Genomic DNA, 61906 nt, shown 5'->3' with positions numbered 1-61906 from the left:
AATTCAAGTTCAACGGCAGTTCGTTCCTAACTGGAGTGGTTGGTGTATTCCATACTTCTAGCGATTGGATTTCACTCAAAAGTCACCAAAATGACTCTTCCCACCATATTATGATGTTGCCCAAGTTTTGGGCACGATCCGAAATCAATAGGTGTTCGAAATTGGACAATTCAAGTTCAACGGCAGTTCGTTCCTAATTGGAGTGGTTGGTGTATTCCATACTTCTAGCGATTGGATTTGACTCAAAACTCACCAAATGACTCCTCCCACCATATTATGATGTTGCCCAAGTTTTGGGGCCGATCCGAATTCAATAGTTGTGAGAAATTGGTCAATTCAATTTCAACGACAGTTCTTTCCTAATTGGAGTGGTTGGTGTATTCCGTACTTCTAGCGATTGGATTTCACTTAAAACTCACCAAATGACTCCTCCCACCATATTATGACGTTGCCCAAGTTTTGGGCTCGATCCGAAATCAATAGGTGTTCCAAATTGGACAATTGAAGTTCAACGTCAGTTCGTTCCAAATTGGAGTGGTTGGTGTATTCCGTACTTCTAGCGATTGGATTTCACTCGAAACTCAACAAATGACTCCTCCTATCATATTATGATGTTGCCCAAGTTTTGGGCTTGATCCGAAATCAATAGGTGTTTCAAATTGGACAATTCAAGTTCAACGGCAGTTCGTTCCTAATTGGAGTGGTTGGTGTATTCCATACTTCTAGCGATTGGATTTCACTCACCAAATGACTCCTCCCACCGTATTATGATGTTGCCCAAGTTTGGGGCTCGATCCGTAATCAATAGGTGTTCGTAATTGGACAATTCAAGTTCAACGGCAGTTCGTTCCAAATTGGAGTGGTTGGTGTATTCCTTACTTCTAGCAATTGGATTTCACTCAAAACTACCCAAATGACTCCTCCCACCATATTATGATGTTGCCCAAGTTTTGGGCTCGATCCGAAATCAATAGGTGTGAGAAATTGGACAATTCAAGTTCAACGGCAGTTCTTTCCTAATTGTAGTGGTTGGTGTATTCCTTACTTCTAGCGATTGGATTTCACTCAAAACTCACCAAATGACTCCTCCCACCATATTATGACGTTGCCCAAGTTTTGGGCTCGATCCGAAATCAATAGGTGTGAGAAATTGGACAATTCAAGTTCAACGGCAGTTCGTTCCTAATTGGAGTGGTTGGTGTATTCCATACTTCTAGCGATTGGATTTCACTCAAAACTCACCAAATGACTCCTCCCACCATATTATGATGTTGCCCAAGTTTTGGGCTCGATCCGAAATCAATAGGTGTTCCAAATTGGACAATTCAAGTTCAACGGCAGTTCGTTCCTAATTGGAGTGGTTGGTGTATTCCGTACTTCTAGCGATTGGATTTCACTCAAAACTCACCAAAATGACTCCTCCCACCATATTATGATGTTGCCCGAGCTTTTGTTTCGATCCGAAATCAATAGGTGTGAGAAATTGGACAATTCAAGTTCAACGGCAGTTCGTTCCTAATTGTAGTGGTTGGTGTATTCCTTACTTCTAGCAATAGGATTTCACTCAAAACTACCCAAATCACTCCTCCCACCATATTATGATGTTGCCCAAGTTTTGGGCTCGATCCGAAATCAATAGGTGTGAGAAATTGGACAATTCAAGTTCAACGGCAGTTCTTTCCTAATTGTAGTGGTTGGTGTATTCCTTACTTCTAGCGATTGGATTTCACTCAAAACTCACCAAACGACTCCTCCCACCATATTATGACGTTGCCCAAGTTTTGGGCTCGATCCGAAATCAATAGGTGTGAGAAATTGGACAATTCAAGTTCAACGGCAGTTCGTTCCTAATTGGCATGGTTTTTGTATTCCATACTTCTAGCGATTGGATTTCACTCAAAACTAACCAAATGACTCCTCCCACCATATTACGATGTTGCCCAAGTTTTGGGCTCGATCCGAATTCAATAGGAGTTCCAAATTGGACAATTCAAGTTCAACGGCAGTTCGTTCCTAATTGGAGTGGTTGGTGTATTCCATACTTCTGGCGATGCGAATTCACTCAAAACTCACCAAATGACTCCTCCCACCATATTATGATGTTGCCCAAGTTTTGGGCTCGATCCGAAATCAATAGGTGTTCCAAATTGGACAGTTCAAGTTCGACGGCAGTTCATTCCTAATTGGAGTGGTTGGTGTATTCCATACTTCTAGCTATTGGATTTCACTCAAAACTCACCAAATGACTCCTCCCACCATATTATGATGTTGCCCAAGTTTTGGGCTCGATCCGAAATCAATAGGTGTTCCAAATTGGACAATTCAAGTTCAACGGCAGTTCGTTCCTAATTGGAGTGGTTGGTGTATTCCGTACTTCTAGCGATCGGATTTCACTCAAAACTCACCAAAATGACTCCTCCCACCATATTATGATGTTGCCCAAGCTTTTGTTTCGATCCGAAATCAATAGGTGTTCCAAATTGGACAATTCAAGTTCAACGACATTTCGTTCCTAATCGGAGTGGTTGGTGTATTTCATACTTCTAGCGATTGTATTTCACTCAAAACTCACCAAATGACTCCTCCCACCGTATTATAATGTTGCACAAGTTTGGGGTTCGATCCGAAATCAATAGGTGTGAGAAATTGGACAATTCAAGTTCAACGGCAGTTCATTCCTAATTGGAGTGGTTGGTGTATTCCATACTTCTAGCGATTGGATTTCATTCAAAACTCACCAAATGACGCCTCCCACCATATTATGATGTTGCCCAAGTTTTGGGCTCGATCCGAAATCAATAGGTGTTCCAAATTGGACAATTCAAGTTCAACGGCAGTTCGTGCCTAATTGGAGTGGTTGGTGTATTCCGTACTTCTAGCGATCGGATTTCACTCAAAACTCACCAAAATGACTCCTCCCGCCACATTATGATGTTGCCCAAGCTTTTGTTTCGATCCGAAATCAATAGGTGTGAGAAATTGGACAATTCAAGTTCAACGGCAGTTCGTTCCTAATTGGAGTGGTTGGTGTATTCCATACTTCTAGCGATTGGATTTCACTCAAAACTCACCAAATGACTCCTCCCACCATATTATGATGTCGCCCAAGTTTTGGGCTCGATCCGAAATCAATAGGTGTTCCAAATTGGACAATTCAAGTTCAACGGCAGTTCGTTCCTAATTGGAGTGGTTGGTGTATTCCATACTTCTAGCGATTGGATTTCACTCAAAACTAACCAAATGACTCCTCCCACGATATTATGATGTTGCCCAAGTTTTGGGCTCGATCAGAAATCAATAGGTGTTCCAAATTGGACAATTCCAGTTCAACGGCAGTTCTTTCCTAATTGGAGTGGTTGGTGTATTCCGTACTTCTAGCGATCGGATTTCACTCAAAACTCACCAAAATGACTCCTCCCGCCATATTATGATGTTGCCCAAGCTTTTGTTTCGATCCGAAATCAATAGGTGTGAGAAATTGGACAATTCAAGTTCAACGGCAGTTCGTTTCTAATTGGAGTGGTTGGTGTATTCCATACTTCTAGCAATTGGATTTCACTCAAAACACACCAAAATGACTCCTCCCACCATATTATGATGTTGCCCAAGCTTTTGGCTCGATCCGGAATCAATAGGTGTGAGAAATTGGACAATTGAAGTTCAACGGCAGTTCGTTCCTAATTGGAGTGGTTGGTGTATTCCATACTTCTGGCGATTGGATTTCACTCAAAACTAACCAAATGACTCCACCCACCATATTATGATGTTGCCCAAGTTTTGGGCTCGATCCGAAATCAATAGGTGTTCCGAATTGGACAATTCAAGTTCAACGGCAGTTCGTTCCTAATTGGAGTGGTTGGTGTATTCCATACTTATAGCGATTGGATTTCACTCAAAACTCACCAAATGACTCCTTCCACCATATTATGATGTTGCCCAAGCTTTTGGCTTGCTCCGGAATCAATAGGTGTGAGAAATTGGACAATTGAAGTTCAACGGCAGTTCGTTCCTAATTGGAGTGGTTGGTGTATTCCATACTTCTGGCGATTGGATTTCACTCAAAACTCAACAAATGACTCCTCCCACCATATTATGATGTTGCCCAAGTTTTGGGCTCGATCCGAAATCAATAGGTGTTCCAAATTGGACAATTCAAGTTCAACGGCAGTTCGTTCCTAATTGGAGTGGTTGGTGTATTCCATACTTCTAGCGATTGGATTTCACTCAAAACTCAACAAATGACTCCTCCCACCATATTATGATGTTGCCCAAGTTTTGGGCTCGATCCGAAATCAATAGGTGTTCCAAATTGAACAATTCAAGTTCAACGGCAGTTCGTTCCGAATTGGAGTGGTTGGTGTATTCCGTACTTCTAGCGATTGGATTTCACTCAAAACTCACCAAAATGACTCCTCCCACCATATTATGATGTTGCCCAAGCTTTTGTTTCGATCCGAAATCAATAGGTGTGAGAAATTGGACAATTCAAGTTCAACGACAGTTCATTCCTAATTGGAGTGGTTGGTGTATTCCATACTTCTAGCGATTGGATTTCACTCAAAACTAACCAAAATTACTCCTCCCACCATATTATGATATTGCCCAAGTTTTGGGCTCAATCCGAAATCAATAGGTGTTCGAAATTGGACAATTCAAGTTCGACGGCAGTTCATTCCTAATTGGAGTGGTTGGCGTATTCCATACTTCTAGCGATTGGATTTTACTGAAAACTCGCCAAAATGACTCCTCCCACCATATTATGATGTTGCCCAAGCTTTTGGCTCGATCCGAAATCAATATGTGTTCCAAATTGAACAATTCAAGTTCAACGGCAGTTCGTTCCTAATTGGAGTGGTTGCTGTATTCCTTACTTCTAGCGATTGGATTTCACTCAAAACTCACCAAATGACTCCTCCCACCAGATTATGATGTTGCCCAAGTTTTGGGCTCGCTACGAAATCAATAGGTGTTCCAAATTGGACAATTCAAGTTCAACGGCAGTTCTTTCCTAATTGGAGTGGTTGGTGTTTTACTTCTAGCGATTGGATTTCACTCAAAACTCACAAAATGACTCCTCCCACCATATTATGTTTTTGCCCAAGTTTTGGGCTCGATCCGAAATCAATAGGTGTTCCAAATTGGACAATTCAAGTTCAACGGCAGTTCGTTTCTAATTGGAGTGGTTGGTGTATTCCATACTTCTAGCATTTGGATTTCACTCAAAACACACCAAAATGACTCCTCCCACCATATTACGATGTTGCCCAAGCTTTTGGCTCGATCTGAAATCAATAGGTGTGAGAAATTGGACAATTCAAGTTCAACGGCACTTCGTTCCTAATTGGAGTGGTTGGTGTATTCCATACTTCTGGCGATTGGATTTCACTCAAAACTAACCAAATGACTCCTCCCACGATATTATGATGTTGCCCAAGTTTTGGGCTCGATCCGAAATCAATAGGTGTTCCAAATTGGACAATTCAAGTTCAACGGCAGTTCGTTCCTAATTGGAGTGGTTGGTGTATTCCATACTTCTAGCGATTGGATTTCACTCAAAACTCACCAAATGACTCCTCCCACCATATTATGATGTTGCACAAGTTTGGGGTTCGATCCGAAATCAATAGGTGTGAGAAATTGGACAATTCAAGTTCAACGGCAGTTCGTTCCTAATTGGAGTGGTCGGTGTATTCCATACTTCTAGCGATTGGATTTCACTCAAAACACACCAAATGACTCCATCCACCATATTATGATGTTGCCCAAGTTTGGGGCTCGATCCGAAATCAATAGGTGTTCCAAATTGGACAATTCAAGTTCAACGGCAGTTCGTTCCTAATTGGAGTGGTTGGTGTATTCCACACTTCTAGCGATTGGATTTCACTCATAATATGGTGGGAGGAGTCATTTGGTGAGTTTTGAGTGAAATCCAATCGCTAGAAGTATGGAATACACCAACCACTCCCATTAGGAACGAACTGCCGTTGAACTTGAATTGTCCTATTTCTCACACCTATTGATTTCGGATCGAACCCCAAACTTGTGCAACATCATAATGTGGTGGGAGGAGTCATTTGGTGAGTTTTGAGTGAAATCCAATCGCTAGAGGTACGGAATACACCAACCACTCCAATTAGGAACGAAGTGCCGTTGAACTTGAATTGTCCAATTTCGAACACCTATTGATTTCGGATCGAGTCCAAAACTTGGGCAACATCATAATATGGTGGGAGGAGTCATTTGGTGAGTTTTGAGTGAAATCCATTCGCTAGAAGTATGGAATACACCAACCACTCCAGTTAGGAACGAACTGGCGTTGAACTTGAATTGTCCAATTTGGAACACCTATTCATTTCGGATCGAGGCCAAAACTTGGGCAACATCATAATATGCTGGGAGGAGTCATTTGGTGATTTTTGAGTGAAATCCAATCGCTAGAACTATGGAATACACGAACCACTCCAATTAGGAACGAACAGCCGTTGAACTTGAATTGTCCAATCTCTCAGACCTATTGATTTCGGATCGAGCCCAAAACTTGGGCAACATCATAATATGGTGGGAGGAGTCATTTGGTGAGTTTTGAGTGAAATCCAATCGCTAGAAGTATGGAATACAACAACTACTCCGATTAGGAACGAACTGTCGTTGAAATTGAATTGACCAATTTCTAACACCTATTGATTTCGGATCGAGCCCAAAACTTGGGCAACATCATAATATGGTGGGAGGAGTCATTTGGTGAGTTTTGAGTGAAATCCAATCGCTAGAAGTATGGAATACACCAACCAGTCCAATTAGGAACGAACTGCCGTTGAACTTGAATTGTCCAATTTCGAATACCTATTGATTTCGGATCGAGCCCAAAACTTGGGCAACAACATAATGTGGTGGGAGGAGTCATTTGGTGAGTTTTGAGTGAAATCCAATCGCTAGAAGTATGGAATACACCAACCACTCCCATTAGGAATGAACTGCCGTTGAACTTGAATTGTCCAATTTCTCACACCTATTGATTTCGGATCGAACCCCAACCTTGTGCAACATCATAATATGGTGGGAGGAGTCATTTGGTCAGTTTTGAGTGAAATACAATCGCTAGAGGTAAGGAATACACCAACCACTCCAATTAGGAACGAAGTGCCGTTGAACTTGAATTGTCCAATTTGGAACACCTATTGATTTCGGATCGAGCCCAAAACTTGGGCAACATCATAATATGGTGGGAGGAGTCATTTGGTGAGTTTTGAGTGAAATCCAATCGCTAGAAGTATGGAATACACCAACCACTCCCATGAGGAACGAACTGCCGTTGAACTTGAATTGTCCAATTTCTCACACCTATTGATTTCGGATCGAGCCCCAAACTTGGGCAACAGTATAATATGGTGGGAGGAGTCGTTTGGTGAGTTTTGAGTGAAATCCAATCGCTAGAAGTATGGAATACACCAACCACTACAATTAGGAACGAACTTCCGTTGAACTTGAATTGTCTAATTTCTCACACCTATTGATTTCGGATCGAGCCCATAACTTGGGCTACAACATAATATGGTGGGAGGAGTCATTTGGTGAATTTTGAGTGAAATCCATTCGCTAGATGTATGGAATACACCAACGACTCCAATTAGGAACGAACTGCCGTTGAACTTGAATTGTCCAATTTCTCACACCTATTGATTTCGGATCGAGCCCCAAACTTGGGCAACATCATAATATGGTGGGTGGAGTCATTTTGGTGAGTTTTGAGTGAAATCCAATCGCTAGAAGTATGGAATACACCAACCACTCCAATTAGGAACGAACTGCTGTTGAACTTGAATTGTCCAATTTGGAACACCTATTGATTTCGGATCGAGCCCCAAACTTGGGCAACACCATAATATGGTGGGAGGAGTCATTTGGTGAGTTTTGAGTTAAATCCAATCGCTAGAAGTATGGAATACACCAACCATTCCAAATAGGAACGAACTGCTGTTGAACTTGAATAGTCCAATTTCTCACACCTATTGATTTCGGATCGAGCCCCAAACTTGGGCAACATCATAATATGGTGGGAGGAGTCATTTGGTGAGTTTTGAGTGAAATCCAATTGCTAGAAGTATGGAATACACCAACCACTCCAATTAGGAACGACCTGCCGTTGAACTTGAGTTGTCCAATTTGGAACACCTATTGATTTCGGATCGAGCCCAAAACTTGGGCAACATCATAATATGGTGGGAGGAGTCATTTGGTGAGTTTTGAGTGAAATCCAATCGCTAGAAGTATGGAATACACCAACCACTCCAAGTAGGAACGAACTGCTGTTGAAGTTGAATTGTCCAATTTGGAACACCTATTGATTTCGGATCGAGCCCAAAACTTGGGCAACAACATAATACGGTGGGAGGAGTCATATGGTGAGTTTTGAGTGAAATCCAATCGCTAGAAGTATGGAATACACCAACCACTCCAATTAGGAACGAACTGCCGTTCAAAATGAATTGTCCAATTTCTCACACCTATTGATTTCGGATCGAGCCCGAAACTTGGGCAACATCATAATATGGTGGGAGGAGTCATTTGGTGAGTTTTAAGTGAAATCCAATCGCTAGAAGTATGGAATACACCAACCACTCCAATTAGGAAGGAACTGCCGTTGAACTTGAATTGTCCAATTTGGAACACCTACTGATTTCGGATCGAGCCCAAAACTTGGGCAACATCATAATATGGTGGGAGGAGTCATTTGGTTAGTTTTGTGTGAAATCCAATCGCTAGAAGTATGGAATACACCAACCACTCCAATTAGGAACGAACTGCCGTTGAAATTGAATTGACCAATTTCTCACACTTATTGAACTCGGATCGAGCCCAAAACTTGGGCAACATCATAATATGGTGGGAGGAGTCATTTGGTGAGTTTTGAGTGAAATCCAATCGCTAGAAGTACGGAATACACCAACCAGTCGAATTAGGAAAGAACTGTCGTTGAAATTGAATTGACCAATTTCTCACACCTATTGAATTCGGATCGAGCCCAAAACTTGGGCAACATCATAATATGGAGGGAGGAGTCTTTTGCCGAGCTTTGAGTGAAATCCAATCGCTAGAAGTACGGAATACACCTACCACTCGAATTAGGAACGACCTGCCGTTGAACTGTAATTGTCCAATTTCTCACACCTATTGATTTCGGATCGAGCCCAAAACTTGGGCGACATCATAATATGGTGGGAGGAGTCATTTGGTGAGTTTTGAGTGAAATCCAATCGCTAGAAGTATGGAATACACCAACCACTCCAATTAGGAACGAACTGCCGTTGAACTTGAATTGTCCAATTTCTCACACCTACTGATATCGGGTCGAGCCCCAAACTTGGGCAACATCATAATATGCTGGGAGGAGTCATTTGTTGAGTTTTGAGTGAAATCCAATCGCTAGAAGTATGGAATACACCAACCACTCCAATTAGGAACGAACTGTCGTTGAAATTGAATTGACCAATTTCTCACACCTATTCATTTCGGAACGAGCACAAAAGTTGGGCAACATCATAATATGGTGGGAGGAGTCATTTGGAGAGTTTTGAGTGAAATCGAATCGCTAGAAGTATGGAATACACCAACCACTCCAATTAGGAACGAACTGCCGTTGAACTTGAATTGTCCAATTTCTCACACCTATTGATTTCGGATCGAACCCAAAACTTGGGCAACATCATAATATGGTGGTAAGAGTGATTTGGTGACTTTTGAGTGAAATCCAATCGCCAGAACTATGGAATACACCAACCACTCCAATTTGGAACGAACTGCCGTTGAACTTGAATTGTCCAATTTGGAACACCTATGGATTTGGGATCGACCCCAAAACTTGGGCAACATCATAATTTGGTGGGAGGAGTCATTTGGTGAGTTTTGTGTGAAATCCAATCGCTAGAAGTATGGAATACACCAACCACTCCAATTAGGAACGAACTGCCGTTGAACATGAATTGTCCAATTTCTCACACCTATTGATTTCGGATCGAACCCAAAACTTGGGCAACATCATAATGTGGTGGTAAGAGTGATTTGGTGACTTTTGAGTGAAATCCAATCGCCAGAACTATGGAATACACCAACCACTCCAATTAGGAACGAACTGCCGTTGAACTTGAATTGTCCAATTTGGAACACCTATTGATTTCGGATCGACCCCAAAACTAGGGCAACATCATAATATGGTGGGAGGAGTCATTTGGTGAGTTTTGAGTGAAATCCAATCGCTAGAAGTATGGAATACACTAACCACTCCAATTAGGAAAGAACTGTCGTTGAAATTGAATTGGCCAATTTCTCACACCTATTGAATTCGGATCGAGCCCAAAACTTCGGCAACGTCATAATATGGTGGGAGGCGTCATTTGGTGAGTTTTCAGTGAAATCCAATCGCTAGAAGTACGGAATACACCAACCACTCCAATTAGGAAAGAACTGTCGTTGAAATTGAATTGACCAATTTCTCAAACCTATTGAATTCGGATCGACCCAAAACTTGGGCAACATCATAATATGGAGGGAGGAGTCATTTGCTGAGTTTTGAGTGAAATCCAATCGCTAGAAGTATGGAAAAGACCAACCACTCCAATTAGAAACGAACTGCCGTTGAACTTGAATTGTCCAATTTGGAACACCTATTGATTTCGGATCGAGCCCAAAACTTGGGCAACATCATAATATGGTGGGAGGAGTCATTTGGAGAGTTTTGAGTGAAATCCAATCGCTAGAAGTATGGAATACAACAACCACTGCAATTAGGAACGAACTGCCGTTGAACTTGAATTGTCCAATTTCTCACACCTATTGATTTCGGATCGAGCCCAAAACTTGGGCAACATCATAATATGGTGGGAGGAGTCATTTGGTGAGTTTTGAGTGAAATCCAATCGCTAGAAGTACGGAATACACCAACCACTCCAATTAGGAAAGAACTGTCGTTGAAATTGAATTGACCAATTTCTCACAGCTATTGAATTCGGATCGAGCCCAAAACTTGGGCAACATCATAATATGGAGGGAGGAGTCATTTGCTGAGTTTTGAGTGAAATCCAATCGCTAGAAGTATGGAAAACACAAACCACCCCAATTTGGAACGAACTGCCGTTGAACTTGAATTGTCCAATTTGGAACACCTATTGATTTCAGATCGAGCCCAAAACTTGGGCAACATCATAATATGGTGGGAGGAGTCATTTGGAGAGTTTTGAGTGAAATCGAATCGCTAGAAGTATGGAATGCACCTACCACTCCAATTAGGAACGAACTGCCGTTGAACTTGATTTATCCAATTTCTCACACCTATTGATTTCGGATCGAGCCCAAAACTTGGGCAACATCATAATATGGTGCTAAGAGTGATTTGGTGACTTTTGAGTGAAATCCAATCGCCAGAACTATGGAATACACCGACCACTCCAATTTGGAACGAACTGCCGTTGAACTTGAATTGAACAATTTGGAACACCTATTGATTTCGGATCGACCCCAAAACTTGGGCAACATCATAATATGGTGGCAGGAGTCATTTGGTGAGTTTTGAGTGAAATCCAATCGCTAGAAGTATGGAATGCACTAACCACTCCAATTAGGAAAGAACTGTCGTTGAAATTGAATTGACCAATTTCTCACACCTATTGAATTCGGATCGAAACCAAAACTTGGGCAACATCATAATATGGTGGGAGGAGTCATTTGGCGAGTTTTCAGTGAAATCCAATCGCTAGATATACGGAATACACCAACCACTCCAATTAGGAAGTAACTTTCGTTGAATTTGAATTGACCAATTTCTCACACCTATTGATTTCGGATCAAGCCCAAAACTTGGGCAACATCATAATATGGTGGGAGGAGTCATTCGGTGAGTTTTGAGTGAAATCCAATCGCTAGATGTATGGAATACACCAACCACTCCAGTTAGGAACAAACTGCCGTTATACTTGAATTTTCCAATTTGGAACACCTATTAATTTCGGATCGAGCCCAAAACTTGGGCAACATCATAATATGGTGGGAGGAGTCATTTGGTGAGTTTTGAGTGAAATCCAATCGCTAGAAGTATGCAATACACCAACTACTCCAATTAGGAACGAACTGCCGTTGAACTTGAATTGTCCAATTTCTCGCACCTATTGATTTCGGATCTGGCCCAAAACTTGGGCAACATCATAATATGGTGGGAGGAGTCATTTGGTGAGTTTTGAGTGAAATCCAATCGCTAGAAGTACGGAATACACCAACCACTCCACTTAGGAACGAACTACCGTTGAACTTGAATTGTCCAATTTGGAACACCTATTGATTTCGGATCGAGCCCCAAACTTGGGCAACATCATAATATGGTGGGAGGAGTCATTTGGTGAGTTTTGAGTGAAATCCAATCGCTAGAAGTATGGAATACACCAACCATTCCAATTTGGAACGAACTGCCGTTGAACTTGAATTGTCCAATTTGGAAGACCTATTGATTTCGGATCGAGCCCCAAACTTGGGCAACATCATAATATGGTGGGAGGAGTCATTGGGTGAGTTTTGAGTGAAATCCAATCGCTAGAAGTATGGAATACACCAACCACTCCAGTTAGGAACGAACTGCCGTTGAATTGAATTGTCCAATTTCTCACACCTATTGATTTCGGATCGAGCCCAAAACTTGGGCAACATCATAATATGGTGGGAGGAGTCATTTGGTGACTTTTGTGTGAAATCCAATCGCTAGAAGTATGGAATACACCAACCACTCAAATTAGGAACGAACTGCCGTTGAACTTGAATTGGCCAATTTCTCACACCTATTGATTTCGGATCGAGCCCCAAACTTGGGCAACATCATAATATGGTGGGAGGAGTCATTTGGTGAATTTTGAGGGAAATCCAATTGCTAGAAGTGTGGAATACCCCAACCACTCCAATTAGGAACGAACTGCCATTGAACTTGAATTGTCCAATTTCTCACACCTATTGATTTCGGATCGAGCCCCAAACTTGGGCAACATCATAATATGGTGGGAGGAGTCATTTGGTGAGTTTTGAGTGAAATCCAATCGCTAGAAGTGTGGAATACACCAACCACTCCAACTGGGAACGAACTGCCGTCGAACTTGAATTGTCCAATTTGGAACACCTATTGATTTCGGATCGAGCCCAAAACTTTGGCAACGTCATTATATGGTGGGAGGAGTCATTTGGTGAGTTTTGAGTAAAATCCAATCGTTAGAAGTATGGAATACACCAACCACTCCAATTAGGAACGAACTGCCGTTGAACTTAAATTGTCCAATTTCTCAAACCTATTGATTTCGGATCGAGCCCCAAACTTGGGCAACATCATAATATGGTGGGAGAAGCCATTTGGTGAGTTTTGAGTGAAATCCAATCGCTAGAAGTATGGAATACACCAACCATTCCAATCAGGAACGAACGGCCGTTGAACTTGAATTGTGCAATTTGGAAGACCTATTGATTTCGGATCGACCCCCAAACTTGGGCAACATCATAATATGGTGGGAGGAGTCATTGGGTGAGTTTTGAGTGAAATCCAATCGCTAGAAGTACGGAATACACCAACCACTCCAATTAGGAAAGAACTGTCGTTGAAAATGAATTGACCAATTTCTCACACCTATTGAATTCGGATCGAGCCCAAAACTTGGGCAACATCATAATATGGTGGGAGGAGTCATTTTGCTGAGTTTTGAGTGAAATCCAATCGCTAGAAGTATGGAATACACTAACCACTCCAATTTTGGAAAGAAATGTCGTTGAAATTGAATTGACCAATTTCTCACACCTATTGAATTCGGATCGAACCCAAAACATGGGCAACATCATAATATGGTGGGAGGAGTCTTTTGGTGAGTTTTGAGTGAAATCCAATCGCTAGAAGTACGGAATACACCAACCACTCCAATTAGGAAAGAACTGTCGTTGAAATTGAATTGACCAATTTCTCACACCTATTGAATTCGGATCGAGCCCAAAACGTGGGCAACATCATAATACGGAGGGAGGAGTCATTTGCTGAGTTTTGAGTGAAATCCAATCGCTAGAAGTATGGAAAACACCAACCACTCCAATTAGGAACGAACTGCCGTTGAACTTGAATTGTCCAATTTGGAACACCTATTGATTTCGGATCGATCCCAAAACTTGGGCAACATCATAATATGGTGGGAGGAGTCATTTGGAGAGTTTTGAGGGAAATCCAATCGCTAGAAGTATGGAATACACCAACCACTCCAATTAGGAACGAACTGTCGTTGAAATTGAATTGACCAATTTCTCACACCTATTGATTTCGGATCGAGCCCAAAACTTGGGCAACATCATAATATGGTGGGAGGAGTCATTTGGTGAGTTTTGAGTGAAATCCAATCGCTAGAAGTATGGAATACACCAACCACTCCAATTAGGAAAGAACTGTCGTTGAAATTGAATTGACCAATTTCTCTCACCTCTGGAATTCGGATCGTGCCCAAAACTTGGGCAACATCATAATATGGTGGGAGGAGTCATTTGGTGAGTTTTGAATGAAATCCAATCGCTAGAAGTACGGAATACACCAACCACTCCAATTAGGAAAGAACTGTCGTTGAAATTGAATTGACCAATTTCGCACACCTATTGAATTCGGATCGAGCCCAAAACTTGGGCAACATCATAATATGGAGGGAGGATTCATTTGGTGAGTTTTGAGTGAAATCCAATCGCCACGAACCACTCCAATTAGGAACGAACTGCCGTTGAACTTGAATTGTCCAATTTCTCACACCTATTGATTTCGGATCAAGCCCAAAACTTGGGCAACATCGTAATATGGTCGGAGGATTCATTTGGTGAGTTTTGAGTGAAATCCAATCGCTAGAAGTACAGAATACACCAACCACTCCAATTAGGAACGAACTTTCGTTGAAATTGAATTGACCAATTTCTCACACCTATTGATTTCGGATCGAGCCCAAAACTAGGGCAACATCATAATATGGTGGGAGGAGTCCTTTGTTGAGTTTTGAATGAAATCCAATCGCTAGAAGTATGGAATTCACCAACCACTCCAATTAGGAACGAACTCCCGGTGAACATGAATTGTCCAATTTGGAACACCAATTGATTTCGGATCGAGCCCAAAACTTGGGCAACAACATAATATGGTGGGTGGAGTCATTTGGAGAGTTTTGAGTGAAATCCAAGCGCTAGAAGTATGGAAAACACGAACCACTCCAGTTAGGAACGAACTGCCTTTGAACTTGAATTGTCCAATTTGGAACACCTATTGATTTCGGATCGAGCCCAAAACTTGGGCAACATCATAATATGGTGGGAGGAGTCATTTGGTGAGTTTGAGTGAAATCCAATCGCTAGAAGTACGGAATACACCAACCACTCAAATTAGGAAAGAACTGGCGTTGAAATTGAATTGACCAATTTCTCACACCTATTGAATTCGGATCGACCCCAAAACTTGGGCAACATCATAATATGGTGGGAGGAGTCATTTGGTGAGTTTTGAGTGAAATCCAATCGCTAGAAGTACGGAATACACCAACCACTCCAAGTAGGAAAGAACTGTCGTTGAAAATGAATTGACCAATTTCTCACACCTATTGAATTCGGATCGAGCCCAAAACTTGGGCAACATCATAATATGGTGGGAGGAGTCATTTTGCTGAGTTTTGAGTGAAATCCAATCGCTAGAAGTATGGAATACACTAACCACTCCAATTTTGGAAAGAAATGTCGTTGAAATTGAATTGACCAATTTCTCACACCTATTGAATTCGGATCGAGCCCAAAACATGGGCAACATCATAATATGGTGGGAGGAGTCTTTTGGTGAGTTTTGAGTGAAATCCAATCGCTAGAAGTACGGAATACACCAACCACTCCAATTAGGAAAGAACTGTCGTTGAAATTGAATTGACCAATTTCTCACACCTATTGAATTCGGATCGAGCCCAAAACGTGGGCAACATCATAATACGGAGGGAGGAGTCATTTGCTGAGTTTTGAGTGAAATCCAATCGGTAGAAGTATGGAAAACACCAACCACTCCAATTAGGAACGAACTGCCGTTGAACTTGAATTGTCCAATTTGGAACACCTATTGATTTCGGATCGATCCCAAAACTTGGGCAACATCATAATATCGTGGGAGGAGTCATTTGGAGAGTTTTGAGTGAAATCCAATCGCTAGAAGTATGGAATACACCAACCACTCCAATTAGGAACGAACTGTCGTTGAAATTGAATTGACCAATTTCTCACACCTATTGATTTCGGATCGAGCCCAAAACTTGGGCAACATCATAATATGGTGGGAGGAGTCATTTGGTGAGTTTTGAGTGAAATCCAATCGCTAGAAGTATGGAATACACCAACCACTCCAATTAGGAAAGAACTGTCGTTGAAATTGAATTGACCAATTTCTCACACCTATTGAATTCGGATCGTGCCCAAAACTTGGGCAACATCATAATATGGTGGGAGGAGTCATTTGGTGAGTTTTGAGTGAAATCCAATCGCTAGAAGTACGGAATACACCAACCACTCCAATTAGGAAAGAACTGTCGTTGAAATTGAATTGACCAATTTCGCACACCTATTGAATTCGGATCGAGCCCAAAACTTGGGCAACATCATAATATGGAGGGAGGAGTCATTTGCTGAGTTTTGAGTGAAATCCAATCGCTAGAAGTATGGAAAACACCAACCACTCCAATTAGGAATGAACTTTCGTTGAAATTGAATTGACCAATTTCTCATACCTATTGATTTCGGATCGAGCCCAAAACTTGGGCAACATCATAATATGGTGGGAGGAGTCATTTGGTGAGTTTTGAGTGAAATCCAATCGCCACGAACCACTCCAATTAGGAACGAACTGCCGTTGAACTTGAATTGTCCAATTTCTCACACCTATTGATTTCGGATCGAGCCCCAAACTTGGGGAACATCATAATATGGTGGGAGTCATTTGGTGAGTTTTGAGTGAAATCCAATCGCTAGAAGTATGGAATTCACCAACCACTCCAATTGGGAACGAACTGCCGTTGAACTTGAATTGTCCAATTTCTCACACCTATTGATTTCGGATCGAGCCCAAAACTTGGGCAACATCATAATATGGTGGGGGGAGTCATTTGGTGAGTTTTGAGTGAAATCCAATCGCTAGAAGCATGGAATACGCCAACCACTCCAATTAGGAACGAACTGCCGTTGAAATTGAATTGTCCAATTTCTCACAGCTACTTATTTCGGATCGAGCCCAAAACTTGGGCAACATCATAATACGGTGGGAGGAGTCATTTGGTGAGTTTTGAGTGAAATCCAATCGCTAGAAGTACGGAATACACCAACCACTCCAATTAGGAACGAACTGTGATCGGTTCATAATTGTATATCATTTTGTACCCTTCTAGCTTATGATTTGGTTATGTTATTGAGTTAAACTTGTGTTTTTAATCCATTTTCTGTTTTGATAAGTCCATAATTTCGTACACTTGCTTGCCTTCTTTACTTAGTGATTTTGCTTAGTTTCTCTTTATTTTGAGTCACTTACCTTTGTTTGTGTGTTTTGTAGGTTAAGCTAGCAAGAGATCACATTTGATGCAATCCATGCATGTTAAGGGCTGATTGGGATAAGAGCAAGAGCTTAAAGACAAAACCAAAGTTGGGCCACACTTCTTGTCAGTCCAGTTTCGTAAGTCACCTTGCAGGTCTCATTTCAGCAATCTGCACAATTCGGATGAGGAGACATTCTTCATAGAAGTTGTTCAATTGGGTGTCTAGTATAACATATCCAAAATTCAGCCCAATTGAACATATGTGGAGTCCTTAGCCCGTCCAACACTGAACCATGCTCAGGAGGATTTGCAGCTGCCAGCTTTGAGCCTTGTCTCCTCCTTTGAGCCATGTGCCTCACCCATGCTGCAACTGACTTTGGATCCAACATAATGAGTGAAGTGGGGAGACATTCCAGCTATGAAAGTCTAAAGGATCAAGTTGGTACATGCTGGAGTTATTATAGAGAAAGCATGTGCATGCATGTAAAGCATAAATGAAATGAAGTCAATTCCAGTCTCTGTTCGGCAGCCAAATTGCAAGGCCCAAAACGCATGCTTCTACTACTCCGATGGGAATACTTTCTTCATAGAAGTTGTTCCAATGGGTGTCTACTATAACATATCCAAATTGGAGCCCCATTTGATAAGTTTTGAAACCTCTGGCCTTCCTACACCAAGTCTGGTTCAGAAGACTCGTTTTTGTTCAACAACCAAAAGAAGACCACATGGGTTGGCAGCAAAAGGCAGCCACAATTGATCACCTTTGATCCCATGTGAAGAAAGCTTGAGGTGCAGCAAAAGAAGTATGGGATGGGATTGATTCCAACCACACTAACATAGACAAGATGAAGTGGGAGTTATGGGTTGTATTAAATGAGGAATGGTGGTGTTGGATTTCATCATGATGTTCCTCCCTCTTAGCCCTATAAATAGAGGAGTCTTCAAGCTACAAAATGCACTTCAGCCATCCTCCACACTTCCATCATCCATAAATCATCCTCATACATTCCCACAACCCCAAACACTCAAGCAATCAACCCAATACTCTAAACTGCCCCAAAATCACCAAAACAGCTCCAGAAAACCTCCCTTCCATTTCCCTACGAATTTCCTCTTTCTCAGCCATCACCACTCACTCAAACTCATCTCAAATCACCTCCATATCCTTCATACATCCTTCTAGACGTGGAGAAGCTCTTGGAGAAGCATTGGACACTACAAGAACTTCAGAAAAAGGTTTTTCTACTCTTATGGCATTCATTATGTTTTCCCATTTCTATTTTAGTTTCTTTTCCATTATGAGTAGCTAAATCCATAACTAGGGCTTCGATGTAACCTAACATGAATATTCTGGGTTTATAAGTTTGGAGTTTCAAGTTTGATTCATGATTCATGTTCTTATTCATTATGCTTATAAGTTAACATGCTTGTTTGAATGATTGATCACCATTAGAACTTGTTTGTTAACTATCTTGGTTTGAATTAAGAGTAGACACCATGCTTTAATTCGAATTGAACTATGAATAGGAAGAGTATGTATGGACATTCGACAACAGGGATTAGATACATGCTTGGTTGTTTAAATTGTTCTTCTATGCTTAATGGGTTCCTAATGCTTAATTTTAGGTTAGACAACAAATGATCAAATTAGGGAATTAGGAACACAAGGTTAGGACCAAACACCATGGCCTAATCATACTTTAGCTAGAATCAATCTTTGAATCTGAATTAGACTTGTTACTTGACTCCATATAACCCAGAATTGAATTGTTATGGTGATTCGAATGCCCTAGTCTCCAAATCTGTTTTCCAACTCTTAAAACCACTCTTTGTTACACTTGTTTATTTGCTTTCATTTGCAATTTCAGTTTGCTCACTTCCTTTCACAATCACAATCACTCTCACTTTAATTTCTGTTTTAGACTTAACTTCCTAACTTCTTGAATTCGGTAATCTACGTACATAACTAATTTGAACTTCTCAGTCTTCGTGGGTACGACCTCGTACTTGTCTTGCTATACTACTAATTGCCCCGTACAATTGCGAGTTAACATAATAATTAACAACAAATTTTGGCGCCGTTGCCGGGGACTGAACGAAAGTTCTTCCCTGGTTATGTGCCCAAGGTTACCCTATTCTTTTTAGTGTTTCTAATTAATCTAATTTTCTGTTTCAGGTAGTTTATGTCTAAAAGACCGTTCCTTGAACAAGTGAGGTCTTCGTTCCAACGCTCCAAATCTTTGAACGCAGGACCATCGTTGCAACCCAACCGGGTGATCTCTGAAGTTCATAATCGTCTAGAAAGAGAGTTGTCAACTGCAAAAGAGCAAGCTCTTGCCACATTTACAAGTATTGCTCTCCACACTGAACTTCCTGGTTCTTCACCTTCAAATTCGGAAGCAAGTTCAGACCAAGAAGAAGAAGAAGAAGAGATGGCTGCCAATGAGTTCATGGGAGAACTTGATATCCCAACAATTCCAGCATCTCCTTCAAGCATTTTGCTGCCCACTGTAGCTCGAAATTATGAGCTTAAATCTTCTCATCTTAATATGCTGCCTTCCTTTTATGGTTTACCTAATGAAGATCCATTAACTCATATAAAGGATATTTTTAATGTTGTGAGTTCTTTTCCCTTGACAGGTGTGACAGAAGATCAACTTCGAATGAGAGTGTTTCCATACACTTTGAAGGATAAGGCGAAATATTGGTTGAATTCTTTGAAGCCTGGTTCACTCACTACATGGGCTGCCATTCAAAAGAAGTTCTTGGAGAAATACTTCTCCACGCAAAAGACCGACATGCTTAGGGATAAGATCTTGTTATTTGCACAGCAAGATGATGACTCGTTTTGTGAAGCATGGGAGAGATTCAATGGGCTGCTCAACCAATGTCCTCATCATGGGATTCCATTGAAGCTTCAAATGCGTATGTTTTATAAAGGACTAACCCCTTCTAGTCATAATATAGTCACCAATTTTGCAGGTGGTTCTTTTAAAACCAAAACTCCAGAAGAAACATACGAACTCTTTGAGGAGATAGCAATGGAGACCCAACATACGGATACAAGAGGTAAACGTGTTATTAGTGGTTCTAATGATGCTTCTAGTGTGCAGATTTCAAAACTGGAACAAAAGCTAGATGCTCTTCTTGCATTAAACTCAAGAAGCCCTTCGAAGGAAGTGTGTAGTATTTGCGAAACTCCTGACCATGCTACCATAGCTTGTCCACTTGGGGCTGGATATCCAGAATTTGTGCAAGAGCAAGCTAAGTTGGTAAATTCCTACAACCAAGGTCCAAGAAATGATCCATACTCTCAAAGTTATAATCCAGGTTGGAGGAATCATCCAAACTTTTCATGGAGGAATACTCAGAATCAAGCCAATCCCCCTTCATTCCAAAAGCCACAACAAACATCATCATTGGAGGATATAGTTAAGCAGATGGCAGTCAACCAATCCAATTTCCAGCAAACTACACAAGCTGCCATTGCCAAATTGGAAGTTCAAATAGGCCAATTAGCTGCTGAAATAACTCAAAGAGCACCTGGGAAATGGCCAAGCCAAACCGAGATCAATCCAAAGAACCAAGAAGCCAAGGCCATTCATGTGCTCAGATAAGGTAAGATCATTGATAGTAAAGTTGATTCTAATCTTTCAAATGATGTTGTGATTGTAGAAGATGAAGAGGAGGAGACCACGGCTACAGAAGGGGAACATCTCAAAACTTCTCAATCTGCTCCTAATGCCAAATCAGATTCTCAGGAATCCAAACAATTCCAATTGCATAAGAGAGATGACAAATTTGTGCCACCACATCTTCAAGAAGATAGATACGTGCCACCCGCTCCATATGTTCCATCGATTCCATTTCCAGGCCGTCTTAAGAAAGCAAAGCAAGATAAGGCTTTTAAAGAGATTTATGATATTTTGAGTAAAGTTAATATCAATTTGCCTTTGCTTGATGTTATTGAACAGATTCCTGCATATGGAAAGTTCATCAAGGACTTGAAAACTCACAAGCTCAATTTCACTCCAAATGAAGATGTAAAGCTTGACCAGAATGTAAGTGCTGTGTTGCAAAGGAAGCTTCCACCCAAGGACGGAACCAGGAATTTTTATAGGGGTGGGCTAATTTTTTTTTTCCAATAAGATATCTAACATAAACTTGTTTGTCATAAAGTAATATATACATAAACACCAAATTAAACACACATTGTCAAACCTCAAACAAATAATACATTGCTTAAAAAAAAAAAAGAGCTTACCTAATGAAGTGGAACCCTACGCTCCTTGAGTGCATCAAAGTCATCAATTATTGAATCTGAATCAATGTTCACCGAAATTTCTTTCTCGATATAGACAATAAGGGAATCTGCAAGATACTCATCCTCCATCTTGTTGCGAAGTACAGTCTTAACATGCTTCATAGCTGAAAATGCTCGTTCTGTAGTTGCTGTAGATACTGGAAGAGTTAACACTAAACGAATCAACCTATCAATCAAATAATAAGTCTTTGCTCTGTTCGTTTTGATGAATCCTAGACATAGTTCAGAAAGAGTAGACATGTTTTGAAAGATACCATGATGTTGGTCAAACTTAAAAGGTTCTAGCTGACATCTCAACAAACGCAAGTCTTTAACACTGAAATCATCGGGATAAAATTTCTCTGCAAGTTTGCAAATATCATCAATCTTAAATGCTTTAAAATCATTGCTAGGGTCCAAAGCAGAACTAAGAATAAGAAGTTCCATTGTTCCTTCACTGAATCTACTGTTTAATTCTTCCAATTGATAATCTATTGTATCATTGAATAAATCAACCCGGTAATGATGCTCATTTGTAATATCATCATGTTGTTGACAAGAACGACGCGTACCAACTTTATAACGAGCATTCATATCTGGCATATCAATGTCATGCTTTTTGCAAAATGATTCCACATTTTCTAAGAAAATATCCCATCCATCCAATCTAAATTTCTTCAGAACATCTTTTGTACTACGAACTAAATTCATAGCTGTCAAGATATCTTGAGATTTATTTTGTAATGCTCGACAAAGGCTATCAGTAAATCCCATTATTTTTTCTAACAAATGCAAGACAAATATGAACTTGTAAGATGTCATCGCTTGGAAAGTACCAGTAGCTTCCCCACGTATAGAGTTAGAGGCTCCATCCTTAATCAAGGTCTCAACAACTGTACAAGATGCATTATACATATCTATTAAGTCTGAACAAGAATCATAATGAGATCCCCAACGAGTAGCTCCAGGCCGATGCAAAGTACCAATCTGATTAGCCCCTTTACCTGTCGCACGTTCACCAGTACCCAACATATTTGCAATATCCATTTTTTGAGTAGATTGTAACTGACCATGGCGCTTGGGGGAAGCAGTGATGAGATTGATAATTGAATTCAATGTTGAAAAGAACAACCAAATAGAAGCCACATCTTTTGACGCAGCAACTAATGCTAATTGTAGTCTGTGAGCAAAACAATGCACATAATATGCATAAGGACAATCTCTAAGAAATAATGCTTGTAGTCCATTCCATGCACCTCTCATGTTGCTAGCACCATCATATCCTTGACCTCGCATTTTATCAATTTGGAGATTAGAATTAATAAGGACCCGAGATATCTCTTGTTTAAGTGTTAAAGAACTAGTATCTTCAACCCTCACAATCTCAAAAAAACGTTCTCGTACAAAACCATCCTTATCAACAAATCTTAACACAATAGCCATTTGCTCTCTATTAGATGCATCTTTTGCTTCATCAACTAGAATACAATAATGCGATTCTCCAACTTCTTCACGAATTTTAGTTCGAACTTTGTCTGCAAGAATATGCAAAATTTCCTTCTGAATCAACCCTGAGATATATTTAGCATTTCCAGGAGCATTATCTAAAACAACTTCATTAACTTTGTCATTCCATTGAGCTGTATATTTTATCAATTCAACAAAATTTCCACGATTCATTGAGTCTATCGATTCATCATTACCTCTAAGAGCACATGCTTGAAATGTAAGCCACCGAACACTCTCAATTGTTGCCTTGAGCCGTAATCGGTTCTTTAATATTTGCTCTTTCGGTTGTTTCTGAATAACTTTCTCAATATGTTGAGATGATTTCATTAAGTCCTCAGCACATCTTATATAGTTGTTATGTGGTGAAGATGGACCTCCAACATGAAGCAGAAATGCACAATTCTTTCCATCATTTACTCTTTTCCAATTGTTGAACCCATCAGTAATTAGTGCAGACCTACTTGCTGGATTTTTTTCAAAAACAAAACATGGTAAACAATGTGCCATGTGTGATGAAGGAGAATACTCTAACCATGGAAACTGTGAGAACCAAGAATATTGAAACCGACGTCTCTGTTGCCCGAACACGGTCCTTCGATACTCAAAAAGTTTAGGTTGATAAGGCCCCAATTTGATATAAGCCCTTCGAACCTCATCATGTTGATTAATGGGGTATTCACAAATTGCAATGCGTTTCCCTGGATCCCGTTCTAAACAAGTAGCATCAAATTCTTTAGGGCCAACTATTTGAGATTCAAGATGAGTAGGTTCTTCCGGAATCGAAGTATCATTCCCACTTTTTTTAAAGAATGAATCAATAGTTTTTCCTCTCTTTGTCAATCTATTATTATCATCATTTGACATTATGTCCAAACAAGAAATAATACTATAAAGATAGAGAAGCAATAATGCTAACGCAATCAGCAATCCAAAATATGCAATCCAAACTGCATAAAGCAAAATATGTAATAGTTTATTGCATTGCATTTGCAAATTGCATCTACTGCCATATACCATCAAGAACTATAGATAACATACGCCAAAATTTCAATTAAAAAAAATCAATAAGATTATTGTACCTGAAGAGTGTATTGTAGCCTTTGGTAGAATTCCAATTTCAAATTTCCTTATTTTCTCAATACCTGTAGAAATACATATAAACCCAAATATTAATTTAAAATGACATTTTATCATTTACCAAATGCGCCATAAACACATAAATTGAATTTTGAAATAAAAACTACAATGATGAAGTTTACCTCTTGTGAGGAAATCAGTATCGCCGGCTCATTCATTATCAAGATGCAAGAGGAAATCAGTATCGCCAAGAGTAAGACCAAGAGAAACGAAAACAGAGAAGAGAGCTGAAGGTTAATAGGGAAAAGAGAAGAATGTCTGCGATGGGAGAAGAGAAGAATGTTTTTTATTAGTTTATTATATTAAAGACAAGGAATGTGATGAGCTTTGTTGTTTTGTCAAACTAATATTAAACAAAAGAAAAAAGCACAAGACAAGGGAACATGTTCGGCTGACATTAGGCACAGATGATGGGCTAATATTTTTGGGAGTCAAAATAACCGTATAAAATCTGCACTCAGTTTAATATTTTAAAATTTTTGCACTGGGCTAGAGCCCACCTGAGCCTATACACAGTTCCGTCCTTGACTCTAGGTACACAGCCAGATACTCTAAACTGCCCCAAAACACCAAAACAGCTCCAGAATATGGTGGGAGGAGTCATTTGGTGAGTTTTGAGTGAAATCCAATCCCAAGAAGTATGGAATACACCAACCACTCCAATTAGGAACGAACTGCCGTTGAACTTGAATTGTCCAATTTCTCACACCTATTGACTTCGGATCGAGCCCAAAACTTGGGCAACATCATAATATGGTGGGAGGAGTCATTTGGTGAGTTTTGAGTGAAATCCAATGGCTAGAAGTATGGAATACACCAACCACTCCAATTAGGAACGAACTGCCGTTGAACTTGAATTGTCCAATTTGGAACACCTATTAATTTCGGATCGAGCCCAAAACTTGGGCAACATCATAATATGGCGGGAGGAGTCATTTGGTGAGTTTGAGTGAAATCCAATCGCTAGAAGTATGGAATACACCAACCACTCCAATTAGGAACGAACTGCCGTTGAACTTGAATTGTCCAATTTGGAACACCTATTGATTTCGTATCGAGCCCAAAACTTGGGAAACGTCATAATATGGTGGGAGGAGTCATTTGGTGAGATTTGAATGAAATTCAATCGCTAGAAGTATGGAATACACCAACCAATCCAATTAGGAACGAAATGCCGTTGAACTTGAATTGTCCAATTTGGAACACCTATTGATTTCGGATCGAGCCCAAAACTTGGGCAACATCATAATATGGTGGGAGGAGTCATTTGGTGAGTTTTGAGTGAAATCCAATCGCTAGAAGTATGGAATACACCAACCACCCCAATTAGGAAGGAACAGCCGTTGAACTTGAATTGTCCAATTTCTCCCACCTATTGATTTCGGATCGAGCCCAAAACTTGGGCAACATCATAATATGGTGGGAGAAGTCATTTGGTGAGTTTTGAGTGAAATCCAATCGCTAGAAGTATGGAATACACCAACCACCCCAATTAGGAAGGAACAGCCGTTGAACTTGAATTGTCCAATTTCTCACACCTATTGATTTCGGATCGAGCCCAAAACTTGGGCAACATCATAATATGGTGGGAGGAGTCATTTGGTGCGTTTTGAGTGAAATCCAATCGCTAGAAGTATGGAATACACCAACCACCCCAATTAGGAAGGAACAGCCGTTGAACTTGAATTGTCCAATTTCTCACACCTATTGATTTCGGATCGAGCCCAAAACTTGGGCAACATCATAATATGGTGGGAGGAGTCATTTGGTGAGTTTTGAGTGAAATCCAATCGCTAGAAGTATGGAATACACCAACCACTCCAATTAGGAACGAACTGCCGTTGAACTTGAATTGTCCAATTTGGAACACCTATTAATTTCGGATCGAGCCCAAAACTTGGGCAACATCATAATATGGCGGGAGGAGTCATTTGATGAGTTTGAGTGAAATCCAATCGCTAGAAGTATGGAATACACCAACCACTCCAATTAGGAACGAACTGCCGTTGAACTTGAATTGTCCAATTTGGAACACCTATTGATTTCGTATCGAGCCCAAAACTTGGGAAACGTCATAATATGGTGGGAGGAGTCATTTGGTGAGATTTGAATGAAATTCAATCGCTAGAAGTATGGAATACACCAACCAATCCAATTAGGAACGAAATGCCGTTGAACTCGAATTGTCCAATTTGGAACACCTATTGATTTCGGATCGAGCCCAAAACTTGGGCAACATCATAATATGGTGGGAGGAGTCATTTGGTGAGTTTTGAGTGAAATCCAATCGCTAGAAGTATGGAATACACCAACCACCCCAATTAGGAAGGAACAGCCGTTGAACTTGAATTGTCCAATTTCTCACACCTATTGATTTCGGATCGAGCCCAAAACTTGGGCAACATCATAATATGGTGGGAGGAGTCATTTGGTGAGTTTTGAGTGAAATCCAATCGCTAGAAGTATGGAATACACCAACCACCCCAATTAGGAAGGAACAGCCGTTGAACTTGAATTGTCCAATTTCTCACACCTATTGATTTCGGATCGAGCCCAAAACTTGGGCAACATCATAATATGGTGGGAGGAGTCATTTGGTGAGTTTTGAGTGACATCCAATCGCTAGAAGTATGGAATACACCAACCACTCCAATTAGGAACGAACTGCCGTCGAACTTGAATTGTCCAATTTCCCACACCTATTGATTTCGGACCGAGCCAAAAGCTTGGGCAACATCATAATATGGTGGGTGGAGTCATTTTGGTGAGTTTTGAGTGAAATCCAATCGCTAGAAGTATGGAATACACCAACCACTCCAATTAGGAACGAAATGCCGTTGAACTTGAATTGTCCAATTTGGAACACCTATTGATTTCGGATCGAGCCCAAAACTTGGGCAGTTCGTAATATGGTGGGAGGAGTCATTTGGTTAGTTTTGAGTGAAATCCAATCGCTAGAAGTATGGAATACACCAACCACTCCAATTAGGAACGAACTGCCGTTGAACTTGAATTGTCCAATTTCTCACACCTATTGATTTTGGATCGAGCCCAAAACTTGGGCAACGTCATAGTATGGTGGGAGGAGTCATTTGGTGAGTTTTGAGTGAAATCCAATCGCTAGAAGTAAGGAATACACCAACCCCTACAATTAGGAAAGAACAGCCGTTGAACTTTAATTGTCCAATTTCTCACACCTATTGATTTCGGATCGAGCCCAAAACTTGGGCAACATCATCATATGGTGGGTGGAGTCATTTTGGTGAGTTTTGAGTGAAATCCAATCGCTAGAAGTATGGAATACACCAACCACTCCAATTAGGAACGAAATGCCGTCGAACTTGAATTGTCCAATTTGGAACACCTATTGATTTCGGATCGAGCCCAAAACTTGGGCTATTCGTAATATGGTGGGAGGAGTCATTTGGTTAGTTTTGAGTGAAATCCAATCGCTAGAAGTACGGAATACACCAACCACTCCAATTAGGAACGAACTGCCGTTGAACTTGAATTGTCCAATTTCTAACACCCATTGATTTCGGATCGAGCCCAAAACTTGGGCAACGTCATAGTATGGTGGGAGGAGTCATTTGGTGAGTTTTGAGTGAAATCCAATCGCTTGAAGTAAGGAATTCACCAACCACTACAATTAGGAAAGAACTGCCGTTGAACTTTAATTGTCCAATTTCTCACACCTATTGATTTCGGATCGAGCCCAAAACTTGGGCAACATCATAATATGGTGGGTGGAGTCATTTTGGTGAGTTTGAGTGAAATCCAATCGCTAGAAGTATGGAATACACCAACCACTCCAATTAGGAACGAACTGCCGTTGAACTTGAATTGTCCAATTTGGAACACCTATTGATTTCGGATCGAGCCCAAAACTTGGGCAACATCATAGTATGGTGGGAGGAGTCATTTGGTGAGTTTGAGTGAAATCCAATCGCTAGAAGTGTGGAATACACCAACCACTCCAATTAGGAACGAACTGCCGTTGAACTTGAATTGTCCAATTTGGAACACCTATTGATTTCGGATCGAGCCCAAAACTTGGGCAACATCATAATATGGTGGGAGGAGTCATTTTGGTTAGTTTTGAGTGAAATCCAATCGCTAGAAGTATGGAATACACCAACCACTCCAATTAGGAAGGAACAGCCGTTGAACTTGAATTGTCCAATTTCTCACACCTATTGATTTCGGATCGAGCCCAAAACTTGGGCAACATCATAATTTGGTGGGAGGAGTCATTCGGTGAGTTTTGAGTGAAATCCAATCGCTAGAAGTATGGAATACACCAACCACACCAATTAGGAACGAACTGCCGTTGAACTTGAATTGTCCAATTTGGAACACCTATTGATTTCGGATCGAGCCCAAAGCTTGGGCAACATCATAATATGGTGGGATGAGTCATTTGGTGAGTTTTGAGTGAAACCCAATCGCTAGAAGTATGGAATACACCAACCACCCCAATTAGGAAGGAACTGCCGTTGAACTTGAATTGTCCAATTTGGAACACCTATTGATTTCGGATCGAGCCCAAAACTTGGGCAACATCATAATATGGTGGGAGGAGTCATTGGGTGATTTTTGAGTGAAATCCAATCGCTAGAAGTATGGAATACACCAACCACTCCAATTAGGAACGAACTGCCGTTGAACTTGAATTGTCCAATTTCTCACACCTATTGATTTCGGATCGAGCCCAAAACTTGGGCAACATCATAATAACGGGTGGAGTCATTTTGGTGAGTTTTGAGTGAAATCCAATCGCTAGAAGTATGGAATACACCAACCACTCCAATTAGGAACGAAATGCCGTTGAACTTGAATTGTCCAATTTGGAACACCTATTGATTTCGGATCGAGCCCAAAACTTGGGCTGTTCATAATATGGTGGGAGGAGTCATTTGGTTAGTTTTGAGTGAAATCCAATCGCTAGAAGTATGGAATACACCAACCACTCCAATTAGGAACGAACTGCCGTTGAACTTGAATTGTCCAATTTCTCACACCTATTGATTTCGGATCGAGCCAAAAGCTTGGGCAACATCATAATATGGTGGGAGGAGTCATTTGGTGAGTTTGAGTGAAATCCAATCGCTAGAAGTATGGAATACACCAACCACTCCAATTAGGAACGAACTGCCGTTGAACTTGAATTGTCCAATTTGGAACACCTATTGATTTCGGATCGAGCCCAAAACTTGGGCAACATCATAATATGGTGGGAGGAGTCATTTGGTGAGTTTGAGTGAAATCCAATCGCTAGAAGTATGGAATACACCAACAATACACCAACCACTCCAATTAGGAACGAACTTCCGTTGAACTTGAATTGTCCAATTTGGAACACCTATTGATTTCGGATCGAGCCCAAAACTTGAGCAACATCATAATATAGTGGGAGGAGTCATTTGGTTAGTTTTGAGTGAAATCCAATCGCCAGAAGTATGGAATACACCAACCACTCCAATTAGGAACGAACTGCCGTTGAACTTGAATTGTCCAATTTCTCACACCTATTGATTTCGGATCGAGCCAAACGCTTGGGCAACATCATAATATGGTGGGAGGAGTCATTTTGGTGTGTTTTGAGTGAAAACCAAATGCTAGAAGTATGGAATACACCAACCACTCCAATTAGAAACGAACTGCCGTTGAACTTGAATTGTCCAATTTGGAACACCTATTGATTTCGGATCGAGCCCAAAACTTGGGCAACAACATAATATGGTGGGAGGAGTCATTTTGTGAGTTTTGAGTGAAATCCAATCGCTAGAAGTAAAACACCAACCACTCCAATTAGGAACGAACTGCCATTGAACTTGAATTGTCCAATTTGGAACACCTATTGATTTCGTAGCGAGCCCAAAACTTGGGCAACATCATAATATGGTGGGAGGAGTCATTTGGTGAGTTTTGAGTGAAATCCAATCGCTAGAAGTAAGGAATACACCAACCACTCCAATTAGGAACGACCTGCCGTTGAACTTGAATTGTTCAATTTGGAACACCTATTGATTTCGGATCGAGCCCAAAGCTTGGGCAACATCATAATATGGTGGGAAGAGTCATTTTGGTGAGTTTTCAGTAAAATCCAATCACTAGAAGTATGGAATACACCAACCACTCCAATTAGGAACGAACTGCCGTTGAACTTGAATTGTCCAATTTCGAACACCTATTGATTTCGGATCGAGCCCAAAACTTGGGCAAAATCATAATATGGTGGGAGGAGTCATTTTGGAGAGTTTTGAGTGAAATCCAATCGCTAGAAGTATGGAATACACCAACCACTCCAATTAGGAACGAACTGCCGTTGAACTTGAATTGTCCAATTTGGAACACCTATTGATTTCGGATGGAACCCCAAACTTGGGCAACATCATAATATGTGGGAGGAGTCATTTGGTGAGTTTTGAGTGAAATCCAATCGCTAGAAGTATGGAATACAATAACCACTCCAATTAGGAACGAACTGCCGTTGAACTTGAATTGTCCAATTTCTCACACCTATTGATTTCGGATCGAGCCCAAAACTTGGGCAACATCATAATATGGTGGGAGGAGTCATTTGGTGAGTTTTGAGTGAAATCCAATCGCAAGAAGTATGGAATACCCCAACCACTCCAATTAGGAACGAACTGCCGTTGAACTTGAATTGTCCAATTTGGAACACCTATTGATTTCGGATCGAGCCCAAAATTGGGTAACATCATAATATGGTGGGAGGAGTCATTTGGTGAGTTTTGAGTGAAATCCAATCGCTAGAAGTATGGAATACACCAACCACTCTAATTAGGAACGAAATGCCGTTGAACTTGAATTGTCCAATTTGGAACACCTATTGAATTCGGATCGAGCCCAAAACTTGGGCAACATCATAATATGGTGGGAGGAGTCATTTGTTGAGTTTTGAGTGAAATCCAATCGCTAGAAGTAAGGAATACACCAACCACTCAAATTAGGAATGAACTGCCGTTGAACTTGAATTGTCCAATTTGGAACACCTATTGATTTCGGATCGAGCCCAAAACTTGGGCAACGTCATAATATGGTGGGAGGAGTCATTTGGTTAGTTTTGAGTGAAATCCAATCGCTAGAAGTATGGAATACACCAACCACTCCAATTAGGAACGAACTGCCGTTGAACTTGAATTGTCCAATTTGGAACAACTATTGATTTCGGATCGAACCCCAAACTTGTGCAACATCGTAATACGGTGAGAGGAGTCATTTGGTGAGTTTTGAGTGAAATCCAATCACTAGAAGTGTGGAATACACCAACCACTCCAATTAGGAACGAACTGCCGTTGAACTTGAATTGTCCAATTTGGAACAACTATTGATTTCGGATCGAACCCCAAACTTGTGCAACATCGTAATACGGTGGGAGGAGTCATTTGGTGAGTTTTGAGTGAAATCCAATCGCTAGAAGTATGGAATACACCAACCACCCCAATTAGGAACGAACTGCCGATGAACTTGAATTGTCCAATTTCTCACACCTATTGATTTCGGATTGAGCCCAAAACTTGGGCAACATCATAATACGGTCGGAGGAGTCATTTGGTGAGTTTTGAGTGAAACCCAATCGCTAGAAGTATGGAATACACCAACCACCCCAATTAGGAACGAACTGCCGTTGAACTTGAATTGTCCAATTTCTCACACCTATTGATTTCGGATCGAGCCCAAAACTTGGGCAACATCATAATATGGTGGGAGGAGTCATTTGGTGAGTTTTGAGTGAAATCCAATCGCTAGAAGTATGGAATACACCAACCACTCCAATTAGGAACGAACTGCCGTTGAACTTGAATTGTCCAATTTCTCACACCTATTGATTTCGGATCGAGCCCAAAACTTGGGCAACATCATAATATGGCGGGAGGAGTCATTTGGTGAGTTTGAGTGAAATCCAATCGCTAGAAGTATGGAATACACCAACCACTCCAATTAGGAACGAACTGCCGTTGAACTTGAATTGTCCAATTTCTCACACCTATTGATTTCGGATCGAGCCCAAAACTTGGGCAACATCATAATATGGTGGGAGGAGTCATTTGGTGAGTTTTGAGTGAAATCCAATCGCAAGAAGTATGGAATACACCAACCACTCCAATTAGGAACGAACTGCCGTTGAACTTGAATTGTCCAATTTGGAACAACTATTGATTTCGGATCGAACCCCAAACTTGTGCAACATCGTAATACGGTGGGAGGAGTCATTTGGTGAGTTTTGAGTGAAATCCAATCGCTAGAAGTGTGGAATACACCAACCACTCCAATTAGGAACGAACTGCCGTTGAACTTGAATTGTCCAATTTGGAACACCTATTGATTTCGGATCGAGCCCCAAACTTGGGCAACATCATAATATGGTGGAAGGAGTCATTTGGTGAGTTTTGAGTGAAATCCAATCGCTAGAAGAATGGAATACACCGACCACTCCAATTAGGAACGAACTGCCGTTGAACTTGAATTGTCCAATTTGGAACACCTATTGATTTCGGATCGAGCCCAAAACTTGGGCAACATCATAATATGGTGGGGGGAGTCATTTTGGTGAGTTTTGGGTGAAATCCAATCTCTAGAAGTATGGAATACACCAACCACTCCAATTAGGAACGAACTGCCGGTGAACTTGAATTGTCCAATTTGGAACACCTATTGATTTCGGATCGAACCCCAAACTTGTGCAACATCGTAATATGGTGGGAGGAGTCATTTGGTGAGTTTTGAGTGAAATCCAATCGCTAGAAGTGTGGAATACACCAACCACTCCAATTAGGAACGAACTGCCGTTGAACTTGAATTGTCCAATTTGGAACACCTATTGATTTCGGATCGAACCCCAAACTTGTGCAACATCGTAATACGGTGGGAGGAGTCATTTGGTGAGTTTTGAGTGAAATCCAATTGCTAGAAGTATGGAATACACCAACCACTCCAATTAGGAACGAACTGCCGTTGAACTTGAATTGCCCAATTTCTCACACCTATTGATTTCGGATCGATCCCAAAACTTGGGCAACGTCGTAATATGGTGGGAGGAGTCATTTGGTTAGTTTTGAGTGAAATCCAATCGCTAGAAGTATGGAATACACCAACCACGCCAATTAGGAAAGAACTGCCGTTGAACATGAATTGTCCAATTTGGAACACCTATTGATTTCGGATCGAGCCCAAAACTTGGGCAACATTATAATATGGTGGGAGGAGTCATTTGGTGAGTTTTGAGTGAAATCCAATGGCTAGAATTATGGAATACACCAACCACTCCAATTAGGAACGAACTGCCGTTGAACTTGAATTGTCCAATTTCTCACACCTATTGATTTCGGATCTAGCCCAAAACTTGGGCAATATCATAATATGGTGGGAGGAGTCATTTGGTGAGTTTTGAGTGAAATCCAATCGCTAGAAGTAAGGAATACACCAACCACTCAAATTAGGAATGAACTGCCGTTGAACTTGAATTGTCCAATTTGGAACACCTATTGATTTCGGATCGAGCCCAAAACTTGGGCAACGTCATAATATGGTGGGAGGAGTCATTTGGTTAGTTTTGAGTGAAATCCAATCGCTAGAAGTATGGAATACACCAACCACTCCAATTAGGAACGAACTGCCGTTGAACTTGAATTGTCCAATTTGGAACAACTATTGATTTCGGATCGAACCCCAAACTTGTGCAACATCGTAATACGGTGAGAGGAGTCATTTGGTGAGTTTTGAGTGAAATCCAATCACTAGAAGTGTGGAATACACCAACCACTCCAATTAGGAACGAACTGCCGTTGAACTTGAATTGTCCAATTTGGAACAACTATTGATTTCGGATCGAACCCCAAACTTGTGCAACATCGTAATACGGTGGGAGGAGTCATTTGGTGAGTTTTGAGTGAAATCCAATCGCTAGAAGTATGGAATACACCAACCACCCCAATTAGGAACGAACTGCCGATGAACTTGAATTGTCCAATTTCTCACACCTATTGATTTCGGATTGAGCCCAAAACTTGGGCAACATCATAATACGGTCGGAGGAGTCATTTGGTGAGTTTTGAGTGAAACCCAATCGCTAGAAGTATGGAATACACCAACCACCCCAATTAGGAACGAACTGCCGTTGAACTTGAATTGTCCAATTTCTCACACCTATTGATTTCGGATCGAGCCCAAAACTTGGGCAACATCATAATATGGTGGGAGGAGTCATTTGGTGAGTTTTGAGTGAAATCCAATCGCTAGAAGTATGGAATACACCAACCACTCCAATTAGGAACGAACTGCCGTTGAACTTGAATTGTCCAATTTCTCACACCTATTGATTTCGGATTGAGCCCAAAACTTGGGCAACATCATAATATGGTCGGAGGAGTCATTTGGTGAGTTTTGAGTGAAACCCAATCGCTAGAAGTATGGAATACACCAACCACCCCAATTAGGAACGAACTGCCGTTGAACTTGAATTGTCCAATTTCTCACACCTATTGATTTCGGATCGAGCCCAAAACTTGGGCAACATCATAATATGGTGGGAGGAGTCATTTGGTGAGTTTTGAGTGAAATCCAATCGCTAGAAGTATGGAATACACCAACCACTCCAATTAGGAACGAACTGCCGTTGAACTTGAATTGTCCAATTTGGAACACCTATTAATTTCGGATCGAGCCCAAAACTTGGGCAACATCATAATATGGCGGGAGGAGTCATTTGGTGAGTTTGAGTGAAATCCAATCGCTAGAAGTATGGAATACACCAACCACTCCAATTAGGAACGAACTGCCGTTGAACTTGAATTGTCCAATTTCTCACACCTATTGATTTCGGATCGAGCCCAAAACTTGGGCAACATCATAATATGGTGGGAGGAGTCATTTGGTGAGTTTTGAGTGAAATCCAATCGCAAGAAGTATGGAATACACCAACCACTCCAATTAGGAACGAACTGCCGTTGAACTTGAATTGTCCAATTTGGAACAACTATTGATTTCGGATCGAACCCCAAACTTGTGCAACATCGTAATACGGTGGGAGGAGTCATTTGGTGAGTTTTGAGTGAAATCCAATCGCTAGAAGTGTGGAATACACCAACCACTCCAATTAGGAACGAACTGCCGTTGAACTTGAATTGTCCAATTTGGAACACCTATTGATTTCGGATCGAGCCCCAAACTTGGGCAACATCATAATATGGTGGAAGGAGTCATTTGGTGAGTTTTGAGTGAAATCCAATCGCTAGAAGAATGGAATACACCGACCACTCCAATTAGGAACGAACTGCCGTTGAACGTGAATTGTCCAATTTGGAACACCTATTGATTTCGGATCGAGCCCAAAACTTGGGCAACATCATAATATGGTGGGGGGAGTCATTTTGGTGAGTTTTGGGTGAAATCCAATCTCTAGAAGTATGGAATACACCAACCACTCCAATTAGGAACGAACTGCCGGTGAACTTGAATTGTCCAATTTGGAACACCTATTGATTTCGGATCGAACCCCAAACTTGTGCAACATCGTAATATGGTGGGAGGAGTCATTTGGTGAGTTTTGAGTGAAATCCAATCGCTAGAAGTGTGGAATACACCAACCACTCCAATTAGGAACGAACTGCCGTTGAACTTGAATTGTCCAATTTGGAACACCTATTGATTTCGGATCGAACCCCAAACTTGTGCAACATCGTAATACGGTGGGAGGAGTCATTTGGTGAGTTTTGAGTGAAATCCAATTGCTAGAAGTATGGAATACACCAACCACTCCAATTAGGAACGAACTGCCGTTGAACTTGAATTGCCCAATTTCTCACACCTATTGATTTCGGATCGATCCCAAAACTTGGGCAACGTCGTAATATAGTGGGAGGAGTCATTTGGTTAGTTTTGAGTGAAATCCAATCGCTAGAAGTATGGAATACACCAACCACGCCAATTAGGAAAGAACTGCCGTTGAACATGAATTGTCCAATTTGGAACACCTATTGATTTCGGATCGAGCCCAAAACTTGGGCAACATTATAATATGGTGGGAGGAGTCATTTGGTGAGTTTTGAGTGAAATCCAATGGCTAGAATTATGGAATACACCAACCACTCCAATTAGGAACGAACTGCCGTTGAACTTGAATTGTCCAATTTCTCACACCTATTGATTTCGGATCTAGCCCAAAACTTGGGCAATATCATAATATGGTGGGAGGAGTCATTTGGTGAGTTTTGAGTGAAATCCAATCGCTAGAAGTATGGAATACACCAACCACTCCAATTAGGAACGAACTGCCGTTGAACTTGAATTGTCCAATTTCTCACACCTATTGATTTCGGATCAAGCCCAAAACTTGGGCAAGATCATAATATGGTGGGAGGAGTCATTTGGTGAGTTTTTAGTGAAATCCAATCGCTAGAAGTATGGAATACACCAACCACTCCAATTAGGAACGAACTGCCGTTGAACTTGAATTGTCCAATTTGGAACAACTATTGATTTCGGATCGAACCCCAAACTTGTGCAACATCGTAATACGGTGGGAGGAGTCATTTGGTGAGTTTTGAGTGAAATCCAATCGCTAGAAGTGTGGAATACACCAACCACTCCAATTAGGAACGAACTGCCGTTGAACTTGAATTGTCCAATTTGGAACACCTATTGATTTCGGATCGAGCCCCAAACTTGGGCAACATCATAATATGGTGGAAGGAGTCATTTGGTGAGTTTTGAGTGAAATCCAATCGCTAGAAGAATGGAATACACCGACCACTCCAATTAGGAACGAACTGCCGTTGAACGTGAATTGTCCAATTTGGAACACCTATTGATTTCGGATCGAGCCCAAAACTTGGGCAACATCATAATATGGTGGGGGGAGTCATTTTGGTGAGTTTTGGGTGAAATCCAATCTCTAGAAGTATGGAATACACCAACCACTCCAATTAGGAACGAACTGCCGGTGAACTTGAATTGTCCAATTTGGAACACCTATTGATTTCGGATCGAACCCCAAACTTGTGCAACATCGTAATATGGTGGGAGGAGTCATTTGGTGAGTTTTGAGTGAAATCCAATCGCTAGAAGTGTGGAATACACCAACCACTCCAATTAGGAACGAACTGCCGTTGAACTTGAATTGTCCAATTTGGAACACCTATTGATTTCGGATCGAACCCCAAACTTGTGCAACATCGTAATACGGTGGGAGGAGTCATTTGGTGAGTTTTGAGTGAAATCCAATTGCTAGAAGTATGGAATACACCAACCACTCCAATTAGGAACGAACTGCCGTTGAACTTGAATTGCCCAATTTCTCACACCTATTGATTTCGGATCGATCCCAAAACTTGGGCAACGTCGTAATATAGTGGGAGGAGTCATTTGGTTAGTTTTGAGTGAAATCCAATCGCTAGAAGTATGGAATACACCAACCACGCCAATTAGGAAAGAACTGCCGTTGAACATGAATTGTCCAATTTGGAACACCTATTGATTTCGGATCGAGCCCAAAACTTGGGCAACATTATAATATGGTGGGAGGAGTCATTTGGTGAGTTTTGAGTGAAATCCAATGGCTAGAATTATGGAATACACCAACCACTCCAATTAGGAACGAACTGCCGTTGAACTTGAATTGTCCAATTTCTCACACCTATTGATTTCGGATCTAGCCCAAAACTTGGGCAATATCATAATATGGTGGGAGGAGTCATTTGGTGAGTTTTGAGTGAAATCCAATCGCTAGAAGTATGGAATACACCAACCACTCCAATTAGGAACGAACTGCCGTTGAACTTGAATTGTCCAATTTCTCACACCTATTGATTTCGGATCAAGCCCAAAACTTGGGCAAGATCATAATATGGTGGGAGGAGTCATTTGGTGAGTTTTTAGTGAAATCCAATCGCTAGAAGTATGGAATACACCAACCACTCCAATTAGGAACGAACTGCCGTTGAACTTGAATTGTCCAATTTGGAACACCTATTGATTTCGGATCGACCCCAAAACTTGGGCAACATTATAATATGGTGGGAGGAGTCATTTGATGAGTTTTGAGTGCGATCCAATCGCTAGAAGTATGGAATACACCGACCACTCCAATTAGGAACGAACTGCCGTTGAACTTGAATTGTCCAATTTGGAACACCTATTGATTTCGGATCGAGCCCAAAACTTGGGAAACATCATAATATGGTGGGATGAGTCATTTGGTGAGTTTTGAGTGAAATCCAATCGCTAGAAGTATGGAATACACCAACCACTCCAATCAGGAACGAACTGCCGTTGAACTTGAATTGTCCAATTTGGAACACCTATTGATTTCGGATCGAGCCCAAAACTTGGGCAACATTATAATATGGTGGGAGGAGTCATTTGGTGAGTTTTGAGTGAAATCCAATCGCTAGAAGTATGGAATACACCAACCACTCCAATTAGGAACGAACTGCCGTTGAACTTGAATTGTCCAATTTCTCACACCTATTGATTTCGGATCTAGCCCAAAACTTGGGCAACATCATAATATGGTGGGAGGAGTCATTTGGTGAGTTTTGAGTGAAATCCAATCGCTAGAAGTATGGAATACACCAACCACTCCAATTAGGAACGAACTGCCGTTGAACTTGAATTGTCCAATTTGGAACACCTATTGATTTCGGATCGAGCCCAAAACTTGGGCAACATTATAATATGGTGGGAGGAGTCATTTGGTGAGTTTTGAGTGAAATCCAATGGCTAGAAGTATGGAATACACCAACCACTCCAATTAGGAACGAACTGCCGTTGAACTTGAATTGTCCAATTTCTCACACCTATTGATTTCGGATCTAGCCCAAAACTTGGGCAACATCATAATATGGTGGGAGGAGTCATTTGGTGAGTTTTGAGTGAAATCCAATCGCTAGAAGTATGGAATACACCAACCACTCCAATTAGGAACGAACTGCCGTTGAACTTGAATTGTCCAATTTCTCACACCTATTGATTTCGGATCAAGCCCAAAACTTGGGCAAGATCATAATATGGTGGGAGGAGTCATTTGGTGAGTTTTTAGTGAAATCCAATCGCTAGAAGTATGGAATACACCAACCACTCCAATTAGGAACGAACTGCCGTTGAACTTGAATTGTCCAATTTGGAACACCTATTGATTTCGGATCGAGCCCAAAACTTGGGCAACATTATAATATGGTGGGAGGAGTCATTTGATGAGTTTTGAGTGCGATCCAATCGCTAGAAGTAAGGAATACACCAACCACTCCAATTAGGAACGAACTGCCGTTGAACTTGAATTGTCCAATTTGGAACACCTATTGATTTCGGATCGAGCCCAAAACTTGGGCAACATTATAATATGGTGGGAGGAGTCATTTGATGAGTTTTGAGTGCGATCCAATCGCTAGAAGTAAGGAATACACCAACCACTCCAATTAGGAACGAACTGCCGTTGAACTTGAATTGTCCAATTTGGAACACCTATTGATTTCGGATCGAGCCCAAAACTTGGGAAACATCATAATGTGGTGGGGGGAGTCATTTGGTGAGTTTTGAGGGAAATTCAATCGCTAGAAGTATGGAATACACCAACCACTCCAATTAGGAACGAACTGCCGTTGAACTTGAATTTTCCAATTTCTCACACCTATTGATTTCGGATCGGGCCCAAAACTTGGGCAACATCATAATATGGTGGGAGGAGTCATTTGGTTAGTTTTGAGTGAAATCCAATCGCTAGAAGTATGGAATACACCAACCACTCCAATTAAGAACGAACTGCCGTTGAACTTGAATTGTCCAATTTGGAACACCTATTGATTTCGGATCGAGCCCCAAACTTGGGCAACATCATAATATGGTGGGAGGAGTCATTTGGTGAGTTTTGAGGGAAATCCAATCGCTATAAGTATGGAATACACCAACCACTCCAATTAGGAACAAACTGCCGTCGAACATGAATTGTCCAATTTGGAACACCTATTCCCAAAAGTTGGGCAACATCATAATATGGTGGGAGTAGTCATTTGGTGAGTTTTGAGTGAAATCCAATCGCTAGAAGTATGGAATACACCAACCATTCCAATTAGGAACAAACTGCCGTTGAACTTGAATTGTCCAATTTCTAACACCTACTGATTTCGGATCGAGCCCCAAACTTGGGCACCATCATAATATGGTGGGAGGAGTCCTTTGGTGAGTTTTGAGTGAAATCAAATTGCTAGAGGTATGGAATACACCAACCACTACAATTAGGAACGAACTGCAGTTGAACTTGAATTGTCCTATTTCTCACACCTATTTATTTCGGATCGAGCCCAAAACTTGGGCAACATCATAAAATGGTGGGAGGAGTCATTTGGTGAGTTTTGAGTGAAATCCAATCGCTAGAAGTATGGAATACACCAACCACTCCAATTAGGAATGAACTGCCGCTGAACTTGAATTGTCCAATTTGGAACACCTATTGATTTCGGATCGAGCCCCAAACTTGGGCAACATCATAACGTGGTGGGGGGAGTCATTTGGTGAGTTTTGAGTGAAATTCAATCGCTAGAAGTATGGAATACACCAACCACTCCAATTAGGAACGAACTGCCGTTGAACTTGAATTGTCCAATTTCTCACACCTATTGATTTCGGATCGAGCCCCAAACTTGGGCAACATCATAATATGGTGGGAGGAGTCATTTGGTTTGTTTTGAGTGAAATCCAATTGCTAGAAGTATGGAATACACCAACCACTCCAATTAGGAACGAACTGCCGTTCAACTTGAATTTTCCAATTTCTCACACCTATTGATTTCGGATCGGGCCCAAAACTTGGGCAACATCATAATATGGTGGGAGGAGTCATTTGGTGAGTTTTGAGTGAAATCCAATCGCTAGAAGTATGGAATACACCAACCACTCCAATTAAGAACGAACTGCCGTTGAACTTGAATTGTCCAATTTGGAACACCTATTGATTTCGGATCGAGCCCCAAACTTGGGCAACATCATAATATGGTGGGAGGAGTCATTTGGTGAGTTTTGAGGGAAATCCAATCGCTATAAGTATGGAATACACCAACCACTCCAATTGGGAACAAACTGCCGTCGAACATGAATTGTCCAATTTGGAACACCTATTCCCAAAAGTTGGGCAACATCATAATATGGTGGGAGTAGTCATTTGGTGAGTTTTGAGTGAAATCCAATCGCTAGAAGTATGGAATACACCAACCATTCCAATTAGGAACAAACTGCCGTTGAACTTGAATTGTCCAATTTCTAACACCTACTGATTTCGGATCGAGCCCCAAACTTGGGCACCATCATAATATGGTGGGAGGAGTCCTTTGGTGAGTTTTGAGTGAAATCCAATTGCTAGAGGTATGGAATACACCAACCACTACAATTAGGAACGAACTGCAGTTGAACTTGAATTGTCCTATTTCTCACACCTATTTATTTCGGATCGAGCCCAAAACTTGGGCAACATCATAAAATGGTGGGAGGAGTCATTTGGTGAGTTTTGAGTGAAATCCAATCGCTAGAAGTATGGAATACACCAACCACTCCAATTAGGAACGAACTGCCGTTGAACTTGAATTGTCCAATTTCTCACACCTATTGATTTCGGATCGAGCCCCAAACTTGGGCAACATCATAATATGGTGGGAGGAGTCATTTGGTGAGTTTTGAGGGAAATCCAATCGCTAGAAGTATGGAATACACCAACCACTCCAATTAGGAACGAACTGCCGTCGAACTTGAATTGTCCAATTTGGAACACCTATTCCCAAAAGTTGGGCAACATCATAATATGGTGGGACTAGTCATTTGGTGAGTTTTGAGTGAAATCCAATCGCTAGAAGTATGGAATACACCAACCATTCCAATTAGGAACAAACTGCCGTTGAACTTGAATTGTCCAATTTCTCACACCTATTGATTCCGGATTGAGCCCCAAATTTGGGCAACATCATAATATGGTGGGAGGAGTCCTTTGGTGAGTTTTGAGTGAAATCCATTTGCTAGAGGTATGGAATACACCAACCACTACAATTAGGAACGAACTGCCGTTGAACTTGAATTGTCCTATTTCTCACACCTATTGATTTCGGATCGAGCCCAAAACATGGGCAACATCATAATATGGTGGGAGGAGTCATTTGGTGAGTTTTGAGTGAAATCCAAGCGCTAGAAGTATGGAATACACCAACCACTCCAATTAGGAACGAACTGCCGTCGAACTTGAATTGTCCAATTTGGAACACCTATTCCCAAAAGTTGGGCAACATCATAATATGGTGGGAGGAGTCATTTGGTGAGTTTTGAGTGAAATCCAGTTGCTAGAAGTATGGAATACACCAACCACTCCAATTAGGAACGAACTGCCGTCGAACTTGAATTGTCCAATTCGGAACACCTATTGATTTCGGATCGAGCCCCAAACTTGGGCAACATCATAATATGGTGGGAGGAGTCATTTGGTGAGTTTTGAGTGAAATCCAGTTGCTAGAAGTATGGAATACACCAACCACTCCAATTAGGAACGAACTGCCATTGAACTTGAATTGTCCAATTTGGAACACCTATTGATTTCGGATCGAGCCCAAAACTTGGGAAACAACATAGTATGGTGGGAGTAGTCATTTGGTGAGTTTTGAGTGAAATCCAATCGCTAGAAGTATGGAATACACCAACCACTCCAATTAGGAACGAACTGCCGTGGAACTTGAATTGTCCAATTTCTCACACCTATTGATTTCGGATCGAGCCCCAAACTTGGAGAACATCATAATATGGTGGGAGGAGCCTTTTGGTGAGTTTTGAGTGAAATCCGATCGCCAGAAGTATGGAATACAGCAACCACTCCAATTAGGAACGAACTGCCATTGAACTTGAATTGTCCAATTTGGAACACCTATTGATTTCGGATCGAGCCCAAAACATGGGCAACATCATAATATGGTGGGAGGAGTCATTTGGTGAGTTTTGAGTGAAATCCAATCGCAAGAAGTACGGAATACACCAACCACTCCAATTAGGAACGAACTGCCGTTGAACTTGAATTGTCCAATTTCTCACGCCTATGGATTTCGGATCGAGCCCAAAACTTGGGCAACATCATAATATGTTGGGAGGAGTCATTTGGTGAGTTTTGAGTGAAACCAATCGCTAGAAGTGTGGAATACACCAACTACTCCAATTAGGAACGAACTGCCGTTGAACTTGAATTGTCCAATTTCTCACACCTATTGATTTCGGATCGAGCCCAAAACTTGAGCAAGATCGTAATATGGTGGGAGGAGTCATTTGGTGAGTTTTGAGTGAAATCGCTAGAAGTATGGAATACACCAACCACTCCAATTAGGAACGAACTGCCGTTGAACTTGAATTGTCCAATTTCTCACACCTATTGATTTCGGATCGAGCCCCAAACTTGGGCAACATCATAATATGGTGGGAGGAGTCATTTGGTTTGTTTTGAGTGAAATCTAATAGCTAGAAGTATGGAATACACCAACCACTCCAATTAGGAACGAACTGCCGTTGAACTTGAATTGTCCAATTTCTCACACCTATTGATTTCGGATCAAGCCCAAAACTTGGGCAAGATCATAAAATGGTGTGAGGAGTCATTTGGTGAGTTTTGAGTGAAATCCAATCGCTAGAAGTATGCAATACACCAACCACTCCAATTAGGAACGAACTGCCGTTGAACTTGAATTGTCCAATTTCGAACATCTATGGATTTCGGATCGAGCCCAAAACTTGGGCAACGTCATAATATGGTGGGAGGAGCCATTTGGTGAGTTTTGAGTGAAATCCAATGGCTAGAAGTATGGAATACACCAACCACTCCAATTAGGAACGAACTGCCGTTGAACTTGAATTGTCCAATTTCGAACACCTATGGATTTCGGATCGAGCCCAAAACTTGGGCAACGTCATAATATGGTGGGAGGAGTCATTTGGTGAGTTTTGAGTGAAATCCAATGGCTAGAAGTATGGAATACACCAACCATTCCAATTAGGAACGAACTGCCGTTGAACTTGAATTGTCCAATTTCGAACACGTATGGATTTCGGATCGAGCCCAAAACTTGGGCAACGTCATAATATGGTGGGAGGAGTCATTTGGTGAGTTTTGAGTGAAATCCAATGGCTAGAAGTGTGGAATACACCAACCACTCCAATTAGGAACGAACTGCCGTTGAACTTGAATTGTCCAATTTGGAACACCTATTGATTTCGGATCGAGCCCAAAACATGGGCAACAACATAATACGGTGGGAGGAGTCATTTGGTGAGTTTTGAGTGAAATCCAATCGCTAGAAGTACGGAATACACCAACCACTCCCATTAGGAACGAACTGCCGTTGAACTTGAATTGTCCAATTTGGAACACCTATTGATTTCGGATAGAGCCTAAAACTTGGGAAAAATCATAATATGGTGGGAGGAGTCATTTGATGAGTTTTGAGTGCTATCCAATCGCTAGAAGTATGGAATACACCAACCACTCCAATTAGGAACGAACTGCCGTTGAACTTGAATTGTCCAATATGGAAAACCTATTGATTTCGGATCGAGCCCAAAACTTGGGCAACATCATAATATGGTAGGAGGATTCATTTGGTGAGTTTTGAGTGAAATCCAATGGCTAGAAGTATGGAATACACGAACCACTCCAATTAGGAACGAACTGCCGTTGAACTTGAATTGTCCAATTTCTCACACCTATTGATTTCGGATTGAGCCAAAAGCTTGGGCAACATCATAATATGGTGGGAGGATTCATTTTGGTGAGTTTTGAGTGAAATCCAATCGCTAGAAGTATGGGATACACCAACCACCCCAATTAGGAACGAACTGCCGTTGAACTTGAATTGTCCAATTTCTCACACCTATTGATTTCGGATCGAGCCCAAAACTTGGGCAACATCATAATATGGTGGGAGGAGTCATTTGGTGAGTTTTGAGTGAAATCCAATCGCTAGAAGTATGGAATACACCAACCACTCCAATTAGGAACGAACTGCCGTTGAACTTGAATTGTCCAATTTCTCACACCTATTGATTTCGGATCGAACCCCAAACTTGTGCAACATCATAATACGGTGGGAGGAGTCATTTGGTCAGTTCTGGGTGAAATCCAATCGCTAGAAGTATGGAATACACCGACCGCTCCAATTCGGAACGAACTGCCGTTGAACTTGAATTGTCCAATTTCTCACACCTATTGATTTCGGATTGAGCCAAAAGCTTGGGCAACATCATAATATGGTGGGAGGATTCATTTTGGTGTGTTTTGAGTGAAATCCAATCGCTAGAAGTATGGGATACACCAACCACTCCAATTAGGAACGAACTGCCGTTGAACTTGAATTGTCCAATTTGGAACACCTATTGATTTCGGATCGAACCCCAAACTTGTGCAACATCATAATACGGTGGGAGGAGTCATTTGGTGAGTTTTGGTCGAAATCCAATCGCTAGAAGTATGGAATACACCGACCGCTCCAATTAGGAACGAACTGCCGTTGAACTTGAATTGTCCAATATGGAAAACCTATTGATTTCGGATCGAGCCCAAAACTTGGGCAACATCATAATATGGTAGGAGGAGTCATTTGGTGAGTTTTGAGTGAAATCCAATCGCTAGAAGTATGGAATACACCAACCACTCCAAATAGGAACGAACTGCCGTTGAACTTGAATTGTCCAATTTCTCACACCTATTGATTTCGGATCGAGCCCAAAACTTGGGTAACATCATAATATGGTGGGAGGAGTCCTTTGGTGAGTTTTGAGTGAAATCCAATCGCTAGAAGTATGGAATACACCAACCACTCCAATTAGGAATGAACTGCCGTTGAACTTGAATTGTCCAATTTGGAACACCTATTGATTTCAGATCGAGCCCAAAACTTGGGCAACATCATAATATGGTGGGACGAGTCATTTGGTGAGTTTTGATTGAAATCCAATCGCTAGAAGTATGGAATACACGAACCACTCCAGTTTGGAACGAACTGCCGTCGAACTTGAATTGTCCATTTTGGAACACCTATTGATTTCGGATCGAGCCCAAAACTTTTGCAACATCATAAAATGGTGGGAGGAGTCATTTGGTGAGTTTTGAGTGAAATCCAATCGCTAGACGTATGGAATACACCAACCACTCCAATTAGGAACGAACTGTCGTTGAAATTGAATTGACCAATTTCTCACACCTTTTGATTTCGGATCGAGCCCAAAACTTGGGCAACATCATAATATGGTGGGAGGAGTCATTTGGTGAGTTTTGAGTGAAATCCAATCCCTAGAAGTATGGAATACACGAACCACTCCAGTTTGGAACGAACTGCCGTTGAACTTGAATTGCCCATTTTGGAACACCTATTGATTTCGGATCGAGCCCAAAACTTTTGCAACATCATAAAATGGTGGGAGGAGTCATTTGGTGAGTTTTGAGTGAAATCCAATCGCTAGAAGTATGGAATACACCAACCACTCCAATTAGGAACGAACTGCCGTTGAACTTGAATTGTCCAGTTTGGAACACCTATTGATTTCGGATCGAGCCCAAAACTTCGGCAACATCATAATAAGGTGGGAGGAGTCATTTGGTGAGTCTTCAGTGAAATCCAATCGCTAGAAGTATGGAATACACCAACCACTCCAGTTAGGAACGAACTGCCGTTGAACTTGAATTGTCCAATTTGGAAAACCTATTGATTTCGGATCGAGCCCAAAACTTGGGCAACATCATAATATGGTGGGAGGAGTAATTTGGTGAGTTTTGAGTGAAATCCAATCGCTAGAAGTATGGAATACACCAACCACTCCAATTAGGAACGAACTGCCGTTGAAGTTGAATTGTCCAGTTTGGAACACCTATTGATTTCGGATCGAGCCCAAAACTTCGGCAACATCATAATATGGTGGGAGGAGTCATTTGGTGAGTTTTGAGTGAAATCCAATCGCTAGAAGTAGGGAATACACCAACCACTCCAATTAGGAACGAACTGTCGTTGAAATTAAATTGACCAATTTCTTAGACCTATTGATTTCGGATCGAGCCCAAAACTTGGTCAACATCATAATATGGCGGGAGGAGTCATTTGGTGAGTTTTGAGTGACATCCAATCGCCAGAACTATGGAATACACCAACCACTCCAATTTGGAACGAACTGCCGTTGAACTTGAATTGTCCAATTTGGAACACCTATTGATTTTTGATCGACCCCAAAACTTGGGCAAGATCATAATATGGTGGGAGGAGTCATTTGGTGAGTTTTGAGTGAAATACAATCGCTAGAAGTATGGAATACACCAACCACTCCAATTTGGAACGAACTGCCGTTGAACATGAATTGTCCAATTTGGAAGACCTATTGATTTCGGATCGAGCCCAAAACTTGGGCAACATCATAATATCGTGGGAGGAGTCATTTGGTGAGTTTTGAGTGAAATCCAATCGCTAGAAGTATGGAATAATCCAACCACTCCAATTTGGAACGAATTGCCGTTGAACTCGAATTGTCCAATTTCTCACACCTATTGATTTCGGTTCGAGCCCAAAACTTGGGCAACATCGTAATATGGTGGGAGGAGTCATTTGGTGAGTTTTGAATGAAATCCAATCACTAGAAGTATGGGATACACCAACCACACCAATTAGGGACGTACTGCCGTTGAACTTGAATTGTCCAATTTGGAATACCTATTGATTTCGGATCGAGCCCAAAACTTGGGCAACATCATAATATGGTGGGAGGAGTCATTTGGTGAGTTTTGAGTGACATCCAATCGCTAGAAGTATGGAAAACACCAACCACTCCAATTAGGAACGAACTGCCGTTGAACTTGAATTGTCCAATTTCTCACACCTATTGATTTCGGATCGAGCCCAAAACTTGGGCAACATCATAATATGGTGGTAAGAGTCATTTGGTGACTTTTGAGTGAAATCCAATCGCCAGAACTATGGAATACAGCAACCACTCCAATTTGGAACAAACTGCCTTTGAACTTCAATTGTCCAATTTGGAACACCTATTGATTTCGGATCGAGCCCAAAACTTGGGCAAGGTCATAATATGGTGGGAGGAGTCATTTGGTGAGTTTTAAGTGAAATCCAATCGCTAGAAGTACGGAATACACCAACCACTCCAATTAGGAAAGAACTGTCGTTGAAATTGAATTGACCAATTTCTCACAACTATTGAATTCGGATCGAGCCCAAAACTTGGGCAACATCATAATATGGAGGGAGGAGTCATTTGCTGAGTTTTGAGTGAAATCCAATCGCTAGAAGTATGGAAAACGCCAACCACTCCAATTAGGAACGAACTGCCGTTGAACTTGAATTGTCCAATTTGGAACACCTATTGATTTCGGATCGACCCCAAAACTTGGGCAACATCATAATATGGTGGGAGGAGTCATTTGGTGAGTTATGAGTGAAATCCAATCGCTAGAAGTATGGAATACACCAACCACTCCAATTAGGAACGAACTGCCGGTGAACATGAATTGTCCAATTTGGAAAACGTATTGATTTCGGATCGAGCCCAAAACTTGGGCAACACCATAATATGGTTGGAGTAGTCATTTTGTGAGTTTTGAGTGAAATCCAATCGCTAGAAGTATGGAATACACCAACCACTCCAATTGGGAACGAATTACCGTTGAACTTGAATTGTCCAATTTCTCACACCTATTGATTTCGGATCGAGCCCAAAACTTGGGCAACGTCATAATATGGTGGGAGGAGTCATTTGGTGAGTTTTGAGTGAAATCCAATCGCTAGAAGTACGGAATACACCAACCACTCCAATTAGGAAAGAACTGTCGTTGAAATTGAATTGACCAATTTCTCACACCTATTGAATTCGGATCGAGCCCAAAACTTGGGGAACATCATAATATGGAGGGAGGAGTCATTTGCTGAGTTGTGAGTGAAATCCAATCGCTAGAAGTATGGAAAACGCCAACCACTCCAATTAGGAACGAACTGCCGTTGAACTTGAATTGTCCAATTTGGAACACCTATTGATTTCGGATCGACCCCAAAACTTGGGCAACATCATAATATGGTGGGAGGAGTCATTTGGTGAGTTTTGAGTGAAATCCAATCTCTAGAAGTATGGAATACACCAACCACTCCAACTAGGAACGAACTGCCGCTGAACATGAATTGTCCAATTTGGAAGACCTATTGATTACGGATCGAGCCCAAAACTTGGGCAACATCATAATATCGTGGGAGGAGTCATTTGGTGAGTTTTGAGTGAAATCCAATCGCTAGAAGTATGGAATACACCAACCACTCCAATTAGGGAAGAATTGCCGTTGAACTTGAATTGTCCAATTTCTCACACCTATTGATTTCGGATCGAGCCCAAAACTTGGGCAACATCATAATATGGTGGGAGGATTCATTTGGTGAGTTTTCAATGAAATCCAATCGCTAGAAGTATGGAATACACCAACCACACCAATTAGGGACGTACTGCCGTTGAACTTGAATTGTCCAATTTGGAATACCTATTGATTTCGGATCGAGCCTAAAACTTGGGCAACATCATAATATGGTGGGAGGAGTCATTTGGTGAGTTTTGAGTGAAATCCAATCGCTAGAAGTATGGAAAACAACAACCACTCCAATTAGGAACGAACTGCCGTTGAACTTGAATTGTCCAATTTCTAACACCAATTGATTTCGGATCGAGCCAAAAACTTGGGCAACATCATAATATGGAGGGAGGAGTCATTTGCTGAGTTTTGAGTGAAATCCAATCGCTAGAAGTATGGAAAACGCCAACCACTCCAATTAGGAACGAACTGCCGTTGAACTTGAATTGTCCAATTTGGAACACCTATTGATTTCGGATCGAGCCCAAAACTTGGGCAACATCATAATATGGAGGGAGGAGTCATTTGGTGACTTTTGAGTGAAATCCAATCGCCAGAACTATAGAATACTCCAACCACTCCAATTTGGAACGAACTGCCGTTGAACTTGAATTGTCCAATTTGGAACACCTATTGATTTCGGATCGACCCCAAAACTTGGGCAACATCATAATATGGTGGGAGGAGTCATTTGGTGAGTTATGAGTGAAATCCAATCGCTAGAAGTATGGAATACACCAACCACTCCAATTAGGAACGAACTGCCGGTGAACATGAATTGTCCAATTTGGAAAACGTATTGATTTCGGATCGAGCCCAAAACTTGGGCAACATCATAATATGGTTGGAGTAGTCATTTTGTGAGTTTTGAGTGAAATCCAATCGCTAGAAGTACGGAATACACCAACCACTCCAATTGGGAACGAATTACCGTTGAACTTGAATTGTCCAATTTCTCACACCTATTGATTTCGGATCGAGCCCAAAACTTGGGCAACGTCATAATATGGTGGGAGGAGTCATTTGGTGAGTTTTGAGTGAAATCCAATCGCTAGAAGTACGGAATACACCAACCACTCCAATTAGGAAAGAACTGTCGTTGAAATTGAATTGACCAATTTCTCACACCTATTGAATTCGGATCGAGCCCAAAACTTGGGGAACATCATAATATGGTGGGAGGAGTCATTTGGTGAGTTTTGAGTGAAATCCAATCGCTAGAAGTACGGAATACACCAACCACTCCAATTAGGAAAGAACTGTCGTTGAAATTGAATTGACCAATTTCTCACAACTATTGAATTCGGATCGAGCCCAAAACTTGGGCAACATCATAATATGGAGGGAGGAGTCATTTGCTGAGTTTTGAGTGAAATCCAATCGCTAGAAGTACGGAAAACGCCAACCACTCCAATTAGGAACGAACTGCCGTTGAACCTGAATTGTCCGATTTGGAACACCTATTGATTTCGGATCGACCCCAAAACTTGGGCAACATCATAATATGGTGGGAGGAGTCATTTGGTGAGTTTTGAGTGAAATCCAATCTCTAGAAGTATGGAATACACCAACCACTCCAACTAGGAACGAACTGCCGCTGAACATGAATTGTCCAATTTGGAAGACCTATTGATTACGGATCGAGCCCAAAACTTGGGCAACATCATAATATCGTGGGAGGAGTCATTTGGTGAGTTTTGAGTGAAATCCAATCGCTAGAAGTATGGAATACACCAACCACTCCAATTAGGGAAGAATTGCCGTTGAACTTGAATTGTCCAATTTCTCACACCTATTGATTTCGGATCGAGCCCAAAACTTGGGCAACATCATAATATGGTGGGAGGATTCATTTCGTGAGTTTTCAATGAAATCCAATCGCTAGAAGTATGGAATACACCAACCACACCAATTAGGGACGAACTGCCGTTGAACTTGAATTGTCCAATTTGGAATACCTATTGATTTCGGATCGAGCCTAAAACTTGGGCAACATCATAATATGGTGGGAGGAGTCATTTGGTGAGTTTTGAGTGAAATCCAATCGCTAGAAGTATGGAAAACAACAACCACTCCAATTAGGAACGAATTGCCTTTGAACTTGAATTGTCCAATTTCTCACACCTATTGATTTCGGATCGAGCCCAAAACTTGGGCAACATCATAATATGGTGGTAAGAGTCATTTGGTGACTTTTGAGTGAAATCCAATCGCCAGAACTATGGAATACAGCAACCACTCCAATTTGGAACGAACTGCCGTTGAACTTCAATTGTCCAATTTGGAACACCTATTGATTTCGAATCGAGCCCAAAACTTGGGCAACATCATAATATGGTGGGAGGAGTCATTTGGTGAGTTTTGAGTGAAATCCAATCGCTAGAAGTACGGAATACACCAACCACTCCAATTAGGAAAGAACTGTCGTTGAAATTGAATTGACCAATTTCTCACAACTATTGAATTCGGATCGAGCCCAAAACTTGGGCAACATCATAATATGGAGGGAGGAGTCATTTGCTGAGTTTTGAGTGAAATCCAATCGCTAGAAGTACGGAAAACGCCAACCACTCCAATTAGGAACGAACTGCCGTTGAACCAGAATTGTCCGATTTGGAACACCTATTGATTTCGGATCGACCCCAAAACTTGGGCAACATCATAATATGGTGGGAGGAGTCATTTGGTGAGTTTTGAGTGAAATCCAATCGCTAGAAGTATGGAATACACCAACCACTCCAATTAGGAAAGAACTGTCGTTGAAATTGAATTGACCAATTTCTCACACCTATCGAATTCGGATCGAGCCCAAAACTTTGGCAACATCATAATGTGGTGGGAGGAGTCATTTGGTGAGTTTTGAGGGAAATCCAAACGCTAGAAGTACGGAATACACCAACCACTCCAATTAGGAACGAACTGCCGTTGAACTTGAATTGTCCAATTTCTCACACCTATTGATTTCGGATCGAGCCCAAAACTTGGACAACATCATAATATGGTGGGAGGAGTCATTTGGTGAGTTTTGAGTGAAATCCAATCGCTAGAAGTATGGAATACACCAACCACTCCAATTAGGAACGAACTGCCGTTGAACTTGAATTGTCCAATTTGGAAGACCTATTGATTTCGGATCGATTCCAAAACTTGGGCAACATCAGAATATGGTGGGAGGAGTCATTTGGTGAGTTTTGTGTGAAATCTAATCGCTAGAAGTATGGAATACACCAACCATCCCAATTAGGAACGAACTGCCGTTGAACTTGAATTGTCCAATTTGGAAGACCTATTGATTTCGGATCGAGCCCAAAACTTGGGCAACATCATAATATGGTGGGAGGGGTCATTTGGTGAGTTTTGAGAGAAATCCAATTGCTAGAAGTATGGAATACCACAACCACTCCAATTAGGAAAGAACTGTCCTTGAAATTGAATTGACCAATTTCTCACACCTATTGAATTCGGATCGAGCCCAAAACTTGGGCAACATCATAATATGGTGGGAGGAGTCATTTGGTGAGTTTTGAGGGAAATCCAATCGCAAGAAGTATGGAATACACCAACCACTCCAATTAGGAACGAACTGCCGTTGAAATCGAATTATCCAATTTCTCACACGTATTGATTTCTGATCGAGCCCAAAACTTGGGCAACATCATAATATGGTGGGAGGAGTCATTTGTTGAGTTTTGAGTGAAATCCAATCGCTAGAAGTATGGAATACACCAACCACTCCAATTAGGAACGACCTGTCGTTGAACTTGAATTGTCCAATTTCTCACACCTATTGATTTCGGATCGAGCCCAAAACTTGGGCAACATCATAATATGGTGGGAGGAGTCATTTGGTGAGTTTTGAGTGAAATCCAATCCCAAGAAGTATGGAATACACCAACCACTCCAATTAGGAACGAACTGCCGTTGAACTTTAATAGTCCAATTTCTCACACCTATTGATTTCGGATCGAGCCCCAAACTTGGGCAACATCATAATATGGTGGGAGGAGTCATTTGGTGAGTTATGAGTGAAATCCAATCGCTAGAAGTATGGAATACACCAAGCACTCCAATTAGGAACGAACTGCCGTTGAAATTGAATTGTCCAATTTCTCACACCTATTGATTTCGGATCGAGCCCAAAACTTGGGCAACATCATAATATGGTGGGAGGAGTCATTTGGTGAGTTTTGAGTAAAATCCAATCCCAAGAAGTATGGAATACACCAACCACTCCAATTAGGAACGAACTGCCGTTAAACTTGAATTGTCCAATTTCTCACACCTATTGATTTCGGATCGAGCCCAAAACTTGGGCAACATCATAATATGGTGGGAGGAGTCATTTGGTGAGGTTTGAGTGAAATCCAATCGCTAGAAGTATGGAATACACCAACCACTCCAATTAGAAAAGAACTGTCGTTGAAATAGAATTGACCAATTTCTCACACCTATCGAATTCGGATCGAGCCCAAAACTTTGGCAACATCATAATGTGGTGGGAGGAGTCATTTGGTGAGTTTTGAGGGAAATCCAAACGCTAGAAGTACGGAATACACCAACCACTCCAATTAGGAACGAACTGCCGTTGAACTTGAATTGTCCAATTTCTCACACCTATTGATTTCGGATCGAGCCCAAAACTTGGGCAACAACATAATATGGTGGGAGGAGTTATTTGGTGAGTTTTGTGTGAAATCTAATCGCTAGAAGTATGGAATACACCAACCATTCCAATTAGGAACGAACTGCCGTTGAACTTGAATTCTCCAATTTGGAAGACCTATTGATTTCGGATCGGGCCCAAAACTTGGGCAACATCATAATATGGTGGGAGGAGTCATTTGGTGAGTTTTGAGTGAAATCCAATCGCTAGAAGTATGGAATACACCAACCATTCCAATTAGGAACGAACTGCCGTTGAACTTGAATTGTCCAATTTGGAACACGTATTGATTTCGGATCGAGCCCAAAACTTGGGCAACATCATAATATGGTGGGAGGAGTCATTTGGTGAGTTTTGAGGGAAATCTAATCGCTAGAAGTACGGAATACACCAACCACTCCAATTAGGAATGAACTGCCGTTGAACTTGAATTGTCCAATTTGGAACACGTATTGATTTCGGATCGAGCCCAAAACTTGGGCAACATCATAATATGGTGGGAGGAGTCATTTGGTGAGTTTTGAGGGAAATCCAAACGCTAGAAGTACGGAATACACCAACCACTCCAATTAGGAACGAACTGCCATTGAACTTGAATTGTCCAATTTCTCACACCTATTGATTTCGGATCGAGCCCAAAACTTGGGCAACATCATGATATGGTGGGAGGAGTCATTTGGTGAGTTTAGAGTGAAATCCAATTGCTAGAAGTATGGAATACACCAACCACTCCAATTAGGAACGAACTGCCGTTGAACTTGAATTGTCCAATTTGGAAGACCTATTGATTTCGGATCGAGCCCAAAACTTGGGCAACATCATAATATGGTGGGAGGAGTTATTTGGTGAGTTTTGAGTGTAATCCAATCGCTAGAAGTATGGAATACACCAACCACTCCAATTAGGAACGAACTGCCGTTGAACTTGAATTGTCCAATTTGGAAGAACTGTTCATTTCGGATCGAGCCCAAAACTTGGGCAACATCATAATATGGTGGGAGGAGTCATTTGGTGAGTTTTGAGTGAAATCCAATCGCTAGAAGTATGGAATACACCAACCACTCCAATTAGGAAAGAACTGTCGTTGAAATTGAATTGACGAATTTCTCACACCTGTTGAATTCGGATCGAGCCGAAAACTTGGGCAACAACATAATATGGTGGGAGGAGTCATTTGGTGAGTTTTGAGTGAAATCCAATCGCTAGAAGTATGGAATACACCAACCACTCCAATTAGGAAAGAACTGTCGTTGAAATTGAATTGACCAATTTCTCACACCTATCGAATTCGGATCGAGCCCAAAACTTTGGCAACATCATAATATGGTGGGAGGAGTCATTTGGTGAGTTTTTAGTGAAATCCAATCGCTAGAAGTATGGAATACACCAACCACTCCAATTAGGAACGAACTGCCGTTGAAATTGAATTATCCAATTTCTCACACGTATTGATTTCTGATCGAGCCCAAAACTTGGGCAACATCATAATATGGTGGGAGGAGTCATTTGTTGAGTTTTGAGTGAAATCCAATCGCTAGAAGTATGGAATACACCAACCACTCCAATTAGGAATGAACTGTCGTTGAACTTGAATTGTCCAATTTGGAAGACCTATTGATTTCGGATCGAGCCCAAAACTTGGGCAACAACATAATATGGTGGGAGGAGTCATTTGGTGAGTTTTGAGTGAAATCGAATCGGTAGATGTATGGAATACACCAACCACTCCAATTCGGAAAGAACTGTCGTTGAAATTGAATTGACCAATTTCTCACACCTATTGATTTTGGATCGAGCCCAAAACTTGGGCAACATCATAACATGGTGGGAGGAGTCGTTTGGTGAGTTTGGAGAGAAATCCAATCACTAGAAGTATGGAATACACCAACCACTCCAATTACGAACGAACTACCGTTGAACTTGAATTGTCCAATTTGGAACACCTATTGATTTCGGATCGAGCCCAAAACTTGGGCAACATCATAATATGGTGGGAGGAGTCATTTGGTGAGTTTTGAGTGAAATCCAATCGCTAGAAGTATGGAATACACCAACCACTCCAATTAGGAACGAACTTTTGTTGAAATTGAATTGACCAATTTCTCACACCTATTGATTTCGGATCGAGCCCAAATCTTGGGCAACAACATAATATGATGGGAGGAGTCATGTGGTGAGTTTTGAGTGAAATCCAATCGCTAGAAGTATGGAATACACCAACCATTCCAATTAGGAACGAACTGCCGTTGAACTTGAATTGTCCAATTTCTCACACCTATTGATTTAGGATCGAGCCCAAAACTTGGGCAACATCATAATATGGTGGGAGGAGTCATTTGGTTAGTTTTGAGGGAAATCCAATCGCTAGAAGTACGGAATACACCAACCACTCCAATTAGGAATGAACTGCCGTTGAACTTGAATTGTCCAATTTGGAACACGTATTGACTTCGGATCGAGCCCAAAACTTGGGCAACATCATAATATGGTGAGAGGACTCATTTGGTGAGTTTTGAGTGAACTCCAATCGCTAGAAGTATGGAATACACCAACCACTCCAATTAGGAACGAACTGCCGTTGAACTTGAATTGTCCAATTTCTCACACCTATTGATTTCGAATCGAGCCCAAAACTTCGGCAACATCATAATATGGTGGGATGAGTCATTTGGTGAGTTTTGAGTGAAATCCAATCGCTAGAAGTATGGAATACACCAACCAGTCCAATTCGGAAAGAACTCCCGTTGAACTTGAATTGTCCAATTTGGAACACCTATTGATTTCGGATCGAGCCCAAAACTTGGGCAACATCATAATATGGTGGGAGGAGTCATTTGGGGAGTTTGAAGAGAAATCCAATCACTAGACGTATGGAATACACCAACCACTCCAATTAGGAACGAACTGCCGTTGAACTTGAATTGTCCAATTTGGAACACCTATTGATTTCGGATCGAGCCCAAAACTTGGGCAACATCATAATATGGTGGGAGGAGTCATTTGGTGAGTTTTGAGTGAAATCCAATCGCTAGATGTATGGAATACACCAACCACTCCAGTTAGGAACGAACTGCCGTTATACTTGAATTTTCCAATTTGGAACACCTATTGATTTTTTATCGAGCCCAAAACTTGGGCAACATCATAATATGGTGGGAGGAGTCATTTGGTGAGGTTTGAGTGAAATCCAATCGCTAGAAGTATGGAATACACCAACCACTCCAATTGGGAACGAACTGCCGTGGAACTTGAATTGACCAATTTCTCACACCTATTGAATTCGGATCGAGCCCAAAACTTGGGCAACATCATAATATGGTGGGAGGAGTCATTTGGTGAGTTTTGAGTGAAATCCAATCGCTAGAAGTATGTAATACACCAACCACTCCAATTAGGAACGAACTGCCGTTGAACTTGAATTGTCCAATTTCTCACACCTATTGATTTCGGATCGAGCCCAAAACTTCGGCAACATCATAATATGGTGGGATGAGTCATTTGCTGAGTTTTGAGTGAAATCCAATCGCTAGAAGTATTGAATACACCAACCACTCCAATTAGGAACGAACTGCCGTTGAACTTGAATTGTCCAATTCGGAACACCTATTGATTCCGGATCGAGCCCAAAACTTGGGCAACATCATAATATGGTGGGAGGAGTCATTTGGTGAGTTTTGAGTGAAATCCAATCGCTAGAAGTATGGAATACACCAACCACTCCAATTCGGAAAGAACTGTCGTTGAAATTGAATTGACCAATTTCTCACACCTATTGATATCGGATCGAGCCCAAAACTTGGGCAACATCATAATATGGTGGGAGGAGTCATTTGGTGAGTTTGGAGAGAAATCCAATCACTAGAAGTATGGAATACACCAACCACTCCAATTACGAACGAACTGCCGTTGAACTTGAAATGTCCAATTTGGAACACCTATTGATTTCGGATCGAGCCCAAAACTTGGGCAACATCATAACATGGTGGGAGGAGTCATTCGGTGAGTTTTGAGTGAAATCCAATCGCTAGAAGTATGGAATACACCAACCACTCCAATTAGGAACGAACTTTCGTTGAAATTGAATTGACCAATTTCTCACACCTATTGATTTCGGATCGAGCCCAAAACTTGGGCAACATCATAATATGATGGGAGGAGTCATTTGGTGAGTTTTGAGTGAAATCCAATCGCAAGATGTATGGAATACACCAACCACTCCAGTTAGGAACGAACTGCCGTTGAACTTGAATTATCCAATTTCTCACACCTATTGATTTCGGATCGAGCCCTAAACTTGGGCAACATCATAATATGGTGGGAGGAGTCATTTCGTGAGTTTTGTGCGAAATCCAATCGCTAGAAGTATGGAATACACCAACCACTCCAATTAGGAACGAACTTTCGTTGAAATTGAATTGTCCAATTTCTCACACCTATTGATTTCGGATCGAGCCCAAAACTTGGGCAACATCATAATATGATGGGAGGAGTCATTTGGTGAGTTTTGAGTGGAATCCAATCCCTAGATGTATGGAATACCCCAACCACTCCAATTAGGAACGAACTGCCGTTGAACTTGAATTGTCCAATTTCTCACACCTACTGATTTCGGATCGAGCCCAAAACTTGGGCAACATCATAATATGGTGGGAGGAGTCATTTGGTGAGTTTTGAGTGAAATCCAATCGCTAGAAGTATGGAATACACCAACCACTCCAATTAGGAACGAACTGCCGTTGAACTTGAATTGTCCAATTTCCCGCATCTATTGATTTCGGATCGAACCCCAAACTTGGGCAACATCATAATATGGTGGGAGGAGTCATTTGGTGAGTTTTGAGTGAAATCCAACGGCTAGAAGTATGGAATGCACCAACCACTTCAATTAGGAACGAACTGCCGTTGAACTTGAATTGTCCAATTTCTCACACCTATTGATTTCGGATCGAGCCCAAAACTTGGGCAACATCATAATATGATGGGAGGAGTCATTTGGTGAGTTTTGAGTGAAATCCAATCCCTAGATGTATGGAATACACCAACCACTCCAATTAGGAACGAACTGCCGTTGAACTTGAATTGTCCAATTTCTCACACCTACTGATTTCGGATCGAGCCCAAAACTTGGGCAACATCATAATATGGTGGGAGGAGTCATTTGGTGAGTTTTGAGTGAAATCCAATCGCTAGAAGTATGGGATACACCAACCACTCCAATTAGGAACGAACTGCCGTTGAACTTGAATTGTCCAATTTCTCACACCTATTGATTTCGGATCGAGCCCAAAACTTGGGCAACATCATAATATGGTGGGAGGAGTCATTTGGTGAGTTTTGAGTGAAATCAAATCGCTAGAAGTATGGAATACACCAACCACTCCAATTAGGAACGAACTGCCGTTGAACTTGAATTGTCCAATTTCCCGCATCTATTGATTTCGGATCGAACCCCAAACTTGGGCAACATCATAATATGGTGGGAGGAGTCATTTGGTGAGTTTTGAGGGAAATCCAACGGCTAGAAGTATGGAATACACCAACCACTTCAATTAGGGACGAACTGCCGTTGAACTTGAATTGTCCAATTTCTCACACCTATTGATTTCGAATCGAGCCCAAAACTTGGGCAACATCATAATTTGGTGGGAGGAGTCATTTGGTGAGTTTTGAGTGAAATCCAATCGCTAGAAGTATGGAATACACCAACCACTCCAATTCGGAACGAACTTTCGTTGAAATTGAATTGTCCAATTTCTCACACCTATTGATTTCGGATCGAGCCCAAAACTTGGGCAACATCATAATATGATGGAAGGAGTCATTTGGTGAGTTTTGAGTGAAATCCAATCCCTAGATGTATGGAATACACCAACCACTCCAATTAGGAACGAACTGCCGTTGAATTTGAATTGTCCAATTTCTCACACCTACTGATTTCGGATCGAGCACAAAACTTGGGCAACATCATAATATGGTGGGAGGAGTCATTTGGTGAGTTTTGAGTGAAATCCAATCGCTAGAAGTATGGAATACACCAACCACTCCAATTAGGAACGAACTGCCGTTGAACTTGAATTGTCCAATTTCTCACACCTACTGATTTCGGATCGAGCCCAAAACTTGGGCAACATCATAATATGGTGGGAGGAGTCATTTGGTGAGTTTTGAGTGAAATCCAATCGCTAGAAGTATGGAATACACCAACCACTCCAATTAGGAACGAACTGCCGTTGAACTTGAATTGTCCAATTTCCCGAACCTATTGATTTCGGATCGAACCCCAAACTTGGGCAACATCATAATATCGTGGGAGGAGTCATTTGGTGAGTTTTGAGTGAAATCCAATCGCTAGAAGTATGGAATACACCAACCACTACAATTAGGAACGAACTGCCGTTGAACTTGAAATATACAATTTGGAACACCTATTGATTTCGGATCGAGCCCAAAACTTGGGCAACATCATAATATGGTGGGAGGAGTCATTTGGTGAGTTTTGAGTGAAATCCAATGGCTAGAAGTATGGAAAACACTAACCACTCCAATTGGGAACGAACTGCCGTTGAACTTGAATTGGCCAATTTCTCGAACCTATTGATTTCGGATCGAGCCCAAAACTTGGGCAACATCATAATATGGTGGGAGGAGTCATTTGGTGAGTTTTGTGTGAAATCCAATCGCTAGAAGTATGGAATACACCAACCACTCCAATTAGGAACGAACTGCCGTTGAACTTGAATTGTCCAATTTCCCTCACCTATTGATTTCGGATCGAACCCCAAACTTGGGCAACATCATAATATGGTGGGAGGAGTCATTTGGTGAGTTTTGACTGAAATCCAATCGCTAGAAGTATGGAATACACCAACCACTCCAATTAGGAACGAACTGCCGTTGAACTTGAATTGTCCAATTTCCCGAACCTATTGATTTCGGATCGAACCCCAAACTTGGGCAACATCAGAATATGGTGGGAGGAGTCATTTGGTGAGTTTTGACTGAAATCCAATCGCTAGAAGTATGGAATACACCAACCACTCCAATTAGGAACGAACTTTCGTTGAAATTGAATTGACCAATTTCTCACACCGATTGATTTCGGATCGAGCCCAAAACTTGGGCAACATCATAATATGATGGGAGGAGTCATTTGGTGAGTTTTGAGTGAAATCCAATCCCTAGATGTATGGAATACACCAACCACTCCAATTAGGAACGAACTGCCGTTGAACTTGAATTGTCCAATTTCCCGCATCTATTGATTTCGGATCGAACCCCAAACTTGG

General features: G+C 41.3%; 1 protein-coding gene and 1 non-coding gene across 2 annotated transcripts; both read right to left on the bottom strand.

The window, feature by feature from the left end:
• Positions 1-20386: 20386 nt before the first annotated feature.
• LOC148295741 (small nucleolar RNA R71) lies at positions 20387-20493 on the bottom strand. The gene has a single exon (XR_015834872.1). It is a non-coding gene; the product is annotated as a small nucleolar RNA R71 (small nucleolar RNA).
• Positions 20494-21852: 1359 nt separating this feature from the next.
• Positions 21853-24264, bottom strand: LOC110769473 (uncharacterized). The gene is made up of 2 exons (XM_088250580.1): positions 23148-24264; positions 21853-23054 (listed from the first exon to the last, which is right to left on the bottom strand). Exons 1-2 carry the CDS (start codon positions 24262-24264, stop codon positions 21853-21855), a joined length of 2319 nt encoding a protein of 772 aa, XP_088106706.1.
• Positions 24265-61906: the final 37642 nt, after the last annotated feature.

Source organism: Prunus avium, chromosome 3, assembly GCF_965620075.1.
Source record: "Prunus avium chromosome 3, drPruAviu1.hap1.1, whole genome shotgun sequence".
NCBI lineage: Eukaryota > Viridiplantae > Streptophyta > Magnoliopsida > Rosales > Rosaceae > Prunus > Prunus avium.
Note: the sequence above shows the minus strand (reverse complement) of the source record. Positions and strands in the feature narration are given on the sequence as shown.

Coding starts and splice junctions, on each gene's coding strand:
- LOC110769473 (XM_088250580.1), bottom strand. CDS start 24,264: ATGTCAAATGATGATAATAATAGATTGACAAAGAGAGGAAAAACTATT. Junction 23,055..23,147: donor TGGTGCTAGCAACATGAGAG/GTGCATGGAATG, acceptor AATTAGCATTAG/TTGCTGCGTCAAAAGATGTG.